General features: G+C 41.9%; 4 protein-coding genes across 7 annotated transcripts; all 4 read left to right on the top strand.

Annotated features, from left to right (window-relative positions):
- Nucleotides 1–22,307: 22,307 nt before the first annotated feature.
- On the top strand, nucleotides 22,308–26,920 carry LOC139545444 (beta-centractin-like). The gene is made up of 11 exons (XM_071353211.1): nucleotides 22,308–22,521; nucleotides 23,399–23,463; nucleotides 23,584–23,659; nucleotides 23,835–23,960; nucleotides 24,132–24,256; nucleotides 24,534–24,750; nucleotides 24,888–24,980; nucleotides 25,116–25,290; nucleotides 25,416–25,477; nucleotides 25,626–25,666; nucleotides 25,761–26,920. Exons 1-11 carry the CDS (start codon nucleotides 22,474–22,476, stop codon nucleotides 25,861–25,863), a joined length of 1,131 nt encoding a protein of 376 aa, XP_071209312.1. The 5' UTR covers nucleotides 22,308–22,473; the 3' UTR covers nucleotides 25,864–26,920.
- A 3,025-nt stretch (nucleotides 26,921–29,945) lies between these two features.
- On the top strand, nucleotides 29,946–37,443 carry LOC139545443 (BTB/POZ domain-containing protein KCTD9-like). Of its 3 annotated transcripts, none has more exons than XM_071353208.1 (12): nucleotides 29,946–30,111; nucleotides 34,085–34,206; nucleotides 34,311–34,354; nucleotides 34,433–34,529; nucleotides 34,662–34,720; nucleotides 34,818–34,946; nucleotides 35,110–35,177; nucleotides 35,264–35,359; nucleotides 35,465–35,614; nucleotides 35,724–35,829; nucleotides 35,933–36,066; nucleotides 36,317–37,443. In XM_071353208.1, exons 1-12 carry the CDS (start codon nucleotides 30,064–30,066, stop codon nucleotides 36,431–36,433), a joined length of 1,170 nt encoding a protein of 389 aa, XP_071209309.1. In that variant the 5' UTR covers nucleotides 29,946–30,063; the 3' UTR covers nucleotides 36,434–37,443. The 3 variants fall into 3 exon arrangements, with proteins under 3 accessions (XP_071209309.1, XP_071209311.1, XP_071209310.1); XM_071353209.1 differs by lacking the exon at nucleotides 29,946–30,111 and adding an exon at nucleotides 30,906–30,973; XM_071353210.1 differs by lacking the exon at nucleotides 34,818–34,946.
- A 757-nt stretch (nucleotides 37,444–38,200) lies between these two features.
- Nucleotides 38,201–38,934, top strand: LOC139545442 (progonadoliberin-1-like). The gene is made up of 3 exons (XM_071353206.1): nucleotides 38,201–38,426; nucleotides 38,568–38,666; nucleotides 38,852–38,934. The coding sequence occupies exons 1-3, from the start codon at nucleotides 38,289–38,291 to the stop codon at nucleotides 38,891–38,893; spliced, it is 279 nt and encodes a 92-aa protein (XP_071209307.1). The 5' UTR covers nucleotides 38,201–38,288; the 3' UTR covers nucleotides 38,894–38,934.
- Nucleotides 38,935–38,938: 4 nt separating this feature from the next.
- Nucleotides 38,939–42,714, top strand: ankrd39 (ankyrin repeat domain 39). Of its 2 annotated transcripts, none has more exons than XM_071353204.1 (5): nucleotides 38,939–39,040; nucleotides 39,582–39,709; nucleotides 39,814–39,917; nucleotides 40,055–40,258; nucleotides 41,645–42,714. In XM_071353204.1, the coding sequence occupies exons 2-5, from the start codon at nucleotides 39,610–39,612 to the stop codon at nucleotides 41,789–41,791; spliced, it is 555 nt and encodes a 184-aa protein (XP_071209305.1). In that variant the 5' UTR covers nucleotides 38,939–39,040; nucleotides 39,582–39,609; the 3' UTR covers nucleotides 41,792–42,714. The 2 variants fall into 2 exon arrangements, with proteins under 2 accessions (XP_071209305.1, XP_071209306.1); XM_071353205.1 differs by lacking the exon at nucleotides 38,939–39,040 and adding an exon at nucleotides 39,166–39,229.
- Nucleotides 42,715–50,865: the final 8,151 nt, after the last annotated feature.

The raw sequence follows: 50,865 nt of genomic DNA, 5'->3' as shown, positions 1-50,865 counted from the left end.
AGATCCATGCAGCTATGGGTGCCCCATCTGACAAAACTACACTTCCACTACACTTCCTGAGTCACGCTTAGACACAGGTGTTCAGATCATGTTATATAGATCATGTTATATAGCTAATTAGCACAGGTTGCCTCTTGTCTTCCTTCTGTTTTCCATAAACAAGAGCTCTAACATGGAGATATGTCCGTGTGGGAACATTAACCCTAACCATATCAAGATGTGTATCAATTTAACCTTTTATTTTATTATTATTGTCGCATAAGGTCCTTATGCTTCCAAAACCATACTGCAAACGACACGTGTTAATGTTCAGATTGAGTCTTGGGGCTCTTAACATAACTCACCCGTACAGAAGACATCGTCTGACTCTTATGTGTAAGGTAATGGAACTGAGATTTGTGATCATGACTCTCAGTTCCATTACATTGAGCCAGGTAGGCCGAAGCTATAGCAGGCTAATTTATCAGTGGCTACATAGAATAGCATGGCAAGAAAACAAACAATTTAAGCTAACAAAAGTAGCAAGCATAGCCATAAAGCAGGGCAAGTTAGCTTAACAAAGGCAATGCTCTACTCAGACAATCATAAATATGCAATGTATTTTAAATTATCATCTTTGATGATATGATGTGTGACTTGAAGTCCTTATATTTATAATTGTCAGAGTAAAGAGAGCCACTTTCTGGGTATGTATTTATTATTGGTTGTCCTAGGATTGTTGATGATTTATACTTGTAAAACCAAAAGGAACTGGCAGTTGGTTTTTCATCTTTGAACAGAATATGTGGTGTCAGGATGGGTGGAGAAGAGGTTGGGGACTGTTGGGTCGGTGAACCTGACTCATGACGATTTTTTGCGTTTCTTCTGTCCAGAGGGAGTGGGCACTCCACACCACGTGCCTAGGGACAAGAACTGTGACTTGCTTTGCTCTCCGGCGCCATTGTAAGGAGTGATAACTGGGGTGACGTTAAGTGCTGAGGAGGGTCAACTGATATTGAAGATTTACGGTGTCTAATAAGCCCGCCGTTTGGTGTGACGCAGACCCGGTAGAGAGAGTGGTGAAACAGAGAAGACACTGTCTGTCCTGCTGACTTTTGATGCAGTGTCACGCCCTGACCTTAGTTATCTTTGTTTTCTTTATTATTTTGGTTAGGTCAGTGTGTTACGAGGATGGTATGGGTGTTTTTGTCTTGTCTAGGGGTTTTTGTATATCTATGGGGTTTTGGTATTGTCTAGGTAAATGTAGGTCTATGGTGGCCTGAATTGGTTCCCAATCAGACAGCTGTTTATCGTTGTCTCTGATTGGGGATCCTATTTAGGTTGCCATTTTCCATTTTGGTTTTGTGGGTTATTGTCTATGTGTAGTTCAAATCAAATCAAATCAAATTTTATTTGTCACATACACATGGTTAGCAGATGTTAATGCGAGTGTAGCGAAATGCTTGTGCTTCTAGTTCCGACAATGCAGTAATAACCAACAAGTAATCTAACCTAACAAATCCACAACTACTACCTTATACACACAAGTGTAAAGGGATAAAGAATATGTACATAAAGATATATGAATGAGTGATGGTACAGAACGGCATAGGCAAGATGCAGTAGATGGTATAGAGTACAGTATATACATATGAGATGAGTAATGTAGGGTATGTAAACATAAAGTGGCATAGTTTAAAGTGGCTAGTGATACATGTATTACATACAGATGGCAAGATGCAGTAGATGATATAGAGTACAGTATATACATATACATATGAGATGAGTAATGTAGGGTATGTAAACATTATATTAAGTGGCATTGTTTAAAGTGGCTAGTGGTACATTTTTACATAATTTCCATCAATTCCCATTATTAAAGTGGCTGGAGTTGAGTCAGTATGTTGGCAGCGGCCGCTAAATGTTAGTGGTGGCTGTTTAACAGTCTGATGGCCTTGAGATAGATGCTGTTTTTCAGTCTCTCGGTCCCTGCTTTGATGCACCTGTACTGACCTCGCCTTCTGGATGATAGCGGGGTGAACAGGCAGTGGCTTGGGTGGTTGTTGTCCTTGATGATCTTTATGGCCTTCCTGTGACATCGGGTGGTGTAGGTGTCCTGGAGGGCAGGTAGAATGCCCCCGGTGATGCGTTCTGCAGACCTCACTACCCTCTGGAGAGCCTTACGGTTGTGGGCGGAGCAGTTGCCGTACCAGGCGGTGATACAGCCCGACAGGATGCTCTCGATTGTGCATCTGTAGAAGTTTGTGAGTGCTTTGGTGACAAGCCGAATTTCTTCAGCCTCCTGAGGTTGAAGAGGCGCTGCTGCGCCTTCTTCACAATGCTGTCTGTGTGGGTGGACCAATTCAGTTTGTCCGTGATGTGTACACCGAGGAACTTAAAACTTTCCACCTTCTCCACTACTGACCCGTCGATGTGGATAGGGGGGTGCTCCCTCTGCTGTTTCCTGAAGTCCACAATCATCTCCTTTGTTTTGTTGACGTTGAGTGTGAGGTTATTTTCCTGACACCACACTCCGAGGGCCCTCACCTCCTCCCTGTAGGCCGTCTCGTCGTTGTTGGTAATCAAGCCTACCACTGTAGTGTCATCCGCAAACTTGATGATTGAGTTGGAGGCGTGCATGGCCACGCAGTCGTGGGTGAACAGGGAGTACAGGAGAGGGCTCAGAACGCACCCTTGTGGGGCCCCAGTGTTGAGGATCAGCGGGGTGGAGATGTTGTTACCTACCCTCACCACCTGGGGGCGGCCCGTCAGGAAGTCCAGGACCCAGTTGCACAGGGCGGGGTCGAGACCCAGGGTCTCGAGCTTGATGACGAGTTTGGAGGGTACTATGGTGTTAAACGCTGAGCTGTAGTCGATGAACAGCATTCTCACATAGGTATTCCTCTTGTCCAGATGGATTAGGGCAGTGTGCAGTGTGGTTGCGATTGCGTCGTCTGTGGACCTATTGGGTCGGTAAGCAAATTGGAGTGGGTCTAGGGTGTCCGGTAGGGTGGAGGTGATATGGTCCTTGACTAGTCTCTCAAAGCACTTCATGATGACGGAAGTGAGTGCTACGGGGCGGTAGTCGGTTAGCTCAGTTACCTTAGCTTTCTTGGGAACAGGAACAATGGTGGCCCTCTTGAAGCATGTGGGAACAGCAGACTGGGATAAGGATTGATTGAATATGTCCGTAAACACACCAGCCAGCTGGTCTGCGCATGCTCTGAGGACGCGGCTGGGAATGCCGTCTGGGCCTGCAGCCTTGCGAGGGTTAACACGTTTAAATGTTTTACTCACCTCGGCTGCAGTGAAGGAGAGCCCGCAGGTTTTGGTAGCGGGCCGTGTCAGTGGCACTGTATTGTCCTCAAAGCGAGCAAAAAAGTTATTTAGCCTGTCTGGGAGCAAGACATCCTGGTCCGCGACTTGGTCTCCTCGTTATGACGAACGTGACAGAATAACCCACCAAACAAAGACCAAGCAGCGTGAAAAAGAGGAACAGCGCTTAATGGGGAAATGGACCTGGGAGGAGATATTAGATGGAGCAGGACCCTGGACACAGCCGGGGGAGTATCGCCTTTCTGAAGAAGAGATAGAGGCAGCGAAAGCAGAATGGCGATACTACGAGGAGAAGCACCGGAGAATAGCGGAACGGCGAAGATATGAGGAAACACGGCTTGCACGGAAGCCCGAGAGGCAGCCCCAATAATTGTTTTGGGGGTGGCACACGAGGAGATTGGCTGAGTCAGGTAGGAGACCTGAGCCAACTCCTCGTGCTTACCGTGGGGAGACGGTAATGTCGTTATGACGAACATGACATGCAGTCTTTACCCGACAAAGTCAGGTTAGGATGTGTCAGTTATCCCGTGAGAGATTTTGTCCAGATTTTGTCCTGCCAAGCTTATGGTCATGTTCCAGCAGTGTGTAGGAGGGAGATTCCTAGATGTGAGAAGTGTGCAGGAGGGCATAAGACAAAGGAATGTATAGTGTTGGTTGAAAAAGTTGTGTGTGTAAACTGTAGGGGTACCCCTGGTGCTGGAGATCAGAAGTGTCCGCTGAGAGAAAGGCAGGGTGATGTCACCAGGATTAGAGTAGTATAGGAGGTGTCATATGCTGAGGCAGTGAAGAGAGTTGTAGAAGAAGATGGGTACAGGGTGAGGGATCCTAAGAGGATCCCTGTGAGTAGGCCCGAGGCCAATGGAGCATGATAGGAATAACATGTACTACAGTAAGGTTGGTTTCTTAGCATTCATAGCCAGGGCTATCAACCGCAGAAATAGAATGTAAATCAAAGAAATAGATGTTGTTGTACCAGCTGCAGAGAGACGTACTTGGGTGTACAAGATTTTACTGCAGAAGTTACAAGGTGTGTTGAACGATAGTGTCCCGTCCTCCCAGGCTGGCAGAAATAGAATGTAAATCAAAGAAATAAATGTTGTTGTACCAGCTGCAGAGAGACGTACTTGGGTGTACAAGATTTTACTGCAGAAGTTACAAGGTGTGTTGAACGATAGTGTCCCGTCCTCCCAGGCTGCCGGCCTGGTGTAGGATCAGATAGGGGCAAGTAGTGGAATAGTGGTGAGGTTTTAATGGGTGTAGAGTTTGTTGGTAGGGCCATTTCTTCTGCCTCTTTTCCCCCTTTCTTTTTTCCATTCCCTTGTTGTGTCACAAAGTGTAATGAATTCACACTCCAGAACAGTAGGTGGAAACACAGGGCTAGAAAAGAGAAATAGATTAATAGGGAGGCCGTCACCGGCCTCACACTCCACTACAGTAGGTGGTGTTGTATACACCTTTCAGTTAGTTGCGATCCACCAATACAAATTTAAAGAAGAGGATGAAGCAGGCGCCTTCTTTCAATACGGGTCCATCACCCAGACAGAGCTGAGTAGTTGAGTACGAGAAACAACTGTCACAAACAACAACCAGTATGCGTCATTGAAATGTGAGTACAAGCCTTTTATAATATAAAAGAAGATAAGAAGAGGACTCTCTCACCATTGTTGGTTTTGTATAGTTAATATCGGCTGCAAAATACTAACGGCCAGGGGCGCCATTTTAGAAGTGGGGGGGACATCATTTTTTTATTTTATTATTATTTTATTTTTTTATCCAGTTGGATAAACACTCTAAAACAGCCAACCCGACCGCTCAGAGGCGTCCGATTGGTCCTAAAGCACACCGTTGCCTCGTTTTGTATCACATTCCAATGATAAAACTGGGGGGGACAAAATGCCATTTCAGAATGTGGGGGGGGGCGGGACATGTCCACCCCGTCCCCAGTGAAAGTTTCGCCCCTGCTAACGGCTCACTCAAACAGCCATTTTGAGTCTACTGATCTGTTCTCTTTGGTACTTGTAGTGTTGAACAGTGTTAAGCACTTTTTGTGCATTGCCATTGTTATGCAAACTAGGCCTGCGTTATGGCTATTGATACATTTCTTAGCTTTATATTTGTTTGTTTGCTATGCTATGTAGCCATTGATAAACTAGCCTGTTATAGCTTCACCATGCAGCATGCTATTGCGCCCCCTTTCTGGCCATTCATTGTTAACTGTTGCTATATTTATGAATTGTTTTATCAATTTATATGCTTCTAACAGTTGCAATCAATGGTGTAATAGACAGCCGATTATGGTGTAATAACAGCCGATTAATTTTATGTTCATTGCTGTTATTGCCTGTTATTTGTACCTTTGTCTCATTTTAGATCAACCATACTCCATACAAAACCAACCAAGTCTCATGTCAACAACTGTCAATCATTCCCTGCCATGTGAACTGCATCTCTGCCTCTGTCTGCTCTTTAACAGGAGTCCCACAGTAGATACCCATTATCATAACCCACACCTAAACCTCAATCAGTTACAATCTTGTAACTGAATAATATTGTGTGACAGGCTAGGAACCAACGTTTTGGTCAGTGTTTCCCTGGGCACACTTATTAAGGAAGGACATGCCTTCTACTAGCACTTCAAGCTATCTTATTAGCACTTCATTGTAATACAGAACTACAAGAATATGAAGTATCTGTAAATCTGCTCCACCCAACCTTATTATTCTATTTAATTATAATGTTGGGGGTACTGTAGATAAGTGTTTTCTAAATTAAAATAAATGTATGCAGGATGTTAATGACGATTTGTGACCAAGCAGTAAAACTGTGCCCAAAACCTGTATACTGTATCCATTTCTATTTGGTATCTATTTCTATTCTATTTTCTCTCCCCGCCACTCACTCTCTCACTCACCAGTCACAAATACAGTCAAGAATATTAGAATACTATTTTATGATTCTCAAGCATTCTGTTCCTCCTCCTTACTCCTTTCACTTTCAATCCTTCACCTAAACAATTCTCATGAGACAACATATGCTTTTAAGATTATTAATAAATTATTCATAATTCACAGATGAGAAAGCAGCCACATTCTGTGCTCTTCAGTGATATATGATTACAGAGTTGAGTTCGACATTCTTTTTCAAGAGTCTTAGAAATAGAAATCTATATACATTTTTGGAATTGTTTTTCTTATCACTTATCCTGTTGGGACCACTATGGATACTTACCAAATTAGCCTGATCTGCATTTGCCCTGTAAACAGTTTGCTGAGATGAAGAAGTTTTGTATGGACTGTCAAGGATAGTTATGGCAAGCGTGTGTGTATGTTAAATGACAGGGTTATGTGGGTATTTTGAAACCAAGTAAAGTGATGAAACAAAACCACACTGTCTGTTTTCCTTTTCGAAGCAGGTACCCAGCATGAGTAATACGTAAACACACGAGGAATGGGATGTAGGAGGCCTGCACTAGCCCGCCCACCCAGTCTGAAACAGCTGGGATCGAAACAGCAGGGATCGTCCAGTCACAGGCCTTAATCTCAAATGTTAATGAATTCTCAATAATATCTCCTGTGGTAACATAGTAAAGTCACATTGGCCTGTGTGTAACCTAACTTCTGTGTAACAAAAATAGAGGTACTGTATTTGAAGTGTATTCTCCTTTGTCTTTGGCAATTGAAGAGGTCATAAAGCAGCTCTGCCTCTTGAATTCTAATCCTGGTATTATACATGCAAAAACGTGTGACTGCATTGAAACATGGAGACAGTCACCTGGGGTCACACTCACATATTGGCTCAGTCAATATTTACCAGGTCATCTGTCTTGCTGTTGAATTGTCCTCATGCCATATATTTTTATTAGGCATTTCCTGATGCCCTTATGCCCTGGCTGCTCTGATGGCTTTAGTTGCTTGGGAAAGAGTGTGTCCAATAGTTTATGATGAATGGAACACAGGGACATTTGTAAGAGAACCTTTGCTTTCCTTCCATCTGCCACAGAAATCATTTTCAGAGATCACACTCATCTCAAGACTGCGGTAGCAGAAAGACTCATCTACGTCTCCGCAAACACAAAATCTTAATAAACCTAATCTATTAGTCAAAATTGTCTTGTCTCTTTGTGTTGTTGTATTGTTAGGGGTAATGACAGTTGAAATTAGCTGTTCTAGAAAGCTGCAGCTGCCACTTGATTAGTCTCATTTCCCCGCGGGGGTGGCATTTGACTGTAATAGCAGGTCTTGGCCTTCATTTATGGATCTCCACAGGTAAGAATGACTGAGCCATCCAATGATCACCCACCTCCTGCAAAAATGAGACTGAATATGGAAAGAAAGAGAAGTGGTAACTTTTTCTTATGCCATTTGCACAGCCTACATTCTCACGTCTATAACGATGTACAATATTGTAATTTTACTAATGAATACCAAGTAAGAAACAACACAGTGGCTCAAGTGACAAGGCTCATATGACATTTTTTATGACATTTATCCCCACCCCAAACCCCCCAACCACTGTGCCACAGCATCTCACCACTATGTCTATATAGATCGGCTATTTTCTCACCTGTATTCTATTTTCTAATTTAACTGGCAGATTAAACCATGCATTATTTACCACGTTTTTTGCCAAGAGGTCCTAAAATGAACATCAGAGCCGTGCAACCCTGTTGATTAATTTATGTGGTGCTGTTGTCTATTGGTGATGTTTCCAGCTCCTCTAGAACACCTGCTGGTAACAGCAGTGGGTACCACCTGTGCTTTCAACACACATATTTGTATACTGATAATGTCTCCATCTACAAGGGAAAGAAAGTTTGCAGTCAGCATAATGAAAAATAATACATGAAGCTAGTAAATAAAAAGAAACAGGTGAATCATGACTCTTGTCATAATGTGATCTAATCGTATTGGTAAAGTGCAGTGTCCATGGTTGCCTTTATATTTAAGCTGTGGCCTCTCCATCTGACCTTTTCCTCTCTTTGATCATGAGAGTAGGACTGAGAGATAGACCTTGGAATGTAGCTGTGGTTGCCTAGTTACTGCTTCCACAGGGCTTCCAGTGGGTTGCCTTGTTGCCTCTTCTCTCATTGGACCCTCTGACAGAAAAGCTAGTCCAGTGATGACAGTTATCTGTGTACCTCCACTGTTCTACCAGATATCTCTCTCTGTTGAGCTTGAAGACTTGACAAAGCTATCAGGACTAGAAGCATCATGCTGCTCATCCTCCTGCATTGTTATCAATTTAGGATAGAACATTTACAAGATAGCTTCTTTTACAAGTGATTAATTACAAGTTGTTAGATCTGGCCCAAAATGAAAAAAAGATTACAGTATTCACTGTATTGTTTTTTAAACACTACAATGAATACTGTAATATATACAGTAGTGTTTACAGTTAACTAAAGTATAAATACTGTAGTAAAAATAAATGTGGTCATATGTGGCTCAGTTGGTAGAGCATTGCACTTGCAACACCAGGGTTGTGGGTTTGATTCCCATGGGGGACCAGCATGAACAAAATATGAAAATGTATGCACTCCCTACTGAAAGTTACTCTGGATAAGAGTGTCTGCTAAATAACTAAAATGTAAAAATATATACTGTAGTAATTAAAGTAATGTTTTTGTGGACTGTAGGGTTTTGCAGACGTGCCTGTATTATTTACTATAGTGTTTCTGGTTTATGGAGGCTTTCTCCTTGAGGAAACCTACTGGAGAAATACTACAAGAGTGAATTGTCCATAATCTGTAGGTAGGTACAGTCGTGGCCAAAAATATTGGCATCCTTGCACTTTTTTCAAGTAACTCACAATTTCCGCAAAAAATAAGTTGAAATTGACCAAAGTACACTACATGACCAAAGGTATGTGGACACCTGCTCATTGAACATCTCATTCCAAAATCATGGAAATTAATATGGAGTTGGTTCCACTTTTGCTGCAATAACAGCCTCCATTCTTCTGGGAAGGCTTTCTACTAGATGTTGGAACGTTGCTGCAGTCCTTGCTACCATTCAGCCCCATTCCTCCTCCACAAACTTTACAGTAGGCACTGTGCATTGGGGCAGGTAGCGTTCTCCTGGCATTCGCCAAATGCAGATTCACATCGGGATCTTAGGCTTGTGTGCGATTGCTCGGCCATGGAAACCCATTTCATGAAGCTTCCGACGAACAGTTATTGTGCTGATGTTACTTCCAGAGGCTGTTTGGAACTTTGTAGTGAGTGTTGCAACCGAGGACAGATTATTTTTACGCGCTGTGCGCTTCATGCACTCGGCAGGCCCGTTCTGTGAGCTTGTGTGGCCTACCACTTTGCAGCTGAGCCGTTGTTGCTCCTAGACATTTCCACTTCACAATAACAGCACTTACAGTTGACTGGAGAAGCTCTAGCAGGGCAGAAACTGACTTGTTGGAAAGGTGGCATCCTATGATGGTGCCACGCTGAAAGTCACTGAGCTCTTCAGTAAGGTCATTCTACTGCCAATGTTTTATGGACATTGCATGGATGTGTGCTCGATTTTAAACACCTGTCAGAAACAGGTGTGGCTGAAATAGCCAAATCCAATCACTTGAAGGGGTGTCCACATACTTTGTATATATAGTGTATTTGGTCTTCACAATTCTTTATTTCACTGTTAATATTACAGAAACTTTGTTTTTGAAACAGAACTTAATATATTAATTTAAAATCAGTAAATAAACAGAAATGGCATTGACAAAATTATTGACACCCTAGACTTAATATTCGGTAGTACAGCCTTTGGTCAAAATAACTGCAATCAAGCTCTTCCTATAGCCATCAATGAGCTTCCTGCACCTCTGTACTGGCAGTTTGGCTCACTCCTCTTGTGCAAACTGCTCCAGTTTTTTCCATATTTGAAGGGTGCCTTCTCTAAACTGCGGTTTTCAGATCTCTCCACAAGTTTTAAATGGGATTTAGATATGGACTCATTGCTGGCCACTTCAGTAAAGTCCAGCGTTTTGTCTTGAACCATTCCTGTGTGCTTTTTGAAGTGTGTTTGGGGTCATTGTCCTGCTGGAAGACCCATGAACTTCGACAGAGACCAAGCTTTCTGACACTGGGTCTGACATTGCGCTCCAAAAAGCCTTGGTATTCTCCTGATTTCATGATGCCATGCACACGTGCCAGTGCCAGAGGCAGCAAAGCAACCCCAAAACATCACTGAACCTCCTCCATGTTTGACTGTAGGGAAGGTGTTATTTTCTTTGAAGGCTTCATTTAGTTTTCTGTAAACATAGAGATGTTTTACCAAAAAGCCATAATTTGGTCTCATCTGTCCACAGGACATTCTTTGGCATGTTCAGGTGTGTTTTGGCAAATTACAGTCAGGCTTTCTTATATTTCTCTCTCAGCAGTGGGGTCCTCCTGGGTCTCCTACCATATAACCCCCTTTCATTGAGTTGGCGACGGATGGTGCGAGTTGAAACTGTCGTACCTTGTTTCTGAAGGTCAGCTTGAATCTGTGTGGCAGATGATCAAGGTGCTTTCTCCACCATTCAAACAATCCTTTGCTGCAATCTTCTATCAAGTGTTCTCTTGCGGCCATGTCCATGGAGGTTGGCTACAGTGGCATGGGCCTTTAACTTCTTGATAACATTACGAATGGTGGAAACAGGAACATCAAGGTCTCTGGAGATGGACCTGTAGCCTTTAGATTTTTGATGCTTGGCTACAATCTTGTGTCTGACCTCCTCAGATAATACTCTGGTTTTCTTTCTTTTTTCCATGCTCATTGCAGTATACACAGTGACACAAAACGGGAGAATAAGTCCTTTTCTCTATTCAAACTGGTTGAATGAGTGACTTTCATATTGCAGGCACCTGCAACCACCACATGTGAGTTCAATTCCAAAGTAAAGGACAATCAGCTGCTTGAAATCTAATTATTTCTAACTACTAAGGGTGCCGATAATATTGTCTGGGCCATTTTAGGATTTCTTTGTCGAATAAGCTAAGATTTAGTAAATTATTCAGATTTTTTTTGTTTTGTTCAGCTGCAAACCAAAGACATACATATGTGGATACCAATTTTTTTATTTAATTTACAGTTTTCTGAAAGAAATGGTGCATTATTTGAAAAAAGGGCAAGGGTGACAATATTTTCGGCCACGACTGTAGGTAGGTAGGTCGGTAGATACAACTGGGGTCTTCAGCGCTTCCCTATAACCTGTAGGGAACACAATATATGCTATATACTTGGCATGTAGGTTTCTCTTTCATGTGTGGCACAAATTGGGATATTGGGGAGGGGAATAGGCAGGGTATATTTGTCCCTTCAGAAATCACCTCTAACAGTGTCTGGTTGTTTCAAAGCTATAAATTATCTCTAGACCAAGGTTATTTTACAAACGGTGTTGCTAGTCTCATCTAGACTAGGTTACATCCTCCCACTGTAGATGGTGTTAAAACAGCATAATATACATTACAGACTGATGAAAGCCCTCTGAGAAGAGAAGTCTCAGACAAGGGCCTTTCTGCCTTTTAGATTCCTAAAAGCAACTTTTAATCTGTCTGCATATTTCAAGACATGGCATATGAGGGTGCAGTGAAGTACCCAATGGGTTGTTGGATGATACTTTTCTCGTCAATCATCTTGAGAAAAAAAATACTTAACTGGAAAATCAACCAATCCTCCATTATTAACACAATGGAAAGGTAAAATGCTTTATTACCAACATGTTGAAAGTGTCTGGGCAATGGAGAGAAACAAAATGGTGCCGTTTGAGGTCATGTGGCGGAGAGTGACGCAGGCGCTGGAGATGAGGGTTTGAGCAGGTCAGTTCTGGCTACAACCTGCTCTACTTTTCCATATCCCCTAAAAAAGACCCTGAAAGACCCTATCCAACTAAACCTGTAAATCTGAATGTCCAAGATTAGTCCGAAATATAATAATTGTGTTGTAACTGTATCCCACACTAACTAAGGTTTTGTCCCATGTTTACAAAATCTATTAAAACCATTGTTCTGTGTGTCTTCATTTGATATTTTACACATTCAGTTGCTCATTGTCAAGATGATTGAGTGAATGCAATCTGTGTAAATCTGAGAGATCAATTGTCTTGTTAAATTGAAAGTGAACAGTACTCATCTTCTACAATAGTTTTATATTCAGAAGTGGATTAGTTTTACCCATTTTAGTACCCTTTAATAACTTATCAAATCTATTTCATAAAGGATAATACTCCACATAGTGTACAGGGTATGTTCAATGCCGGTACTTTCAATTACATCAACAAGATAGCCCATAGTGGTGACTATCTGGTTTGTATGTTTGCGTAGTATGAGCAGGGTGGCAGACACAGAGACACATTGAATGTTATTTTTTTAAATTGGAGATAAGAATATGACCAACCTATTCAGTTGTCAACAGGATATTACATGCATTGTCTCATTGTCAATTGTCTTGCATGAATACAACTGAATGTACTCTTACTTAGTTTGCCCATAGCTTCGGGAATTTAAAACAAACACATGTTCCACAGCTGTAGAATTCAAATAAATTGTATTGGTCACGTACTGTACACATGTTTAGCAGATGTTATTGTGGGTGTAGTGAAATGCTTGTGTTTCTAGCTCCAACAGTGCAGTAATATCTAACAATTCACAAATCAAATTGTATTAGTCACATGCACCGAATACAACAGGTAGACCTTACAGTGAAATGCTTACTTACGATCCCCTAACCAACAATGCAGTTAAAAAAATATATGAATAAGAAATAAAAAGTAACAAGTTATTAAAGAGCAGCAGTAAAATAACAATAGCGAGACTATATACAGGGAGGTACCGGTACAGAGTCAATGTGTGGGGGCACCGGTTAGTCGAGGTAATATGTACATGTAGGTAGAGTTATTAAAGTGACTATGCATAGATGATAACAACAGAGTAGCAGCGGTGTAAAAGAGAGAGGGGGGGGGGGGGGTGGAATGCAAATAGTCTGGGTAGCCATTTGATTAGATGTTCAGGAGTCGTATGGCTTGGAGGTAGAAGCTGTTTAGAAGCCTCTTGGACCTAGACTTGGCGCTCCAGTACCGCTTGCCGTGGGGTAGCAGAGAGAACAGTCTATGACCAGGGTGGCTGGAGTTTTTGACCATTTTTAGAGCCTTCCTCTGACACCACCTGGTATAGGGGTCCTGCATGGCAGGAAGCTTAGCCCCAGTGATGTACTGGGTCGTACGCACTACCTTCTGTAGTGCATTGCGGTTGGAGGCCGAGCAGTTGCCATACCAGGCAGTGATGCAACCAGTCAGGATGCTCTCGATGGTGCAGCTGTAAAACCTGTGAGGATCTGAGGACCCATGCCAAAACGTTTCAGTTTCCTGAGGGGGAGTAGGTTTTGTCGTTCCCTCTTCACAACGGTCTTGGTGTGCTTGGTCCATGTTAGTTTGTTGGTGATGTGGACACCAAGGAACTTGAAGCTCTCAACCTGCTCCACTACAGCCCCATCGATGAGAATGGGGGTGTGCTCGGTCCTCTTTTTCCTGTAGTCCACAATCATCTCCTTTGTCTTGATCACATTGAGGGAGAGGTTGTTGTCCTGGCACCAGATGGCCAGGTTTCTGACCTCCTCCCTACGGGCTGTCTCGTCATTGACGGTGATCAGGCCTACCACTGTTGTGTCATCAGCAAACTTAATGATAGTGTTGGAGTCGTGCCTGGCTGTGCAGTCATGAGTGAACAGGGAGTACATGAGGGGACTGAGCACGCACCACTGAGGGGCCCCTGTGTTGAGGATCAGCGTGGCGGATGTGTTGTTAACTACCCTTACCATCTGGGGGCGGCCCGTCAGGAAGTCCAGGATCCAGTTGCAGATGGAGGTGTTTAGTCCCAGGGTCCTTAGTTTATTGATGAGCTTTGAGGACACTATGGTGTTGAACGCTGAGCTGTAGTCAATTAATAGCATTCTCACATAGGTGTTCCTTTTGTCCAGGTGGGAAAGGGCAGTGTGGAGTGCACGAGATTGCATCATCTGTGGATATGTGAGAGCAATATGCAAATTAGAGTAGGTCTAGGGTTTCTGGGATAATGGTGTTGATGTGAGCCATGACCAGCCGTTCAAAGCACTTCATGGCTACAGACGTGAGTGCTATGGGTCGGTAGTCATTTAGGCAGGTTACCTTAGTGTTCTTGGGCACAGGGACTATGTTGGTATTACAGACTCGGACAGGGAGAGGTTGAAAATGTCAGTGAAGACACTTGCCAGATGGTCAGCGCATGCTCGCAGTACACGTCCTGGTATTCCGTCTGGCCCTGCGGCCTTGTGAATGTTGACCTGTTTAAAAGGTCTTACTCACATCGGCTGGGGAGAGCGTGATCACACAGTCTTCCGGGACAGCTCGTGCTCTCATGCATGTTTCAGTGTTTTTTGCCTCGAAGCGAGCATAGAAGTAGTTTAGCTCGTCTGGTAGGCTCGTGTCACTGGGCAGCTCTCGGCTGTGCTTCCCTTTGTAGTCTAATGGTTTGCAAGCCCTGCCTAATCCGACGAGCGTCAGAGCCGGTGTAGTACGATTCAATCTTAGTCCTGTATTGACGTTTTGCATGTTTGATGGTTTGTCGGTGGGCATGGTGGCCATGGCTTCTAGTTGGGGTATGTAAGTACGGTGACTGTGGGGACGACATCATCGATGTACTTATTGATGAAGCCAATGACTGATGTGGTGTACTCCTCAATGCCATCGGAGGAATGCCGGAACATATTCCAGTCTGTGCTAGAAAAGCAGTCCTGTAGCTTAGCATCTGCTTTATCTGACCACTTTTTTATTGATCTAGTCACTGCTGCTTCCTGCTTTAATTTTTGCTTGTAAGCAGGCATCAGGAGGATAGAATTATGGTCAGATTTGCTAAATGGAGGGCGAGGGAGAGCTTTGTATGCGTCTCTGTGTGTGGAGTAAAGGTGGTGCAGAGTTTTTCCCCCTCTGGTTGCACGTTTAACATGCTGATAGAAATTTGTTAAGAAAGATTTAAGCTCTTTTTCCCTGCATTAGTCCCCGGCCACTAGGAGCGCCGCCTCTGGGTGAGCGTTTTCCTGTTTGCTTATGTCACGGATCCCTCTGGAACTTTTATTACGCATACCTGGCCCCTATTCCCAGTGATTCGTAATTGTAAAAGTGTGTCCTTGGTTTACCGTTGTCCTGTCGATTATTGTTCCCATGTCCGTTGGTGCGTTTGAGTACCTGTGCTGTGTGTTTTGGCTTTCATGCCATTGTGGATTGCTCAGATGATTACGGGTCTCATCCCGTGTTACTCATTGGGCGCTTGTGTTATTTATTCAAGGTACTCCTCGCTCTTTTGTTTGGGTTTAAACCTTGTGTTTTGTATAGTGTTTGTTTGGTCTTCGTCCCCGTGCCCTTACACGGCACGCCGTAATTTGGGTATAATAAAAAAACTATTACGTATTCCTGCGCCTGTCTCCCGAATCATTCATACCAGCGTGACAGCTTATGGCGGAATACAGCTCATTGTGTGCGGTCTTAGGGCCAGCTTCAGTCTGTAATGGTATGCAGACAGCTACGAAAAATACAGATAAACTCTCTAGGTAAAACTCTTGGCCACAACCTAAATGATACAGCTTAAACGATACAGCTCCGTGCACCAGCTGTTATTTACAAAAATACATAGTCCCTGCCCCTTGTCTTACCAGACGCCGCTGTTCTATCCTGCCGATACAGCGTATAGCCAGCCAGCTGTACGCTGATAATGTCATCGTTCAGCCACGACTCCGTGAAGCATAAGATATTCATTTTGAATGTCCCGTTGGTAGTTTAATCTTCCGCGGAGGTCATTGATTTTATTTTCCAAAGATTGCACGTTTGCTAGCAGAATGGAAGGCAGTGGGGGTTTATTTGATCGCCTACGAATTCTCAGAAGGCAGCCCGCCCTCCGGCCCCTTTTTCTCCACCTTCTCTTCACGCAAATGACAGGGATCTAGGCCTGTTTCCAGGAAATCAGTATCATTCACATCGGGCTCGTTGGACTCGTTAAAGGAAACAAGGATTCTGCCAGTTCGTGGTGAGTAATCGTGTCCAGAAGATCTTTTCAGGCATTAGAGACGGTAGCGGCAACATTATGTACAAAATAAGTAGAAAAATAAGTTACAAACAACGCAAAGAAACACGTAAAATGTCAGCTTTCTGCCCCCGGCGCCACAACCTAAAAGTAAAATAAGTAGAATACAGTATATACAAATGAGATGAGTATAGCAAAAATATGTAAACATTATTAAAGTGACAATTCCTTGTTGCTTCTCTGACCATGACTATTAGCTCTGTACTTAGTTGAGATTGGTTTAGCACATTAGTGATAGGGTGTCCACTATAGGATACAGATATTCTCTCCTACTTTACCAACTGCTCTAGTGCCTCTACTTACAGAAAAACATGTATCTCATTACTATTTACATGTGGTGGTTGAGAGGAAAAGCAGGTTGAGTGCATTGGTCCATGCAAAATGTGAAGAGTAGAAATAATAACTTATGTAAAGTAAATTGAATCTGTCAGTCAGACTGAAAGAGCATAACCATGCCATTTGGACTCTTAATATAGCAAGTTTAAGAAAAATGTTCTTAGAGTTAATAATAATCTCCTCAATTTCTGAAAGTAGGCTTATATTATTTGCCAATATAAATGGCCTGAATGATACATCTGCATGTCGGGAAAAGTGAAACATCCCATTTGTAGTCTTGCTCGCCAGAAGAAAGTATGGCACTCCACAGCAGCTGTAGGAAGAGACTATACTGATTGTAAAGTCCAACATTCCACATTGTATTTCAGTGCCATCTGGTGGTGGTGTAGGCTTATCGAAACATACAGTGAGCTCCAAGTATTGAGATTTTTGTGTTGTTTTGTGTTGTTGTTGTCTCTTTTGTTCACCTTCAAAATAAAAGTTATCAATTGAAACATCCTAACGGATACAAATAGTGGAATAATGCCATATTTGGACTAGACAATGCTAAACAAGGTTGAAGTGTTACATAACTTACAAATAAATACAATAATTAATACCATTAATACCATAAACAGTAAAAAAAAAAAATCCCTCTGGATGTATTATACAGCATAACTGCATTGGGGGCATACATGTACGCACTGTACAGCCTTACCTATGGACTGTGCACCCATGAAATGGGATATCAGCCTACTCAGTGACACCCACAGATTCCAATTCCAAAGAGTTCACACAAGTATTAGCGTCATAGCTCTTAATGTAGGACTTTGACTGTGGCAAATCACCTCCCCAGTTCGTCTATTATGCGTATTGAACTGTACAGCCGTACCTATAGCGTGTGTACCCAAGCAATGGGGTATCAGTCTACCCACAGAACACACATATTAGCGTCACAGCTCTTATTGCAGGTCTCTGGAACCACTGAAATGAACCACGTTAGCTCACCAGTCAGCCTATTGTGCATATCTTGTGTCTGACCTCCTCAGACTAAAGTTATTAAAAGTATTCAGACCCCTTGACTTTTCCACATTTTGTTATGTTACAGCAAGAGGCGACCCGTCATTCATGGCAGGTGTGGCAGAACCCCACCTGTTTTGAGCCCCACATTTTTTGCATATATTTATTTATTGGGGGGGGCTTGCCTGTTTTGCATGTTATTTTGCATTAATACTTGTTACATCAGTTTGCAAACAATGTAAAAGAAAATATATATAATTGAGTTAATAAAGCCGCATAGAAACATTCAGCTCCAAACTGAAGGTGTTTCAGCCTCAGTCCTTTCTGTGATGTTGGGGCAGGCCAGCAGAAAATAGGAGCATTGCACCGTGAATGGCTCAGTGTTCTGTCACTCGTGGGACACTACGTCACCCGCCTTTAGTAAGGAGAGACATCAAGAACGAGAGCCCTTCGGTGTCCTGCCATAGACTTAGATTATAAGTGCCCTTCCAAGAAGTCTCAAGGTCATTGGCCACAGAAATCAAATCAAATCATGTTAAATGTACAGTAGCTTTGATTGGACTGATCATGTCAATATCTTACTTTCAAAATCTTAGCTAGCAGTCATCATGAATCAAGTCTACTGGCAAATAATTTTTAATCCTTGTCATATGAAGAGAAAATATAGATAAAAAAATATCGGTGCTCATCGGCCATTGGACATATACATTACACAACAATTTGGAAATCGCAAATTCAACAATGAGTTGTTTGGAAGGAATCGGTGGCTAACCGCAAGCCTTGCAACTGGGAAGTCAGACTGGGAAAATATGTTTTGAATAAATATTTTTCTTGGATGACAAAATTTGCCCACAAAGGACCGGCGCGCACAACAAGATGAGTCCATAAATTATGTAATATGCCAGGGAGATATGGTCAGCCATATCAGCTATGTTTTTTTTTTTAAATGCAGTAAACAAGGCTGAATGAATTGTTTCGCTGCCAGACAAGGCTCCGCTGATAGCCAGGTGTAGCAGTGGTAAGGATTCACTCCATTGTGCTGGAAAGAAAGCTCTGCTGTTGGGACAGCTTTATGTAGGCACTAACAGTTTGCGGGCACTGCTTGTCGCCATTATAAATGAATGTATTGTTTACTGTTGTGTTATGTAGTGGCTTTCCGAAGAAAAAATGGTTTGCCCCACCATGATTTACATGCTAAAATCGACTCTGGTTACAGCCTTATTTTAAACGTATTTCAAAATATATATATCGATCTACACACAATACCCCATAATGACAAAGCAAAAACAGTGTTGACATTTTTGCAAATTTATTATAGATAAAATCTGAAATACCTTATGTAAATAAGTATTCAGACCCTTTGCTATGAGACTCGAAATTGAGCTCAGGTGCATCTGGTTTCCATTGATCATACTTGAAATGTTTCTACAACTTGATTGGAGTACACCTGTAGTAAATTCAATTGATTTGACATGATTTGGAAAGGCACACACCTGTCTAAGGTCCCACAGTTGACAGTGCAAGTCAGAGCAAAAACCAAGCCATGAGGTCGAATAAATTGTCTGTAGAGCTCCGAGACAGGATTGTGTCGAGGCACACATCTGGGGAAGGGTACCAAAACATTTCTGCAGTGGCCTCCATCATTCTTAAATGGAAGAAGTTTGGAACAACCAAGACTCTTCCTAGAGCTGGCCGCCCGGCCAAACTGAGCAATTGGGGGAGAAGGGCCTTGGTCAGGGAGGTGACCAAGAACTGGATGGTCACTGACAGAGCTCCAGAGTTCCTCTGTGGAGATGGGAGAACCTTCCAGAAGGACAACCATCTCTGCAGCTCTCCACCAATCAGGCCTTTATGGTAGAGTAGCCAGACGGAAGCTACTCCTCAGGAAAAGGCACATGACAGCCGCTTGGATTTTGCCAAAAGTCACCTAAAAGGACTCAGACCATGAGAAACAAGATTCTCTGGTCTGATGAAACCAAGATTGAACTGTTTGGCCTGAATTCCAAGCATCACATCTGGAGGAGTTCCTGGCATAATCCCTACGGTGAAGTATAGTGGTGGCAACATCATGCTGTGGGGATGTTTTTCAGCGGCAGGGACTGGGAGACTAGTCAGGATCGAGGGAAAGATGAACGGCGCAAAGTACAGAGAGATCCTTGATGAAAACCTTCAGAGTGCTCAGGACCTCAGACTGGGGTGAAGGTTCACCTTCCAACAGGACAACGACTCTAAGCACACAGCCAAAACAATGCAGGAATGTACTTGAGTGGCCCAGCCAGAACCTAGACTTGAACCTGATCAAACATTTATGGAGAGACCGGAAAATAGCTGTGCAGCTATGCTCCCCATCCAACCTGACAGAGCTTGAGAGGATCTGCAAAGAAGAATGGGAGAAACTCCGCAAATACACGTGTGCCAAGCTTGTAGCGTCATACCCAAGAAGACTCGAGGCTGTAATCATTGCGAAAGGTGTTTCAACAAAGTACTGAGTAAAGAGTCTGAGTACTCATGTAATTGTATTATTTAAGTTTTCTAAATTTGTAAAAACCTGTTTTTGCTTGTTCATTATGGGGTATAGTATGTAGATTGAGGGGAAAAAACGATTGACTCAATTTTAGAATAAGGCTGTAATGTAACAAAATGTGAAAAGTTGAGGGGTCTGAATACTTTCCGAATGCACTGTACACAGTGGACTGTACAGACTTACCTATAGAGTGTGCACCCATAAAATGTGGTATCAGCTAGGATTTTTTGGTGGGAACCAGTTTACCAAGATTTACCACCCAAACCCATCCCCTATTTGACTACAAATATCAGTGTGTATAAATGTATTTTAAAAATATGGCAGCGTTAGCTAACGAGAGTTGGAGCCAACATGTTTTCAGCACTTTTTTCCCTTGACTGATCAAAACTCATTTGCTCTTGCTCTCTCTTGTCTCTCTGTGGCAGACATAGTTAGCAATATGTTTGGAACGTCAAATCGCAGTATCGAATCGCAATACATATAGAATTGTGAGGATCGCTATATCATATCGGCACATAATATCGTATTGTGAGGTCCCTGGCAATTCCCAGCCGTAAGGAACAGTGTGACGTTAAATGGAACTGTTAAATTATATGCAATGTCTAAATTCTGTCCCATACTTCATACGGTCTTCTCTGCTCTGACATCCGCATGATCAATAATCGTGTGTGCGTTGTTGTAGCCTACCGTATTTACACATACAAATCGCCATGAATTCAAAGCACATGCATTGTTTATCCTGAAACTGTACACTCGAACTTGAAATGCAGCTCCCGAGTGGCAGCGGTCTACGGCACTGCTTCTCAGTGCTAGAGGCGTCACTACAGACCCTGGTTTGATTCCACACTATATCACAACTGGCCATGATAGGGCGGCGCATAATTGGCCCAGTGTTGTCCTGGTTTGGCCGGGGTAGGCCGTCATTGTAATTAAGAAATTGTTCTTAACTGACTTTCCTAGTTAAATAAAGGATAAAAAAGTTAATACATTAAAAAAATTGGCTCCAACGGGAAGCATTGATGCACTCTGCTTTTAGAGAGCCCACTTAAGAAGAAAAAAAATAGAAACAGGTACGGCCCATAGCCTATGGAAATTATTTTGTTTGTTTGCTATAGGGTAGGACTACCAGGTCCTGCATTAAGAGCTATTACCTTAATATTTGAGTAAACTCTTTGGAATTGTAATCTGTGGGTGTCACCGAGTAGGTGAAGCTGGCTGTACAGTGGACATATGCACGCCCCCAATGCAATTGTGCAGTCTAATACATCCACAGGGGGATCAGATTTTTTATTTTTTTTTTACTGTTTGTCAAATTAATTATTATTGCATTATTTTTAAGTTATGTAACAACATTCCAACCTCGTTTAGCATTATCTAGTGGTCCAGATATGGCATTATTCCACTACTTGTATCCATTTGGATCAGTTTCAATGGTGAGCTTTTATTTTCAGGGTGCATGCACCCAGTGGTGGAAAAAGTACCCAATTGTCATACTTGAGTAAAAGTAAACATACCTTAATATAAAATAACTCAAGTAAAAGTGAAAGTCACGCAGTAAAATACTACTTGAGTAAAAGTCTAAAAGTGTTTGGTTTTAAATATACTTAAGTATCCAAAGTAAATAGAATTGCTAAAATGTACTTAAGTATCAAAAGTAAAAGTAGAAATAATTTCAAGTTCCTTACATTAAGCAAACCAGACGGCACAATTTTTATTTTTATTGACAGATAGCCAGGGGCACTCTCCAACACTCAGACATAATTTACAAGCGAACCGTTTGTGTTTAGTGAATCCGCCAGATCAGAGGTAGTAGGGATGACAAGGGGTGTTCTCTTGATAAGTGTGTGAATTGGACCATTTGTGTCACAATGTACTTTTGGGTGTCCGGGAAAATGTATGGAGTAAAAGTACAACATATAAATAGTAAAGTAAAGTACAGATCTCCCAAAAAACTACTTAAGTAGAACTTTTAAGTATTTTTACACCACTGCGTGCACCCTATTGTTGCTAGCTAGGCTTCATACGTCACCGTTTTACTTCCAATGGCTTGCGATTGGCTTGTGTGGCTGTACATAGAGTGGGCGGATAATAGCTGAGCCTATCTAGCTATACATTTATATCTGCATCGTTGCGCCACATAACAAGGCGAAATCAGCTAACTACAATGCTAGGAAAAAATGATTCATAAAGGACCTATATCTATAAGGTTATCACCATGGAGTCCTACGATATAATAGCAAATCAGCCTGTGGTTATTGATAATGTAAGTAGCCAACATCATTGGTAAATGTAACGGTAACTAAGGTAACCGAAAAGTCGCTAACGTTAGTTTGCTTTTCAATGGGTGGTGGTCGTTGTCTTGTTTATAGCTCAAGTTAGCTAGCTAGCTGATTAGCCTGTAGTATGCTTTTGCAAACCCTCTTATTGTCTAGATGGTTAGCTAACAAGATTAGCTAGCTAAAGCCACAGAGATCAAATATCTTTGCTAAAGCCACTGACTAGCTTTGCGACTCAGTCAGTAGCTAGTTAGCTACCTGCCATAGCATTGTGAGACTGGAAGGGTGATGACCAAGGCTAACAACAAGCTAACGTTAGATGGCTGCATCCCCAACCAATCCATCCCAATGCAGTATGCTAACTATGGGGAGCTCACAGAGTAAAACAATGTATCTTACTTTTCAACTAGTTAGGTTAGTTTGCTAGCTAGCTATAAATAAGAAGTCTAGCCAACGTTAATTATGAAAGAAAGGACGAGTTAGGAAACTAGCGCATCATCTAACGTTAGGCTAGATTATTAACAGCCTTTCTCTTCAGGCTACTTGATAGCAGCATCATTGTGAAATAAAATAAAGAATAATTTACTTATGCATCATTGTGTTGCTGATCGTAATCAATGCAAGGCATTAGAGTACAATAATTAAGGAATAGCATATTTTTACTACTGATATTGGGGTCTGATCCAGTAGTTTACAATAGGCCAGTGTGCTGCCCCTCAGCGCTGTCTCATGACTACTGACTGATATCACTGTACAAACAGGATGAACAGATGGGGCCAGAGACGCCCTCAGTCCCTATAATAAATGAGTTAATACATGTAGCCGACGTTGCATGGACCTACATTTTCTTACTTTCTCTTTCAGGGCTCCGGTGTTGTTAAAGCTGGTTTTGCAGGAGACCAGATCCCCAAATACTGCTTCCCAAACTAGTAAGATCAAACACTACAGCCATCTCAACACTATAATATTAAATACTTAAATGTATTTGACTGAAATGCTTTGTTTGAATGAAAAGAGTATGTAAAATGATCCATGTGTTTACCTTCTAGTGTGGGTCGTCCAAAGCATGTTCGGGTGATGGCAGGTGCTCTGGAAGGAGATCTCTTCATTGGCCCAAAAGCAGAGGTACAGTGCTCTACTAAGACCGATGCCTGTGGCCCTGTGTCACTGATAATGTAAAGGGCTTTATGGGCCTGTATGCCTATATGTAGGCTGTTATTAACACAAAATCTGTATTTTTAAACAAAATATAGTACTTTGGCTGCTATTCCCAAGACTTTATCTCTCCATGTGGTTGTAGGAACACAGGGGGCTCCTGTCTGTGCGGTACCCAATGGAGCACGGTATTGTGAAGGACTGGAATGACATGGAGCGCATCTGGCAATATGTGTACTCTAAGGAGCAACTACAGACCTTCTCTGAAGAGGTATTTTTCTCTGGTTTCTGTGACACACTTATGGATACTTTTAATTTGATCATGAGAGCTGGTGTTCTTTCTCAGGGCTTCTTGAAGTGAATATGAATTTGATAGTGTTTTTTTTTTTTTTACTGTTTCACTGCATTGACTTTCTTTTGCATTTCTCCTAATGTCCTTTAGCATCCTGTGCTGCTGACAGAGGCCCCCTTGAACCCAAGTAGAAACCGGGAGCGTGCAGCAGAGGTGTTCTTTGAGACCTTCAATGTACCAGCGCTCTTCATCTCCATGCAGGCAGTATTAAGCTTGTGAGTTTGTTTTTCCTCTAGATATCTTGTCTCTTGTTTGCCAGCCTTATGTTGGGCATACCAGTACATTAAAATATTTCACTCCCAGAGGAGGTAAATGGTCATCACTAGTTATCACAGCCATATAGGTCATAAAACCTCTCCTATAGCTGTGGTAGCTAGTGACAACTAAGGAAACCCCAGGTTAATATGACATGTAATGCATTAGTAACTGTAGCGATGTGAAAATGATCATTAGCAAAAACAACCGTTTTGAATGTCTCTTTGGATATTGCAGATATGCCACAGGCCGGACAACAGGAGTGGTGCTGGATGCTGGTGATGGGGTAACCCATGCTGTGCCCATCTATGAAGGCTTTGCCATCCCTCACTCTATCATGCGGGTGGACATTGCTGGACGTGATGTCTCACGCTACCTACGCCTGCTAATGCGCAAGGAAGGCTATGACTTCCACACCTCAGCTGAGTTTGAGGTTGTGCGCACTATCAAAGAGGTACGGATGAAGAAATTGTTGTATTTTTGATGGGATCAAGGCAAATAGTTGTATAAATCTTCAAGACACTATCAGTCCTGTTATTTGTTTCATTCTTTGTCCTTGACGCCTGTCACCCTAATTGTTTACCTCTGCAGAGAGCATGCTACCTCTCACTGAACCCACAAAAAGATGAGACCTTGGAGACAGAGAAGGTGCAGTACACTCTTCCTGATGGCAGCACATTGGATGTGAGTCATGTTAGATACATTCTCAAAATGTTTAAGATTGTGTTCTGGAAGTTAAATATTACTACTTACTTTGACATTAACATATAAGCTGTTGTATTTTACTGAAGAATTGACAGCTTGTTATCCCCTGTGTAGATTGGTCCTGCTCGGTTCCGAGCCCCAGAGCTCCTCTTCCGTCCAGACCTGATAGGGGACGAGAGTGAAGGAATCCACGAAGTTCTTGCTTTTGCCATCCAGAAGTCCGACATGGACCTGCGACGTACACTCTTTTCCAACATTGTTCTTTCTGGGGGCTCCACACTCCTCAAAGGTATGGACTAGAGTCCTGTCCCACCAATTACATATTGAAGACTGTAGCAAACAAACTCCACTGCTTCAGCATTGGCTAATTGTATTACTCTCCCTGTTTACAATTCTTTTTTTTCTGTCCCAAAGGTTTTGGTGACCGGTTGTTAAGTGAAGTAAAAAAGTTGGCACCTAAAGATGTGAAAATAAAGGTATTTGCTGTCTTAACCTTGGCGCCGTATTTACCTATGTATGCGCACTGAGCAGCAATTTCAATGTATGTTTAATGTTGGTGCAACATATTTCTGAACTAGTTGTGCTGTTTCACAGCCAGTTTATTTCCCTGTTTTACTCTGTTAGATCTCTGCACCTCAAGAACGACTCTACTCCACGTGGATAGGGTAAGTAACGTCATGTGATCAGCCACACTCAGATTAAACATTAGTCTGTTTCCAGAGTAATGGACAGTAATGATCCTCTGTTGTATGCTTTAAGGGGCTCCATCCTTGCGTCACTGGACACCTTCAAGAAGATGTGGGTTTCAAAGAAGGAGTATGAGGAAGACCGAGCACGTGCCATCCATCGGAAGACCTTCTGAAGAGACTGGCGGTGCTCCTATTCTGCCAAAAAGAAAATCCACCACACCCCCTGATGGGGAGAGCCCATGACTCCCTATGGCATGCCATCTACTGACTCCCCTACACGCCATATGACGGGGAAACTGGCTAGGACTGGCAAAGTGTTGACCAGCATTTACCAGACAGACCCAGAACCTGTCCCAATGACAAGGCTTTAAAAGTTGCATCTCTTGATATTGTGGATTTGTTTTTTTTGTTTAACACATTCAAGGCTAAGTTGCATTGCTTTATTCAAATTCTGTATTCTGTGTGTTATGCCCCATAAAATCCATCACTTAAATGACAATGAAGGTGAATGTTCTGCTTTACTTTGATAGATTCAATTAAGACTTTTTTTTACCTTTGGGCGTTGTTACTGTGGCACATTAAACAGTGTGCAAATATACCTTAAGAACTAGTTAAAGTTGTCTCCTTATTTCCCACAGTCTGAATGGAGACAGTTTAAAGGAAATGTTAAAATATGACCCAGTGTACTGTAACTTACACCGACTCCATTTAAAAGTGTTGCTTCATATTCAACTGTTGAAAGACGACACTGATGGATATTTTTTTTTTACTGATGTTGCAATTTCTGAGGAGAACTTTCCCTTATTTCAAACCCAAGTGGATCTAAATTGTATTAAATATTTGATTGGTTCATCATTTAACTCAACATTGTAAGGGGACTAATATTAAATCTTGAGTGGACCATATGAGTTAATAGCACTGTCACATTTGAGAATATTATCCAAACTGGTATGGTTTACTTCCTCTAATCTGAACTTTTAAACTGCACCAAAAGGTATGCTGACATGATAATGGATTGGTTGTCATGTTTTCTGCTGGATATTTGCAATCTAAACCAAATTGGAATTACTGACTTCATTTTATATCAAAATATGTATATTTTTGTTTCAAGAGGAACCGTGTGACCATATCCTGCTCGTATAATGACTCCTTCAAGCAAATACTAACACTAAAATTAACAGTATTGCTGAAAGAAAAATGTGTTTCATTACAATAAATTTGTGCACTCTGCTATGTGGTTATTTTTGTTGTGCTGAATACATTAGCAACACTGATGTAACTTAAGATTTTGAATAAAATTCTCACTGCAGATCCTCTCAAGCTCTGTCAGGTTGAATGGGGAGCTCTCCAGAGATGTTCGATCGGGAGCAAGTCTGGGCTCTGGCTGGGCAACTCAAGGATATTCAGAGACTTGTCCCGAAGCCACTCCTGCGTTGTCTTGGTTGTGTGCTTAGGGTCGTTGTCCTGTTGGAAGGTGAACCTTCGCCACAGTCTGAGCTCTGGAGCAGGTTGTCATCAAGGATCTCTCTGTACTTTGCTCAATTAATCTTTCCCTCGATCCTGACTAGTCTCCCAGTCCCTACCGCTGAAAAACATCCCCACAGTATGATGCTGCCACCACCACCATGCTTCACCGTAGGGATGGTGCCAAGTTTCATGCAGACGTGACGCTTGGCATTCAGACCAGAGAGTCTTGTTTCTCATGGTCAGAGTCCTTCAGATGCCTTTTGGCAAACTCCGAGCGGGCTGTCATGTGCTTTTTACTGCGTGACTACCACAGAATGCTGTGGTAGTCATGCTGATTAAGCGTGCCTTGAATTCTAAATAAATTACAGACAGGGTCACCAGCAAAGCACCCCCATACCATACTTTATTTAACTAGGCAAGTCAGCTAAGAACAAGTTCTTATTTACAATGATGGCCTACCCGTGAACAGTGGGTTAACTGCCTTGTTCAGGGGCAGAATGACAGATTTTTACCTTGTCAGCTCAGGGATTCGATCAAGCAACCTTTTGGTTACAGGCCCAACGCTCTAACCACTAGGCTACCTGCCGCCTCAATGCTTTACGGTCGGAAATACACATAAGGAGATCATCCGTTCACCTACTCTCTCACACAAACACACGGCGGTTGGAACTAAAAATATCAAATTTGGACTCCAGACTAAAGGACAAATTTCCACCGGTCTCATGTCCATTGCGCGTGTTTCTTGTTCAAAGCAAGTCTCTTCTTATTGGTGTCCTTTGTAGTGGTTTCTTTGCAGCAATTTGACCACGAAGGCCCGATTCACACAGTCTCCTCTGAACAGTTGATGTTGAGATGTGTCTGTTACTTGAACTCTGAAGCATTTATTTGGGCTGCAATTTCTGAGGCTGATAACTCTAAACATATCCTCTTCAGCAGAGGTAACTCTGGGTCTTCCATTCCTGTGGCGGTCCTCATGAGAGCCAGTTTTAAGCATAGCTCTTGATGGTTTTTGAGACTGCACTTGAAAAAGAACGATTCAAAATTCTTGACATTTTCCTTATTGACTGACCATGTCTTTAAGTAATGATGGACTGTTGTTTCTCTTTGCTTATTTGAGCTGTTCTTGCCATAATATGGACTTGGTCTTTTGACAAATATGGCTATCTTCTGAATACCACCCCTACCTTGTCACAGCACAAATGATTGGCTCAAATGCATTAAGGAAAGAAATTCCACAAATTAACTTTTAAGAAGGCACACCTGTTAATTGAAATGCATTCTACCTCATGAAGCAGGTTGAAAGAATGCCAAGAGTGTGCAAAGCTGTCATCAAGGCAAAGGGTGGCTACTTTGAAGAATCAAAAATATATTTTGATTTGTTTAGCACTTTTTTGGTAACTACATGATTCCATGTGCTATTTCATAGTTTTGATGTCTTCACTATTATTCTACAATGTAGAAATTAGTAAAAAATAAAGCAAAACCTTTGAGTAGGTGTCCAAGAGTTTTACTGGTACAGTATATAAACAAAAAAAAGAAAGTCCCTTTTTCAGGACCCTGTCTTCCAAAGATAATTAGTAAAAATCCAAATAACTTCACAGATCTTCATTGTAAAGGGTTAAAACACTGTTTCCCATGCTTGTTCAATGAACAATTAATGCACCTGTGGAATAACAGCTTACAGACGGTAGGCAATTAAGATCACAGTTATGAAAACTTAGGACACTAAAGAGGCCTTTCTACTGATTCTGAAAAACACCAAAAGAAAGATGCCTAGGGTCCCTGCTCATCTGCGTGAACATGCCTTATGCATGCTGCAAGGAGGCATGAAGACTGCAGATGTGGCCAGCGCAATAAAACAAAGTCACTATCTGGCCACACCAGATACTGTTACTTTTGATTTTGACCCCCCATTTGTTCAGGGACACATTATTCAATTTCTATTAGTCACATGTCTGTGGAACTTGTTCAGTTTATGTCTCAGTTGTTGAATCTTGTTATGTTCATACAAATATTTACACATGTTAAGTTTGCTGAAAATAAACGCAGTTGACAGTGAGAGGACGTTTATTTTTTTGCTGAGTATACACACACACCGGACTCTGACATTGCTCGTTCTGATATTTCTCAATTTATTTTTGGATTGTGTATTGTTAGACTGTTGGAGCTAGAAAACAAGCATTTCTCTGCACCTGCGATAACATCTGCAAATCTGTGTAAGCAACCAATAAACATTGATTTGAAAATATTTAGGTACAGGTTATGGTAGGGACATCCCAAGGATTCTACTTAGTAACTACCATGGGTGTGTGGTCTGCAGAGTGTGTGGACAATGTGGACAGCACCAGATATACTTCATTTATTAACTAAATGAAATTATTTAAATACCCTTTTAGTGTAAGAGCTTTTTGAAAAGACTGCCTGAAATTTCTGGTGGGATAGTGTTTTGGCCTGCCTGGTGATGCAAATTAGTTAATAGGCCAATTATTGCTTGAGAAATTGCTCTTTGCTGGTAAACTATTTTTGTTTAATTTTTAACATTTTGAATTGAAAACTATCACATTAAGGAACTTAATTGTTACCCAGGAATGATTTGATATTGAGATAAAACCGGCTGCATTGGAACTTTAAAGTATTACTGACGGCACGCACCGGCTTGTAAAACGATTGCACCCAATGATGGCCTCTGATTGGCTCACCTACTTTCTGTTTCAATATTTGATTGGTGTGAGGCTTAATGCCTAAGTAATATGCCCATTCCATTGGTTGGTTGGTTGGAGTTAACCAATGTTCAAGGTTGTCTTCTTGCTGTTTCGTCAAACTGTCAAGTCTGCTAGCTAGCTACCTCTGGAGCATCCTTCTGGGGCTCATTGTTCTAGAATTAGTATTAAAGCTTATTACTAAGAATGAGAAGAGTTACTGTTTTTGTGAACGGGACGTCCAAAAATGGCAAGGTGCGTAAAGTTAGCTTAGCTATTGAGCTAACGTTAGCTAGCTAGCTAATTTAATACAGCCTCATCTTCGACGCAACTAAGCCACTAACGTTAACAGCCAAATGTCCAAACTAACTGGTTTAGTTGCATCGAAGTTATGCGGCCCATAATTTGTGTAGCTAGCTAACGTCAGTGGTGGAAAAAGTACTCAATTGTCATACTTGTAAAAGTAAAGATACCTTAATAGAAAATTACTCAAGTTAGTCACCCAGTAAAATACTAACGTTACTTGAATAAAAGTCAAAGTACTTTGTTTTAAATATACTTAAGTATCAAAAGTGAAAGTATGAAACATGAAAGGACCTTATTTTACATATCAGAAAGAAATAAAAATAAAAGGTTTAATTGATACCTTGATAGGGTTAGTGTTCCCACACTGAATATCTCCATGTTGCAGCGCTTGTTTGCGGAAAACAGACAGAAGACAAGCGGTTACCACCTGTGCTAATTAAGCAATAAGGCCTGGGGGGGTGGTATATGGCAATATACCATGGTTAAGGGCTGTTCTCATGCGCAACGCGGAGTGCCTGGATACAGCCCTTAGCCATGATATATTGGCCAAATACCACAAACCCCAGATGTGCCTTATTGCTATTATAAACTGGTTACCAACGTAATTAGACCAGTATAAAGAAATGTTTTGACATAGTGGTATACGGTCTGATGTACAACGGCTGTCAGCCAATCAGCATTCAGGGTGTGAACCACCCAGTTTATAATTAGCTATATAACGTGCACCAAACACCTATGTCTAAGCGTAACTCGGGAAGTGTAGTTTCATCAGATGGGGGGGGGGCAGCCATAACTATGCAAAACTGCCACAGTAAGTGTATATTTTTTATCTGAAGGATTCTTTCAAGCTGATGAAAGATAAGGGCTATATGTTTCAAAAGCCGTTTCGCAAGCGATGATTATTGACGTTTCTAAACCTAAAAACACAGCATCGGGATTGTAGTTCACATGAGCCAGTCGTGGGCGAAGCTAATGGCTGAAAACTGTAGGGAGAAGGCTGAATGCAACCTAGAATTTTCTCACGAATGCCAAACCCTTCATTGAGACAGTGCCACATTTTCATTTGTTTAGAAATCAAAAAGAAAGAAAAGTTGTCTTGCAAATTCAGCAGGCTCTCACTTTTAGAAGTTCCGTCTTTATTTTATTACTTATTATTATAGTTAATGCCGTCTTTGGTGTGCTTTGCACAAGCATCTTTTTCCCCAAACCTATTTATTTTTTATTAAGTCATACATAAAGTGTTAGATTGTGTGAAGTTTACTAAATGTGTAATGTGATATATTTTAACATGACTATTTTTAACTTCTTATGGCTGCAGGGGCAGTATTGAGTAGCTTGGATGAAAGGTGCACAGAGGTGCCCAGAGTAAACGGCCTGCTCCTCAGTCATAGTTGCTAATATATGCATATTATTATTAGTATTGGATAGAAAACACTCTGAAGTTTTTTTAAACTGTTTGAATTATGTCTCTGAGTATAACAGAACTCATATGGCAGGCAAAAACCTGAGAAGTTCCACTTCCTGTTTGGATTTTTTTTCTGAGGCTGCTAGATTTTCAACCAAGCTCCCATTGACATTACAGCGGTATATGGATGAGTTTTCACTTCCTACGGCTTTCACTAGATGTCAACAGTCAATAGAACTTTGTCTGATGACTCTAATGTGAAGGGGGGCCGAAGGAGACAGGAATGATTCACCACTGCCATGAGGTGACCATGCATTGAACACGCGCGTTCATGTGAGAGGCAGCTCCGTTCCATCGCTCAACTGAAGTCAATGTAATTCTCCGGTTGGAACGTTATTCAAGATGTATGTTAACAACATTCTTAAGATTGATTCAGTACATCGTTTGACATGTTTCTACTGACAGTTACGGAATTTGTGGACATTTTGTCACGTTATAGTGGACGCGCTTTGTGACTTTGGAATTGTTTACCAAACGCGCTAACCAAAGTAGCTAATTGGACATAAATAACGGACATTATCGAACAAATCAAGCATTTATTGTGGACCTGGGATTCCTAGGACTGCATTCTGATGAAGTTCATCAAAGGTAAGGAAACATTTATCATGTATTTTCTGGTTTCTGGCGGCTAATTTGGCTAATTTGGCTATTGTTCTGAGCGCAGTCTCAGATTATTGCATGGTTTGCTTTTTCTGTAAAGTTTTTGAAATCTGACACAGCGGTTGCATTAAGGAGAGGTATATCTATAATTCCATGTGTATAACTTGTATTTTCATCTACATTTATGATGAGTATTTCTGTTGAAACGATGTGGCTATGCAAAATCACTAGATTTTTTTGGAACTAGTGAATGTAACGCGCCAATGTAAACTCAGATTTTTTTATATAAATATGAACTTTATCAAACAAAACATGCATGTATTGTGTAACATGAAGTCCTACGAGTGTCATCTGATGAAGATCATCAAAAGTTAGTGATTAATTTTTTCTCTTTATGCTTTTTGTGACTGCTATCTTTCGCTGGAAAAATGGCTGTGGTTTGGTGGTGACCTAACATAATCGTTTGTAGTGCTTTCGCTGAAAAGCATATTTGAAATCGGACACTTGGTGGGATTAACAACAAGATTACCTTTAAAATGATATAAGACACATTTTTACATTTAAGTCATTTAGCAGACGCTCTTATCCAGAGCGACTTACAAATTGGTTCATTCACCTTATGATATCCAGTGGAACAACCACTTTACAATAGTGCATCTAACTCTTTTAAGGGGGGGGGTTAGAAGGATTACTTTATCCTATCCTAGGTATTCCTTAAAGAGGTGGGGTTTCAGGTGTCTCCGGAAGGTGGTGATTGACTCCGCTGACCTGGCGTCGTGAGGGAGTTTGTTCCACCATTGGGGTGCCAGAGCAGCGAACAGTTTTGACTGGGCTGAGCGGGAACTGTACTTCCTCAGAGGTAGGGAGGCGAGCAGGCCAGAGGTGGATGAACGCAGTGCCCTTGTTTGGGTGTAGGGCCTGATCAGAGCCTGAAGGTACGGAGGTGCCATTCCCCTCACAGCTCCGTAGGCAAGCACCATGGTCTTGTAGCGGATGCGAGCTTCAACTGGAAGCCAGTGGAGAGAGCGGAGGAGCGGGGTGACGTGAGAGAACTTGGGAAGGTTGAACACCAGACGGGCTGCGGCGTTCTGGATGAGTTGTAGGGGTTTAATGGCACAGGCAGGGAGCCCAGCCAACAGCGAGTTGCAGTAATCCAGACGGGAGATGACAAGTGCCTGCATTAGGACCTGCGCCGCTTCCTGTGTGAGGCAGGGTCGTACTCTGCGAATGTTGTAGAGCATGAACCTACAGGAACGGGTCACCGCCTTGATGTTAGTATGTATGTTTGAGGAATTTTAATTATGAGATTTCTGTTGTTTGAATTTGGCGCCCTGCACTTTCACTGGCTGTTGTCATATCGATCCCGTTAGCGGGATTGCAGCCATAAGAAGTTTAACACACAAAATAAAAATGTTTATTAATAAAATATTTCATCCATTGTCTACCTCAAATGAAGGGGATGATGACTCTTTGCAAGATGGAGGGAATCTGATTTCATTGGTGCTTAACTCACGGTTTAGTAATTTCATTAAATTTCATTCGGAGTAAGTGGAGTTAGGCTGCCCCGGAGCAGGTTAGTTCTGAAGGATTCGTTGCCATAGAAATTTACCTGACCAAAAGGTGAGCCACTTTCGTATGACCAGTTATCCCGAGTTGAACTCAGAGTTGACTAAAGTTAAGTCGCTAACTCCTGGCAGTCTTTGTAGTTTTGAACTTTGTTGTTGTTATCTGTCTATAAGCAGTGCTCTAGCTGTGTGTCATCATGTCATATTGCTGAGTCTATCTTTAAGTTAGCAAGAAATAATGGGTTTGCCCAAATCAGTCTTTTGTGACAATAACTCTGTTTTCCTTTATTAGGTTGTAGCTGTGTATGGGACCTTGACTGACATGTTATCTGTAGCAACCAATAAGTTGGGAATCAGAGCCTGTAATTTATACAATGGAAAAGGTGGTCTTATAGATGACATAGCGCTCATCAGGTATTGTTAACTTCCTTCAACACTTTGTAGTTTCATGCACTTGGAAGGTCCTTACTCCTGCCAATATTGCGTATTAATTTCTCTACAATTTCTTCTTATTATAGGGATGATGATGTTTTGTATGTCTCAGAGGGAGACCCCTTTTTTGGTGAGTTTGTGTCCTCTAATTCTTTCCTTGCAAACCATTTGGTTTGAGTTATCCCTCTGAATACTGTTATTATCTTAGACCCACAGAATGATGTCAGGGCTAGAGACGATCGGCCTGGGGCACACACCGATTGGCTGACGCTTAATATTGGAGGGCGTCTCTTCACCACCACACGGTAAGCAATGGAGGAGTTATTTCCATGGTCTATGAACATCAGAAGTCACAAATGAACATCTCTCTCAGTATTATTGCCATCCACTTTATCCTTTGGGCACTTCTTTCCTCACAAACTGATCTTTTTTTACAGGAGCACCTTGGTCAGCAAGGAGCCAGAGAGCATGCTTGCTCACATGTTTCAGGAGAAAGGTACAAATAATTAAGTCTGTCACATCTACCACTAACCCTGCTACCTTTTCTTTTGTGATTTACACATAATGATGTCCCCTCTATCCTTGCTCTGCAGCTGTATGGGGTAACAAGCAGGATGAATGTGGGGCTTACCTGATTGATCGCAGCCCAGAATACTTTGAGCCTATTCTTAATTACCTGCGACATGGCCAGCTCATTATCAATGAAGGAATCAATTTACTTGGTATATATGGCATTTACAGCCAGAACTTTCATTACCTTTATTCTATGATACTGCTCACAGATGAATGAGAACACTTCAGTTGTGCATGTTGAATACAGTATTTAGATTTCTGAAATCTTGACAATATATTAGCTCAAATCAGTAAATTAAATGTGAATTTCAGGGGTTTTGGAGGAGGCCCGTTTCTTTGGAATTGAGCAGCTTGCTGAGCAGTTGGAAGTAGCAATAAAGGTGAAGAACTCAAGCTACATATTTCAAATGATTTATTACATTTCAACACAGCATATTGATCCATGTCACCCCATGCTTTTCTCCAGAATAACCAGACACCTGAGGACCACTCTCCCATCTCTCGCAAGGAGTTTGTTCGGTTTCTGCTGGCTACACCCACCAAATCAGAGCTCCGCTGTCAGGTAAAACGCAACACATTTGCAACAAGGACAACGCACTGTTGAACATTAGATGCAGTCTAACTAACATGACACGTGAACCTGACAAATAATACATTTATCCACAAGGGACTTAATTTCAGTGGTGCTGATCTCTCTCGCCTCGACTTGCGCTACATCAACTTCAAGATGGCCAACCTGAGTCGCTGCAACCTGACACATGCCAATCTATGCTCTTCAAACCTGGAGCGCGCTGACCTGTCTGGGGCCAACCTCGATGTGAGCCCATAGCTCCTTCACTAGCCTATGAAACCTACCCGTTACACCGTGTCAACATTTCAGAAGTGAGCAGTATTTTGTACGGACTGATTTTGTCTTTCTGTTTTAGGGTGCTAACTTGCAGGGTGTGAAGATGCTCTGTTCAAATGCTGAGGGGGCGTCTCTCAAAGGATGCAATTTTGAGGACCCATCTGGACTCAAGGCCAACTTAGAGGGTAAGCTTTCTAATTGATTTGTATGATAAGAGGAATGAGAAATATGGAACCGATAACACTTGTATAACCTTTGGTGTTGAACATCTAATTTCTGTCTTATTAGGTGCCAATCTGAAAGGGGTTGACATGGAGGGAAGTCAGATGACCGGAATTAACCTGCGTGTGGCCACTCTCAAAAATGCTAAGCTGAAGAACTGTAACCTGCGGGGTGCCACTTTGGCAGGAACCGATCTTGAGGTAAGCTGAGGGCATTTAAGAGGATTAATCTTGAGACAAAATAATTAAGTCAAATAGAATTAGACTACTCTTGTAATCATTTTAAGTTTGTTGTTAAAGGTTTGTCAGTTAGATACCATTAAGTTGTATATCCTAAAATAACTGTATTATTACAGTTTTATTACCATGACATCTAAGGTTAGTACCAAGAATAATGACTGTGGTTAGTACCAAGAATACTGACTGTTGAGTTTCGTTTTACTCCTCACAGAACTGTGATCTGTCTGGCTGTGACCTACAAGAGGCCAACTTGAGAGGGTCCAACGTGAAGGGGGCCATTTTTGAAGAGATGCTGACTGCATTGCACATGTCTCAGAGTGTTAGATAACTCTCCTGCACATTCCACCTGGGTTCAGGCTGGTTAATCTCATGGATGCCTGGCAAAGGTCTTCATTTGCCAGCCAATCCCACCCACCCCTATTTTCAAGCTTCTTGGACCCTTGTGCAATACAGGTAGTTTTATGCACATCCCTGGCATTCCAGCTCATATACTAGCTTTAAATAATTTGCACTAGAGCACATTCAGGGATATTTGTTTCTGTTATGTAGTGGACGCTTTTACCTGCCTTTCCTTATTTATCCCCAAAACCAAAATATTTCATGTATGTTTACTATTATGTCTGGATTCAATCCTACCTTATTACTATTTTTTTTAATTCTAGATGTATACACACTTGATTATTTAACGCAACATCTCTGAAAGTCAAAGATTATTAAACTAGTAAGTGCATGAAGGTTTAAAGTAACAATATAAGGGCATGGTGGGACTGTACATTCTTATCAATGTACTTAGTTTTATGCCAGATATGCTTTATGATTAGGATAATGTTTTTTTTTTCTAAGCCAAAGCCATACTGTAGCATGATAAAAATGGCAAAAGAGTTTGCTGTTATTGCACCACCTAATTATGCTGTGGATTTCATTTTTCTTATAATACTGTGGCTGTTGAAATAGAATTTCAAGAATGCAATGTACTCTTCCTTGATAATCACTGAAGTCAAAAGCTGCCTCTTGTGGTGTTTGGTGTTCTCTGTGAATCTACCTCCTTATTTTTTACCGCTTTCTGATTTATATCTAGTTGCATGCATTTCATGGTGGTTTTTGCCTCTTGTTGTATGAAAACCATTATTCATCATATCCAAATATGATAATCAAAGTGAATAAGATATTTTTTAATAGTGTTACTGTCATGTTCAAGCTTGTGGATCACCTACTTGTACGAGGAAGATGGTTGTATAACAACACTCACACCACAATGAATTGCATATAATTCAATCATGTTTTGAAGTTATACTTTGCACAAATCTGTCTTAAATTAAACATTTTGTTCACTAACTTCTGTTTTACTTACTCGCAGGACACCAAAAAGTTGAATGTGGTGCTTGTAGTGTTTTTTTATTTTTTATCCAGTGCTTACAAAACTTGTGCGTTTTATAAGGATAGCAAAACATTAGCACTGCTGGACTGTGATTTTAACAATCTGTCAGTTTGTTTAAGATTTTTTTTTGCATGTTTAAAGACTGTATTTTACCAGTCTACGACTGCAGAATTGTTTTCTAGGTGTAGCTGAAACCTTTTTGAGATGCAATATTCTCTCTCTATACTCTATTCCACAGTAGGTACTCTTTTGTCATGATAATGAAGGCAATCATAAAGAATATTGCACCTTGAGTGTGGAGATCGTCAGTATCAAGACCTTGTAGAAAAGAACAATGGTTATTTATTTTGATATAACATATTGAAGAAATATGGAATGAAAGTTAGTTCAAGACTGGGGTGTTTCTCTTCCTCCCCTGTCTATAATTATTGCACTCAAGCACAAAAATGTATTTCAATAAACAAAAGCCACTGTGTAATTACAAATGAAATACTGTTTTCTTTTCACTAACTTCCCAGAAGAACACAAAGACCATGTGCCTAATTCATTTTATCGTTGCTGCTGTAAAAGTGCACAATCATTCCCAAAGTGTTAAGCTTTTAAAAGGCTATTTGTGGTGCCTGAAGTGGAGGTGCTTAAAGCTGCTCTGTAATATATTTTTGAGTGGAGCCTTTTTCTGTAATCCACTTCGTGTCCTCCTGCAGCAGTGATGGAACTGGTGGGTGTGGCACATGGGAACTAAGCTGCCTATAAAACCTCAGACACCTGAGTTGCTTACCTAAAGTAATAAGGCTGACTTTGCAGAATGGAAGAGAAAAAGGTCTTGTTGCTGCTGCTTTTGGTAGCGGCTCTAGTGTCACAGGGTTGCTGTCAACATTGGTCCTATGTCTTGAACCCAGGGGGGAAAAGAGTGACTGACAGCCTGTCTGACACCCTGGACAATGTAAGTACTTTACCTATTCATAATATGGAAGCAGAAGTAGCTAGGTCTTTTACTAAAGGTTGTGATGGTAAAGTATCCAATGATGGAAGGGATGTTCCTATATTTGCATTGTAAAATCTAGTTAAAATGACAATTCTACAGATGGCTGAAGACCTTCCGAAGATAGACACATCTTGCAGTTTGTTTGGCTGTGCTGATGTCTCACCTCATCCTGAAATGTACCGGCTGAGGGCATTACTTGTGAGTGACATTTACAATTTTGAATATACATTTCCCTTCAAGAAGCTACCCAGAAGTTGAATATAAAGGGACATTGTGTTGGTAGTTAAATATTGCAACTTTTTTAATGTATGGTTTTTTTTCTCAATGTTTTAAACAATTTGTATCCAAATTGTAAGTAATGTTTTTCATTTGCTTTTTTCTAGGCAAACTTCGCTGACAGACAAAGTGGACTCAATAATATATAGCAAATGTATGCTAGCTAACTCTATTAAACATTGCGGTGCCATCATTGTGTTTTGTGGTGTCTTTGTTGGGTGACAATTTTTGCTAGATCGCATATTACATTGTATGGCTTTACGGCAGTGTAACACGATGTCAAAATACAATGACGGGTAGGCAATCATTGTAAATAAGAATTTGTTCTTAACTGACTTGCCTAGTTAAAAAAACTAAAAAACTAAATGCCAACAAATGATTGCCAGTATGAGTTACGTTGTTGACTCTTGTAGCAAACCTTTATTTTGAAAATGTTAACAGCATGGCTTTAATGTCGAGTTCCTGTGTACACATGTTCATCACGGGTTAGTTATACAAGTCTTTGTGTACAGTCTGTGGTGGTTGTTCAAGATTATTAGCTTTGAGCCTAGAATGTCCAGATAAATAGCTAAACTCAAGCTCAGTTACTTTAGGGACACGTTTGCAGACAATCGTCCGGTTTTCGCTAGCATCTGTGTTAGCTACTTATGAGAGCTAGCTAGCTGTAGCTAACAACATTAGCTAGCTAACGTTAGCAAGGTACAGCAGTGGGACTTGGAAGCCAGCTACTGAGTGCAACGTTTCCTCTATTTTCGTGCTAGCATTACAAACTTCGGCAGACATCGAGACATAAGAAATAAGACATTTGTTTTTCAAATGCGTTGTTTTTTTTACAAGAACATAAACAACTGCACTGAAGACTGCAATGTCGTCTGGAGGCCATCAATGTAACGTTAGGTGTTGTTCCCACCAACTTGCGTCCCCCAGTGCGCACCAAACATTGGATGAAATGGACTTTGAAAGAGGTAGCTATATTTGGTACTTTCATACTCATGAACGGTTTGCCTGGTTAAATGGATCACAAAACAGATATGGAGCTGTAATGAGTGAAGTCTGAGTGATATTACAGGTATTTGGTCTGCTGCAATGGATGGAGACTTGGAGAGGGTCAAATCACTTCTCAAGAAGGGTACAGACCCTAACCTAAGAGATTCAGCCAACTACACTGCTCTGGTGAGGATGTCTCCAAAGTCAAAAAATATAATTTCACCTATATTTGGTAACACATTTTGGCTGAGTTGAACTGATCCTCCTAACTATGTGGAATGGTTTGGAATGGTGGAATTTATTAATGGTGGAATTTATTTCAGCACTATGCCAGCCGCAGTGGGCATAAGTCTGTATGTAAGTTCCTTCTGGAGAGCGGGGCATGTGCCAACCCTCAGACGCCAGGTGGGGCCACTCCTCTTCACCGATCTGCCTACTGTGGACAGCTTGACGTGGTCCAGCTGTTGCTTCACCATGGGGCAGATCCCCAGCTATGTGATGGTGATGGATCCTCCCCTTTACATAAGGTGCAGTACTAGTCAATGGCTATAAAAGGAAAATAATACAAAAGCAATAACGGCAGCATTATGTTGTAAGGCAATACTGTAATTCAGGTATGAGCAACTGGTGGCCCACGGATCAATTTTCCTTCGATTTTTTTTATAAATACAGTTGCAGCCAAATATATAGGCACCCTTGCACTTTACTTAAATAATTTCCTATTTCTTCTCAAATAAGTTGAAATGAAAAACAAAAACGTTTTGTCACCATACGTTGTTAATGGATTTTCAACATTTGAAGAAACAATTAAATTTTTTTATTAAAACTTACGTTTGGGCATGGGCAAAATTATTGGCACCCCTGAGCTATTTTTTATTTAACCTTTATTTAACTAGGCAAGTCAGTTAAGAACAAATTCTTATTTACAATGATGGCCTAGGAACAGTGGGTTGAACTGCGGGCAGAATGACAGATTTTTACCTTGTTCGCTCGGGGATTTGATCTAGCAACATTTCGGTTACTGGCCCAACGCTCTAACCACTAGGCTACCTGCCATGTTTGAGTGGTCCCTCCACCAACTGTTGGACTGTTCTGGAGTGGCCAGCGAAGAGTCCAGATCTGAATCACATCCAAAACCTATGGATGTGATTCAGTTTAAGAATTAGTTTAAGAATTAGAGCAGTTTGTTGCTGAAGAGTAGCCCACATTGCCAGTAGTACGGTGCAGCAAGCTCTTTGATGGCTACAAGAAGCATTTGTTGTCAGTTATCTTGACCAAAAGATGTGCAACCAAGTACTAGCCCCGCGGTGCCAATCATTTTGTACATGCCATTTCGTCTTTATTTTCTAAAATAAAAATTATAAACTTAAGTTGACAAAATACAATTTGTTCCGCAATGTTGCAAATCCAATAAGATGTGAAGACCAAATTTGGTTGTGCATCAGCAGTTTTTCTCTTATGTCAGTCACTGACTAATCTCGGTTACCCAGAAGTAAAATTCCCGCGAAAGTTGTGAATCTGTCCATGAGAGATTAGTCTTGACAGTCACTCAATTAGCCCATGTTTTAGATTGGTAAGTTAGTCTAGCCAGCTATTACTGGCCGGGGGGGCCTCCATTGATTTTATTTGTCACTGTCACTCAGATATGATATTAAAAACAGCAAATATGTCAAAATATGTAGAATTGCACGAAATGAGCTGGAAAACTACAATTCTTTTCTCTCCTCGCCAACTAAATGTAACTTGGGGCTGGCTCTGACTGCATGTGGGGTTATGGATGTGGGAACACAGACCCGTGAGCCACTGCGGCCCATCATGAGTTCAGATCTTTTGTGGGCCCCACCCCCATCAAAGTTGCCCATCCCTGCTGTAGTTGTATCACTTACGATGGTGTGTGTTGACGAAGGGAGCAGGCTGCAGAGCAGAGCCATGAAGATGTCTGCAGACTCCTTCTCCAGTGCTGTCCCTCCCTCCGGAGCCACACAAACAAGAAGTCCCAGGTACCTTACCAGCTAGCACCAGATGGACATCTGAAGGAGCTCCTGGAACCCCCACAATAACACAGGGACACCCAGCTTAACCAAAGTCAACACAACACATTACTTATCTGGTTAACTAGAAGCTTATCAGTGAGGCAGTCACTTGAGTTCAGCTGTTTTGTGTTTGTTTTCTTAAGGTCCCCACCTAAACTGGCTGGTAAGGGATTGATGTTATCTGGTGTAGTTCTTTCTCAACCAGCAGGGGGAGCAAGTCTACCAGCAATTGGTTTACTTTGTCAACTAGCTGTTTCTGCATGTTCACACTCACAAAATGCATGGCATGCTGATCCTGACATCCTGGCCCTGAATTTGTTAGGTCTGGATGGCCCTTGGATAACTGCAGTAGCACGCGCCTGTTTATCTGTACTAGCTGCTTTGAGCCATAGAGCAAGTGCACGTCTGTGAAAAATATGTACTGAAAAACTGATGACGGGGTAAAAAATGAATCTGGCAGTAGTTTGCTTCATGTTCTACTGTTTTTTCATAGAACGTTGTGGAACTGAAGAGGCTTTCCATATGGTGGGAGGGCATTCCATATGGTGTGAGACTGAAATGTGTATGAGTGTGTTGTGGGGAGGAAGTAATTCTGCAGCCTATGGATTTTCCTTGGACAAAGGAAATAGCACCAGCCTCAACAAAAATAGGATTAATCAAGCAAATGAGTTGGCTTTAGTTTGACCACATACATTATATTATGAAAAATCTCTCATTTTGTCTGATCAGTTATGATGTCTAAGACTTGTATAATGTGTAAATGAATGGATTTATTGTTTCTATGTTTGGTTATGGACATGAGAGGGAAAGATTCCATCTTATGTCTGGACTTGACAGTAGCTACTTGGCCAACATCCTTGCCTTTCAATAATTAGGTAAATATATGGTTTGGAGTTAAAATATTTGCTGTCTCTCTCTTGTTAACATTCATTAAACTGAATAAAACACTCTTTATATTATTAACATCTTTACTACACATTTCACTGCACCTATCCAGTGTATGTGACAATAAAACGTATATACACTACAGTTCAAAAGTTTGGGGTCACTTAGAAATGTCCTTTTTTTTTTTTTTTTAAGAAAAGCACAATTTTTTGTCCATTAAAATAACATCAAATTGATCAGAAATACAGTGTAGACATTGTTAATGTTGTAGATTACTATTGTAGCTGGAAAAGGCAGATTTTTAATGGAATATCTACATTGGTGTACGGAGGCCCATTATCAGCAACCATCACTCCTGTGTTCCAATGGCACATTGTGTTAGCTAATCCAAGTTTATCATTTTAAAAGGCTAATTGATCATTAGAAAACACTTTTGCAGTTATGTTAGCCCAGCTGAAAACTGTTGTCTGATTGATTAAAGAAGCAATAAAACTGTCCTCCTTTAGAGTAGTTGAGTATCTGGAGCATCAGCATTTGTGTGTTCGATTACAGGCGCAAACGGCCAGAAATAAAGTACTTCCTACTGAAACTCGTCAGTCTATTCTTGTTCTGAGAAATGAAGGCTATTCCATGTGAGAAATTGCCAAGAAACTGAAGATCTCGTACAACGCTGTGTACTACTCCCTTCACAGAGCATTGCAAACTGGCTCTAACCAGAATAGAAAGAGGAGTCGGAGGCCCCGGTGCACAACTGAGCAAGAGGACAAGTACATTAGAGTGTCTAGTTTGAGAAGCAGACGCCTCACAAGTCCTCAACTGGCAGCTTCATTAAATAGTACCCACAAAACACCAATTTCAACGTCAACAATGAAGAGGAGACTCTGGGATGCTGATCTTTTAGGCAGAGTTGCAAAGAAAAAGCCATATCTCAGACTGGCCAATAAAAATAAAATATTAAGATGGGCAAAAGTACACAGACACTGGACAGAGGAAGATTGGAGAAAAAAAAGTGTTATGGACAGACAAATCTAAGTTTGAGGTGTTCGGATCACAAAGAACATTTGTGAGACACAAAAAAAATGAATTGATGCTGGAGGAGTGCTTGACGCCGTCTGTCAAGCATGGTGGAGGCAATGTGATGGTCTGGGGGTGCTTTGGTGGATCTTGAAGAAGGAAGGCTATCACTCCATTTTGCAACGACATGCCATACCCTGTGGACGGTGCTTAATTGGAGCCAGTTTTCTCCTACAACAGGACAATGACCCAAAGCACAGCTCCAAACTATGCAATAACTATTTAGGGAAGAAGCAGTCAGCTGGTATTCTATCTATAATGGAGTGGCCAGCACAGTCACCGGATCTCAACCCTATTGAGCTGTTGTGTGAGCAACTTGACCGTATGGTACGTAAGAAGTGCTCATCAAGCCAATTCAACTTGTGGGACGTGCTTCAGGAAGCATGGGGTGAAATCTCTTCAGATTACCTCAACAAATTGACAACTAGAATGCCAAGGGTCTGCAAGGCTGTAATTGCTGCAAATGGAGGATTATTTGACGAAGCAAAGTTTGAAGGACAAAATTATTATTTATAACCTTGTCAATATCTTGACTATTTCCTATTCATTTTGCAACTAAATTCATGCATGATTTCATGGAAAACAAGGACAAACTTTTGAACGGTAGTGTGTATATATATATACATATATACAGTATTAGTCAAAAGTTTGGATACACCTACTTATTCAAGGTTTTTCTTTATTTTTACTATTTTCTACATTGTGGAATAATAGTGAAGATATCAAAACGATGAAATAACACAAATGGAATCATGTGGTAACCAAAAAAGTGTTAAACAAATCAAAATGTATTTTATATTTGAGATTCTTCAAATAGCCACCCTTTGCCTTGATGACAGCTTTGTACACTCTTGGCATTCTCTCAACCAGTTTCACTTGGAATGCTTTTCCAATGATCTTGAAGGAGTTCCCACATATGCTGAGCACTTGTCTGTTTTTCCTTCACTCTGCGGTCCAACTCATCGCAAACCATCTCAATTTGGTTGAGGTCGGGTGATTGTGGAGGCCAGGTCATCAGATGCAGCACTCCATCATTCTCCTTCTTGGTCAAATAGCCCTTACACAGCCTGGAGGTGTGTTGGGTCATTGTCCTGTTGAAAAAAATAAATGATAGTCCCACTAAGCTTAAACCAGATGGGATGGCGTATCACTGCAGAATGCTGTGGTAGCCATGCTGGTGTGCCTTGAATTCTATATAAATCACAGACCAGCAAAGCAACTTCACACCTCCTCCGTGCTTCACGATGGGAACCACACGTGGAGATCATCCGTTCACCTACTCTGTCTCACAAAGGCACGGCGGTTGGGACCAAAAATATCAAATTTGGACTGATCAGACCAAAGGACAGATTTCCACCGGTCTAATGTCCATTGCTCGTGTTTTCTGGCCCAAGCAAGTCTCTTCTTCTTACTGGTGTCCTTTAGTAGTGGCTTCTTTGCAGCAATTAGACCATGAAGGAATGATTCACGCAGTCTCCTCTGAAAAGTTGATTTTGACGTTTCTGTTATTTGAACTCTGTGATGCATTTGTTTGGGCTTCAATCTGAGGTGCAGTTAACTCTAATGAACGTTTCCTCTGCAGCAGAGAACTCTGTTTCCTCCTTTCCTGTGGCGGTCCTCATGAGAGCCAGTTTCATCATAGCGCTTTATGGTTTTTGCGACTGCACTTGAATAAACTTTCAAAGGTCTTGAAATTTTCTGGATTGACTGAACTTCATGTCTTTAAAGCAATGATCGACTTTCGTTTCCCTTTGCTTATTTGACCTCTTCTTGACATAATATTGACTTGGTCTTTTACCAAATTGGGCTATCTTCTGTATTCCACCGCTAAAGTCACAACACAACTGATTGGCACAAACGCATTGTCACGATTGTCGTTAGGTGAAAGAGAGGACCAAGGCGCAGCGTGATATAAATGCATCTTCTTTTTTAATAGAAGAAAAAACGAACACTAATACAAACTAGACAAAACAAGGGTCGCCGCTCCAGAGGCGTCCCGGACAGAAGACCATCCTAGAGGGCGCCACTGGACGGAGGGGCAGCTCCGGACTGAGGGGCAGCTCCGGACTGAGGGGCAACTCATGACTGACAGGCAGCTCATGACTGGAGGGCAGCTCATGACTGGAGGGCAGCTCATGACTGGAGGGCAGCTCATGACTGGAGGGCAGCTCATGACTGGTGGGCAGCTCATGACTGGCGGGCAGCTCAGGCAGCTCCTGACTGGCGGGCGGCTCCTGACTGGCGGGCGGCTCTGGCGGCTCCTGACTGGCGGGCGGCTCCTGACTGGCGTGCGGCTCTGGCGGCTCCTGACTGGCGGGCGGCTCCTGACTGGCGGGCGGCTCCTGACTGGCGGGCGGCTCTGGCGGCTCCTGACTGGCGGGCGGCTCTGGCGGCTCCTGACTGGCGGACGGCTCTAGCGGCTCCTGACTGACGGACGGCTCTGACGGCTCGGTACAGACGGGCGGCTCTGACGACTCGGGACAGACGGGCGGCTCTGACGGCTCGGGACAGACGGACGGCTCAGATGGCTCTGGGTAGGCAGGCAGCTCAGATGGCTCTGGGCAGGCAGGCAGCTCAGATGGCTCTGGGCAGGCAGGCTGCTTAGATGGCTCTGTGCAGGCAGGCAGCTCAGATAGCGCTGGGCAGACGGCAGACTCTGGCCGGCTGAGGCGCACAGTAGGCCTGGTGCGTGGTGCCGGAACTGGAGGTACCGGGCTAAGGACACGCACCTCAAGGCTAGTGCGGGGAGCAGCAACAGGGCGCACAGGGCTCTGGAGACGCACAGGAGGCTTGGTGCGTGGTGCCGGAACTGGTGGTACTGGGCTGGAGAATGCTCCCCGTAGCCCGACCAGTGCGGGGAGGTTGAACTGGGGACACCATGTGTAAGGCTGGTGCCATGTATGCCGGCCCGAGGAGACGCACTGGAGACCAGACGCGTTGAGCCGGCTTCATGGCACCTGGCTCAATGCTCAATCTAGCCCGGCCGATACAAGGAGCTGGAATGTACCGCACCGGGTCCTGGTCCTGGTATGGTGGGTAATTCTGTCACGATCGTCGTTAGGTGAAAGAGAGGACCAAGGCGCAGCGTGATATAAATACATCTTCTTTTTTAATAGAAGAAGAAACGAACACGAACACTAATACAAACTAGACAAAACAACAAACGACCGTGAAGCTATCAACGAAAGTGCAGACACAAGCAACTAACGTCAAAACTTAGACAATTACCCACAACCTACCTAATGCCTATGGCTGCCTAAAATATGGCTCCCAATCAGAGACAACAGTAGTTAGCTGTCTCTAATTGAGAACCAATCCAGGCAACCATAGACTTACATAAACACCTACACTGAACACAACCCCATGAACTCTACAAAACCCCCTAGACAATACAAACACCCTAGACTAGACAAAAACACACAAACATCCCCCATGTCACACCCTGACCTAACTAAAATAATAAAGAAAACAAAGATAACTAAGGCCAGGGCGTGACACGCATTAACCTCTTTAGGGTACGTGAGACGTTAGCGTCCCACCTCTTTAACAGCCAGTGATACACTTGTTGTAAATTCAGCCACAGTGTCCGATTTCAAAAAAGCTTTACGACGAAAGCAAACCAAACGATTATGTTAGGTGAGTGCCTATTCACAGAATAACACAGCCATTTTTCCAGCCAAAGAGAGGATTCACAAAGAGCAGAAATATATATAAAATTAATCACTAACCTTTGATGATCAAACGCAGAAATAAAAATATAATTCATGCCTTACCTTTGACGAGCTTCTGTTGTTGGCACTCCAATATGTCCCATAAACATCACAAATGGTCCTTTTGTTCGAATAATTCCATCGATATATATCCAAAATGTCCATTTATTTGGCGCGTTTGATCCAGAAAAACACTGGTTCCAACTTGTGAAACGTGACTACAAAATATCTCGAAGTTACCTGTAAACTTTGCCAAAACATTTCAATCTACTTTTGTAATACAACTTTAGGTATTGTTTAACGTACATAATCGGTAGAATTGAAGACGGGATGATCTGTGTTCAATACAGGATTAAAACAAACTGTAGCTAGCTTTCTGGTCACGCGCCTCTAACAGGACACTTCCAGTGACCCTCGTTCAAGATGGCCGTACTTCTTCATTACACAAAGGAAAAAACCTCAACCAATTTCTAAAGACTGTTGACATCCAGTGGAAGCGGTAGGAACTGCAAGAAGGTCAATTAGAAATCTGTATTCCCAATGAAAACCCATTGAGAAAAGAGTGACCTCAAAAAAACAAAATCTGAATGGTTTGTCCTCGGGGTTTCGACTGCTAAATAAGTTCTGTTATACTCACAGACATGATTCAAACAGTTTTAGAAACTTCAGAGTGTTTCTATCCAATAATACTAATAATATGCATATCTTATCATCTGGGGATGAGTAGCTGGCAGTTGAATTTGGGTATGTTTTTCATCCAAACGTGAAAATGCTGCCCCCTATCCTAGAGAAGTTAATGCAACCGCTGTGTCAGATTTCAAAAAAGCTTTACGGAAAAAGCAAACCATGCAATAATCTGAGTCGGCGCTCAGGACCCAATCAAGACACAAATATAGCCGCCATATTATGCAGTCAACAGAAGTCAGAAGTAACAATATAAACATTCACTTACCTTTGATGATGTTCATCAGAATGCACTCCCAGGAATCCCAGTTCCACAATAAATGTTCGTTTTGTTCGATAATGTCCGTCATTTATGTCCAAATTCCTCCTTGTTGTTCTAGCAATCAGTACACTTTCCAAACTCACGACGGCGGGCAGGTCCAGCGGAAAGTACGGACGAAAAATTAAAAAAGTTATATTACAGTCCGTAAAAACATGACAAACGAAGTATTGAATCAATATTTAGGATGTTTTTAACAATTCTTCAATAATGTTCCAACCGGAGTATTCCTGTGTCGTCAGAATTGCGATGGAACAGAGCTCGCTCTCACGTGAACGCGCATGGTCAGAGCATGTTCAGGTCATGGCAGACCTGACTCAATCCTCTCTCCTTTGGCCCCACTAAACAGTAGAGGCATCAGACAAGGTTCTAACGACTGTTGACATCTAGTGGAAGCCTTAGGAAGTGCAACATTACCAATATCCCACGGTATCTTCAATAGGAGCTGAGTTGAAAATCGACCAACCTCAGATTTCTCACTTCCTGGTTGGATTTCTTTCTCCGGTTTTTGCCTGCCTGATGAGTTCTGTTATACTCACAGACATCATTCAAACAGTTTTAGAAACTTCAGCGTGTTTTCTATCCAAATCTACGAATAATATGCATATTCTAGCTTTTATGGCTTTGTAGCAGGCCGTTTACACTGGGCATGCTTTTCATCCGGACGTGAAAATACTGCCCCCTACCCCAAAGAAGTTAAGAAGGAAAGAAATTCCTCAAATAGCTTTTTACAAGGCACATCTGTTAATTGAAATGCATTCCTGGTGACTACCTCATGAAGCTGGTTGAGAGAATGCCAAGAGTGTGCAAAGCAAGGCAAAGGGTGGCTGCTTTGAAGAATCTCAAATATAAAATATATTTTGATTTGTTTTACACTTTTTTAGTTACTACATGATCCCATATGTGTTATTTCATAGTTGTGATGTCTTCACTATTATTCTACAATGTAGAAAATAGTAAAAATAAAGAAAAACCCTTGAATGAGTAGGTGTGTCCAAACTGTTTTACTGGTGCTGTGTGTGCAGACAAATATAAGGGTTTATTTTCTTGTCTGTAGGCTACACATAACATTTTAGCTTCAAGATCAAAGCACAGTGTTGCTATAACAGCATGTCTTCATCAAGTAACATTTGCCTATCAAAAATGAATGGTTAACCCTCTCACACAAATATAAAAGCACAGTAGGCCTACTTTACAACATTGCAACAAACCAGGCTTCATCTTTATAAATATCATGCAAATCATTGCATGTGGTAACAGCAAATTGCAACTGAAAACGTAGGTATAATAGAATTTACCGCAATATGTTTTATATGAAAGCTCATACCTGCCACCAAAAAAAGTAAAATGCCTCATGATTTGTCAACTGTAGCCTACTGATAACAACCACAGCTGTACAGTCGTGGCCAAAAGTTTTGAGAATGACACAAATATAAATTTTCACAATGTCTGCTGCCTCAGTTTGTATGATGTCAATTTGCATATTCTCCAGAATGTTATGAAGAGTGATCCGATGAATTGCAATTAATTGCAAAGTCTCTCTTTGTCATGCAAATTAACTGAATCCCCCAAAAACATTTCCACTGCATTTCAGCCCTGCCACAAAAGGACCAGCTGACATCATATCAGTGATTCTCTCGTTAACACAGGTGTGAGTGTTGACGAGGACAAGGCTGGAGATCACTCTGTCATGCTGATTGAGTTCGAATAACAGACTGGACGCTTCAAAAAGAGGGTGGTGCTTGGAATCATTGTTCTTCCTCTGTCAACCATTGTTACCTGCAAGTAAACACGTGCCGTCATCATTGTTTTGCAAAAAAAGGGCTTCACAGGCAAGGATATTGCTGCCAGTAAGATTGCACCTAAATCAACCATTTATCGGATCATCAAGAACTTCAAGGAGAGCGGTTCAATTGTTGTGAAGAAGGCTTCAGGGTGCCCAAGAAAATCCAGCAAGCGCCAGGACCGTCTCCTAAAGTTGATTCAGCTGCGGGATCGGGGCAGCACCAGTACAGAGCTTGCTCAGGAATGGCAGCAGGCAGGTGTGAGTGCATCTGCACGCACAGTGATGCGAAGACTTTTGGAGGATGGCCTGGTGTCAAGAAGGGCAGCAAAGAAGCCACTTCTCTCCAGGAAAAACATCAGGGACAGACTGATATGCTGCAAAAGGTACAGGGATTGAACTGCTGAGGACTGGGGTAAAGTCATTTTCTCTGATGAATCCCCTTATCGGTTGTTTGGGGCATCCGGAAAAAAGCTTGTTCGGAGAAGACAAGGTGAGCGCTACCATCAGTCCTGTGTCATGTCAACAGTAAAGCATCCTGAGACCATTCATGTGTGGGGTTGCTTCTCAGCCAAGGGAGTGCGCTCACTCACAATTTTGCCTAAGAACACAGCCATGAATAAAGAATGGTACCAACACATCCTCC

Source organism: Salvelinus alpinus, chromosome 19, assembly GCF_045679555.1.
Source record: "Salvelinus alpinus chromosome 19, SLU_Salpinus.1, whole genome shotgun sequence".
NCBI classification, from domain to species: domain Eukaryota; kingdom Metazoa; phylum Chordata; class Actinopteri; order Salmoniformes; family Salmonidae; genus Salvelinus; species Salvelinus alpinus.
The sequence above is the reverse complement of the archived record's forward strand: the minus strand, read 5'-3'. Positions and strand labels throughout refer to the sequence as shown.

Excerpts from the sequence above, each read along its gene's own strand:
- ankrd39 (XM_071353204.1), top strand. The coding sequence starts at position 39,610 with ATGTCGTCTGGAGGCCATCAATGTAACGTTAGGTGTTGTTCCCACCAA. Across the intron at positions 39,710-39,813 it reads TGAAATGGACTTTGAAAGAG|GTATTTGGTCTGCTGCAATG; the intron begins GTAGCTATATTT and ends GTGATATTACAG. Across the intron at positions 39,918-40,054 it reads CAGCCAACTACACTGCTCTG|CACTATGCCAGCCGCAGTGG; the intron begins GTGAGGATGTCT and ends AATTTATTTCAG.
- LOC139545444 (XM_071353211.1), top strand. The coding sequence starts at position 22,474 with ATGGAGTCCTACGATATAATAGCAAATCAGCCTGTGGTTATTGATAAT. Across the intron at positions 23,464-23,583 it reads AAATACTGCTTCCCAAACTA|TGTGGGTCGTCCAAAGCATG; the intron begins GTAAGATCAAAC and ends TTTACCTTCTAG. Across the intron at positions 23,660-23,834 it reads TCATTGGCCCAAAAGCAGAG|GAACACAGGGGGCTCCTGTC; the intron begins GTACAGTGCTCT and ends ATGTGGTTGTAG.
- LOC139545442 (XM_071353206.1), top strand. The coding sequence starts at position 38,289 with ATGGAAGAGAAAAAGGTCTTGTTGCTGCTGCTTTTGGTAGCGGCTCTA. Across the intron at positions 38,427-38,567 it reads TGTCTGACACCCTGGACAAT|ATGGCTGAAGACCTTCCGAA; the intron begins GTAAGTACTTTA and ends ACAATTCTACAG. Across the intron at positions 38,667-38,851 it reads ACCGGCTGAGGGCATTACTT|GCAAACTTCGCTGACAGACA; the intron begins GTGAGTGACATT and ends GCTTTTTTCTAG.
- LOC139545443 (XM_071353208.1), top strand. The coding sequence starts at position 30,064 with ATGAGAAGAGTTACTGTTTTTGTGAACGGGACGTCCAAAAATGGCAAG. Across the intron at positions 34,355-34,432 it reads AGAGGGAGACCCCTTTTTTG|ACCCACAGAATGATGTCAGG; the intron begins GTGAGTTTGTGT and ends TTATTATCTTAG. Across the intron at positions 34,721-34,817 it reads TCACATGTTTCAGGAGAAAG|CTGTATGGGGTAACAAGCAG; the intron begins GTACAAATAATT and ends CTTGCTCTGCAG.